The sequence below is a fragment of the Xenopus laevis genome, chromosome 5L (genome assembly GCF_017654675.1).
Source record: "Xenopus laevis strain J_2021 chromosome 5L, Xenopus_laevis_v10.1, whole genome shotgun sequence".
NCBI classification, from domain to species: Eukaryota; Metazoa; Chordata; class Amphibia; order Anura; family Pipidae; genus Xenopus; species Xenopus laevis.
The window spans coordinates 63,373,953-63,446,041 of NC_054379.1; the positions used below are offsets into that span (position 1 = coordinate 63,373,953).

The 72,089-nt window shown below is 39.3% G+C and overlaps 1 protein-coding gene and 1 long non-coding RNA gene across 6 annotated transcripts in view; both read right to left on the reverse strand.

Moving 5' to 3' along the window:
* Positions 1 to 8,483: 8,483 nt before the first annotated feature.
* On the reverse strand, positions 8,484 to 12,823 carry LOC108716789. Of its 2 annotated transcripts, XR_005961255.1 has the most exons (4): positions 11,220 to 12,823; positions 9,642 to 9,684; positions 9,293 to 9,367; positions 8,484 to 8,784 (listed from the first exon to the last, which is right to left on the reverse strand). It is a non-coding gene; the product is annotated as an uncharacterized LOC108716789 (long non-coding RNA). The 2 variants fall into 2 exon arrangements; XR_001935757.2 differs by lacking the exon at positions 9,642 to 9,684.
* Positions 12,824 to 54,391: 41,568 nt separating this feature from the next.
* Positions 54,392 to 72,089, reverse strand: part of LOC108716149 (NHS-like protein 1) — a 138,852-nt gene continuing 121,154 nt past the window's right edge. For 3 of the 4 annotated variants that reach the window (XM_041562834.1, XM_041562833.1, XM_041562835.1), the window contains 3 exons: positions 69,233 to 72,089; positions 59,155 to 59,281; positions 54,392 to 56,605 (listed from right to left, as the gene is read on the reverse strand). The exon at positions 69,233 to 72,089 is cut by the window's right edge and continues 344 nt beyond it. In XM_041562834.1, coding sequence (XP_041418768.1) covers positions 55,897 to 56,605; positions 59,155 to 59,281; positions 69,233 to 72,089 — 3,693 coding nt within the window. In that variant the 3' untranslated portion in view covers positions 54,392 to 55,896. The remainder of the gene's footprint in view (positions 56,606 to 59,154; positions 59,282 to 69,232) is intronic. The other variant, XM_041562836.1, reaches the window with a different exon arrangement.

A 72,089-nucleotide genomic window follows, 5' to 3' on the forward strand; every position in this document is an offset into this window, starting at 1 on the left:
TTCAACACAACACTCATTTATTCAGGGTAACTACTCATTTGTGAGCTAGAACTACTCTGGTTTCTTTGTTTGCTTTTGGGAAAAGTGGCACCTAATTTGGGGATAGGAGCGACGGGGTGGGAAAGGGTGTTAGGGTAAGCATTGCTGTATTTGTTTTGCTTGATATTACTTACAAATTGATGCCGATGTTTTGTTTTTTTAAAATGGGTTTGATGTGTGAAACAGATATCTATGATGTCAGTAACCAACTAGTGGCACTCTATCAAGAGCCAACAGGTAAAACAAACCACCAACCACCATGGGGAGTAACGTAAAACTAATTTCCTGGAATGCTAGGGGGCTTAATGATCCTATCAAGAGAAGAACGGCTCTAACCTATATCAAAAAGTTAAATCCGGACATTCTTTTTTTGCAAGAGACTCACCTAACTGGATCTTCTATCCTCTCCCTTAAGAAACCGTGGGTAGGTTGGCACTACCACTCCACATACTCAGTGTATACAGGTGGAGTCTCTATATTAATCAACAAAAAAGTTATATTCTCCTTATTGCACATTAAAGTAGACCCCAAAGGCAGGTTTATTTTTTTGCACTGTAAACTTTTTTCGAAGGAATTTTTGCTAGCTAATATCTGTATCCCCCCCTCCTTTTACAGATGACATTCTTTTGGAATTTACGAGCTACTGCTTGCAATTCCCCCAATCCACGATTCTAATCGCAGGTGATTTTAACTCCACCCCAGACCCAGCCATAGATAGATGGAGACGGGATGGCTCCGGAGGTACAGGTGTTAATCATAAGCCCAATAATTTCCTGCACTCCTTGAATCTACTAGAAATGTGGCGAATATTCCACTCTTCCACACAGCAATTCTCCTGCTACTCCAAGTCTCATCTTTGCTTGTCTAGAATAGACCTAGTACTAGAGTTAGTATGGTCATGGGGAAACCAGACCTCCAGCAGAGGGTGGCGTCTTAATCCAGCATGGCTGAGTATTGTGGGGAAAACGGAAGAAATCCGTGAATCTTTACAGGAATATTTCGCGCTTAATGCTTCCCCTGACGGGGGTCTGATAAATTGGGATGCTTTTAAGGCTCACATGCGGGGAACATATAGAAGAGAGATCAACGTGATCAAAACGAAAACTAAAATCAAAGAGGCCCAGTTGCAGGAATTGGTGACTCGTACTGAACTAGAGGTGGTCGCAACCCGTACGCCTGATGCCCATCTAAAACTGCAACAGGAACAGGACAACTATCGCCAATATTTGGAATACATTAGCCAAAGGAAATTACTGTTTCTGAAACATAATATATTTGAGCAAGGGGCTAGGACTGGGAAAATGTTGGCAGATTCTTCTCCCCCAATTATTCCATTGATTCAGTCCATGACTGGAGATGTCACTGATAACCCAAAAGAAATCAGTGGTATTTTTGGGTCGTACTATAAATCCCAGCTGGGGCCATATAGACACCAACTGCCGCATTACTTAGCAGGAATTGAATTGCCAACTTTGAACACTGATCAGAGAGCAGCGTTGGACGCTGAGATCACGATTGACGAGATAGAGCTAGCTGTTGGGGCATTCCCCAATGGAAAGTCACCAGGCCGGGATGGATTACCCATCGAATTTTATAAAACCTACGCTACAACTCTCACTCCCAAGTTACTAGATGTCTACTCAGCAGCGCTAGAAAGTGGGGCACTTACCAGGTTTCTCCCAAAACCTGGTAAGAATCCACAGGAGTGTGGCTCATACAGACCCATCTCGCTTTTGAATTGTGATGCCAAAATTCTTGCCAAGATCTTAGCTCGGCGACTTAGCTAGGGGAAATACCATTGTAGGAGAAATAATCTGAGACTAGTAGGAGTTGGTTAAAACTAAAGACCTTGAAAAACTCATTCATGAGTGGTTACCCAAAGCCCTCAACAAAGACGCACAACAACCTTTCTTGTGGAAAGGTTCCAAAGAATTGGACCTCCACCTACTACGTCCCAGACAAGCTCCTGAATTTCACAGATAAAACCAGAATATTAGACGCACAGAGAAAGACAAATAATCTTATCTATGATGGACACTCCATTTTACTATTTCAGGACTATTCTGCATCAGTGACCGCAAAACGCAGAGAATTTGCACCAATATGTAAAACACTCTACAACTGTCTCTACTGTTCCCATCTAAACTGAAAATAATTGAAAAAGACACCAACAAGATACATATCTTTGAAGATTACAAACAATCATCCAGCTATATAGAATCTAGAATCCAAACATGAGGACATTACCAGATTTTTAAAAATGCACACAATTAAGTATAACTAAACATTGCTCAATTTAGGAGACCACTCATGGAAAACCAGCGCCAGATTTAGTGGGCAGGCGCCCTGAGGCCGCGTGGTCCTGGTTCCCAGGCTGTTAGGTCCTAGCGCCCGCCCACTTACCCCCCTCCGGTGGGAGCGCGCATGCACCGGAGCGCTACCGGAGTGCTGTGCAAATATGGGCCTGTGGAAAACAGCACCTGACAGCTCCAAACAGAGACTACCAGAATCGATTTAAACATGGACAATCTATCCGCGCCGGATGGACTACTCCTTACTAGGGATCAAATGATCCAGGCACACCCAGGGGCACAGATTAGTCACATGGGCTATTTGCAATTTCGACACGCCTTCGCAGCACAATTTACACTTAGCAGGATGGAGTTGGCTTTACCTCCTGTGTTAGAAATACTGAAGTCTCCATCTCAGAAAAAATTGGTAACCAAATTGTATAGTAATCTGCTCTCTACATTTCCCTCACCGTTTGCCAGGGCATACACAATGTGGCAGACCGGAATTCACGATCTTACACAAGAGGAGTGGGACGAATCCACCTCTACGGCATATCAATATCTCATTGCAACTAGGGACAGGTTAATTCAATTTAAAATAATACATCAGCTCCACATTACACCATTAAGGCTGAGTCGTATGGGTGATACAAACAAGGCGTGCTGTCCCAAATGCCAACAGAGGGAGGTGGGGTATCTCCATATGATATGGGAATGCCTTAAGGTGAATAGATATTGGAACAGAGTGATGACCCATATGCAGGAAAAAACGACCTTCCCCAAAATAATGTCACCACAAGTCTGTGTTCTTGGAGTTATCGACAAGGTGACCCCCTTTAGAGCAAAGAGAGACCTCTGGCGTAGCCTACTGTATTATGCTAGGAAAGCGCTCCTTATGAAATGGATGGACCCAAAAGTACCCTCCTTACAGTTTTGGTTGGACCTTATTAATAAAAATCTTCCGCTGATTCAGATGACATATCTAACTAGAGGGTGCCCCGCCAAATTTGAGAAAACCTGGGAGGAATGGACGGAGGCCAACTCCTAGATAATATGGCTTCTATAGTGGTGCACAGGCTCGTGTCAGGAGACAAATTTAGGTGCACCTGATTTCACTATGTCTCTATGCATTTATTACTCTGTGCTTCTTGTATATGATATGAATTGTGTACTGAGATGAGGTCTAATATCTCTGCTTTTATACTGTATTTTGTGGACTGTGTGGAATGTGCCTGATACCCCCCTTTTTTTTCTCCCCTCCCCTTTTCTCTTCTGTACCCCCCACTTGAAAACAAAATAAACACTGTTAAAAAAAAAACATGGACAATCTTATTACAAGAGTCATAAACCACAAAAGTTAAACTTAACTCAACAAAACAGTGGTCTTAAATAGTGCATTTTTCAGCTTTAACTATCACACATATGAGACCAGTCACCTCTACAATCAATCCTCCAACACCAGACTGGCTATGTTCTACATCAGGGCCGCCCTCCACATCAAAGTCTGCCTCCTGTGTCTGCTTATCATATGTAAGCTTTTAAAGGTATCACTACAGAGATAAACTGGCCCCTGCATTGTCTAAACCTCAAATTCAGACTAATCCCCTGCATTGCTCACACCTGTGATCCCCCTGCATTGTTCACACTTGTGACACCTCTATTGTTCACTCCCCTAAAGCCCTGTACTCTTCACACCTGAGACCCAGACTGAAAATGCCCATATTGTTCTCCTGTTCATACCTTATTCAAAATGCTAATAGGGTACGAGCACTGTGTCACTGTATGTAGTACATATTAGACTGGTCCTGATTCCTGTCTCCTGCTCTGTTCTGCCTTCCCTATGCTCCCTGTGTGTGTCATACTTTGGTATTTGTTCTGGGGGGTTGTTAGCATTTGAAAATTATTGTCAGTGGCCCCTAAGGTGTTTAATCATATGCTGGGCTACTGTATTATACACAGGGGAGGACGAGGCATATGGATTTATGGTTATGTCTTAATATGACTTAACTTTTTTCACATATGAGTGAAAATCCTTGCCAGGGCAGGCACAAGGTAGTTTGGCATCCTAGGCAAGAGCTTCAATCAGTGCCCCCCTATCCTGCATTACCATTTCCCTCCTTACCATGATGGTTTTTAAATAAAGAGAGCAAGAAAATGTACAACCATAGGCGGAGGGTGATTTTTTCATTTGGGGAGGCTAAAGATGGTCATACATGGCAAAAATTAACTGTAAAAAGCCATCAGACTGGTCCTCTGGCTTTCGCAATTTACTTCCATTTTGTATTTTTATTTGTTTCTGAGATTTTAGAAGTTATATACAGTTGAACTGCTTAACAACTGGCTTCAGCTCAGCAGCTCTCTATAAAGCTCTTTTTAACTTTCAGGGACAACAACTGCCTATGCAGTTTTTTATGTACTTCCTACATTCAGTTAACCCTTTGATTGCTGACTATGTTGAGACAAATGACTGGTGTTTGTCTGAAATTGCAAATATCTCAGAAACTACTAAAAATATAAAACGATTGTAAAATGCAAAAATACACAGAGAAGCACCATGGCTAAGTTTATTTTTGGGTTTAGATACCCTTTAATAAATACCAATTGAATGGTTGTCTAATCTGAATGGCAAAAATACACAGAGAAGCACCACGGCTAAGTTTATTTTTGGGTTTAGATACCCTTTAATAACTACCAATTGAATGGTTGTCTAATTTGAATTGCTGTATAATTGTCCCATTCAAATCACATGGTTGATTTAAAAGGGAAGTTTACTTTTAAGGTAACTTTTTGTAAGTTCTAGAAAGATTATTTTAAGCATCCTTTCATTTTCTTTCCTAGCTTGCACTCTGGTCACCGTAGGTCTCTGCCATGGCAACCAAGAAACAGACTGCTTGCATGTACAATTTTAATGTTTTTATTACTTATTTTTCTTTTTTAGTTTTTACTTTCTCCTCTTCTATTTTGAAAAATGTTATCCTCTGTCCAGATGACAGACCTTGCCGCCAGTATCACAACTAGGGGTAAGCAGAAGAGGTACAATGCCTACTCCCTAGTTCAGGGTCCTGGAGAATCACTGGTTCCAAGTTTCTCAGCAACAAGTGGAGGAATCTGGAACTGAATCAGCCAACACCCCCCCCCGGGCTCGCACAAGTTTTCCTTTGCCATGCTTCCCTCTTGGTCTGGCACTGTTAGGCTCCAAGATTTGCCCACAGGGTCGGACTGGGCTGGTGGCCGACTGGGATCCCACTGGCCCAGACCTGCTCCCCTGACTGACCAGCTGTTGTGCCGCAGCGATGCATTTTTCACGCATGCACAGGCTGGGAGTTTAGAGGTTAGGAGTGGGCCCCCGGGACTGCCAGGAGGTCCCGATGTTTTGCAGCCCAGATGGGACCACGAGGCTACAGTCCGACCCTGTTGCCCTGTAATCCAACATAATGCTTTTCATTCACTGACAGGTGAAAGGGGCATTGTGTTCATTATTATTTGCAAGAGAGCAGCATCAGTAATTAACTGATTACTGTATTTCTGCATGTAATGGTGTCTAATAACAGATAAACTATGGGTAATTGTAAGGCATAAGATAAAAATAAAAACCCAACCAAATTAAATACAGTACTTACTTGTTCCATCCCATTTTATCGGTTATACTTTGTATATAAGTTTGGATTTAAGTTTGTTAAGTAGAAAAAAACCTGACACCTGCCCCTTCCTGGACAATAGTTTGACACCTGCAGCCCTACTGTCTTACTTCCACATTTTTTGCACTCCATATTGCCCCAGAACCTAAAAACCATAGAATGCAATGTTTGGAAATGGTAACACATACCAGACAAAAACAGAAAGGCAAGGATCAGCTCAGCAGCCCACAGTCACTCCTTCATGCAAACTCCAGAGACCGCAACGTGCTTAGGAATGTCTAAAAGCCGACGTCTGTGATCCGTGACGTCACCTCTTCATCCGGCTTCTAAACGTAGCGTCTGACTCCCTGCCTGCCTCGGTTTGCGAGCAGTTTATAAAAGCTATAACTTTAAGTGGGAGGCAGGCAACCTTTCCGAATAAGAGCTGGATACAAACATTCTTTTCAACTGCATAGTGCAAGTCACCCAACTCAGTAAGGCATTAGGTTTTTTTTTTTTTAAATAAATTTCTTTAAATTTTTTCTCTTAATGCAAACAGGGAGATTTGGGGAGGCCTAGCCTCCCCAAGCCTTAGTGAAAATCCGCCCATGTGTACAACACTTTTTCATTTATATTACTGCCCCCTGTACCTATGCAAGCAAGCTCAGCAGCCATCCATCATACAGCCCTCCTGCAGCCATCATATTGCCCCAAATCTTTACCTGTGTCAGCAGCAGCCAAAAATAAATCTGATCACATCATATTGTCCACAAGTATTTATGTACCTGTGCCAGCACCCAGCCCAGCAGCAACAGCAAACATACGGGTCCAAATCTGTACCTGGCTGTGCCAGCAGGAAGCTTCGAACTTTCACAGTAATAGAAAGAATGTCTTCAGTTCAGTGCAAATGTGCAAGGCTGAGAGCAGCGAGAGCGAGCCACACCAAGCAGGCCGCCAGCTCTCTGCCTCTCTCTGTCATCACATCAGTGACATCATTGACGCGTGTACGCACATCGCGGTGCACCGTACAGAAGGAGCTATTACTTGTCGGCAAGAGGGAGAAGAGGAAGGGATGGATTCCACCCAACTGGGTGACCATGATTACTGAAACAAATTATTAAATTAACGCTTGAAAAAAGTGCGCCCCTCAATGATGGCACCATAGACAGCCACCTACTCTGCCTACCCCTAGTTCCAGCCCTGATCCCTGCAGTGAGCACCAACCATTTGGTTTTTTGGTGTGCTATTAATGTGGACATGGTCTTGCAGTAACATGGGTGTGGTTTAAAGTGGGTGTGGTCTAAAAACAGGGAGTGGCTAACACTGGCTTCTGTTATCGGCCCTCCACCATGTAGATTGGAAAAATTCCGGCCTTCTGTCCCATAGAAGTTGGACAGCACTGTTCTACATACTGTAAACTGTTTCAACCAACGTTCAACCAAACCTCCAGGGATCAATAACTGAAATACTTGACCTACTAATGGATCGGTCAGCCGGTGAGGACTTGCTTAATCACACACAAAACACCAATGCCAGCATATCACAAAATTCAGTGGAATTATACATGAATGCTTAATATCCATCTCTTTAACATTTTCATATGCCTATATTCTTAATGAGACCCGTTTACTGAAATATGTAGTTAAAAGTTTAGTTTATTAGGACACTGCTCACAACTCTTGAGGTTGTGATTCACCTAATGAATATTACACAAAGAACAATTTTTTTATTGTATATAACTTAATACTAGTGTGTCAAGTGACCAAGATCTACAGTGATTACTTAAAAAAGATAGCATGGGATTTTACCTGCCCGCTAGGACAGAGTTTCCATCCCAAAACCACAAAAACGAACCCAGTTAATGCTGACATAATGGGTGAACCCGTAGCAAAATTACCCCAAAACAAACAACCTAAAAATTTCAAATTACTTTCATGGAATGTAGGTGACTTAAATGCCCCGATTAAAAGACGTAAAGTATAAGATTTTCGAAAAAGAGAAAATGCACACTTTGTCCTCTTACAAGAGACACACTGGTGAGACATAGATAAAATATCACAGAGACACCTGGATACAGGAACAAATAACAGCATCTAGAGGTGTAGCAATTTTATTACACAAATGATTGAATGGTTCAGTAACTAAAACATATAAAGAATGGTCACTACTTTTTCATAGATATACAGGTACAAGGTATAAAATACCTTAGTGAATATATATGCACCAAATGATAATAAAAATGTATTTTAGAAAGAACTAATGCAAAGGATTGACTCCTGGGGGCCCACAAATCTAATCTTGGGAGGAGATATGTGTGAGACCGCTTCATGGACAGGTTGGATGTCACACGACCTGACGGATTACACCACTCGACACATTTTGTTTTTACACCTACACCTGTTTTTACACCTACAGGACACATACAGATACATAAATCCAGACACTAAAGACTATACCTTCTACTTAGGGGCTCATAACACACATTCAAAACTTACAGATTCAGAGAAAGACAAAAAGAAATAAACAGACACAAAAAAGCTGTTCAATACTTTATTACATGATAGTGCACAATACAAGATATCCCACATGAAAAATAAATATTACAGATGGGGAAACAAACCAGGGAAATTATTCGCCAAAATAAAACTCCAAACAACATATTTCATAAAGAAATTAAAAACAAATGATGGATGGACACAAGATAGTAAAAGAATTAGAAACATATTTCAAAAAATTCTACGAGCAAAATCAGGATCACCCAGGCGAAACTTTCCTCTTCTTACAAGATGCCCATTTACCTAAACTTTCAGTTCAGGATAGGGAGATTTTAGACACACCTATAACAGAACAGGAAATAACATCAGCAATAAAACATTGGAAATCACCAGGCCCTGATGGCCTAATTGCAGAACATTACAAAATTATCCTGTTAGAACTCACCCCCATGCTGGGATCTCACTTAAAATAAAAATGAAAAGAATTTGAATTTTTGCAGATGCATTGCAGTGAGTGTGCCTTTGTTTCTATATTTTCGTGCATTGAAGAAAGCTCCATTTGCAGCAGGGCTAACATTAAGCACCTCACACCAGTATTAACTACTTACTTGAATTTAGCTAAGCGGAAAAAGTTCTTTGGAATTTTTTACCACAATCTTCAATAACATCCTACAAGGATCCCCCCTATGGGGTGAAGCAAATGAGGCTAAGATCATCCTCATTCCAAAAGAAGGAAGAGACCCTACCATTCCCTCCTAATACAGACCTATCTCCCTGCTAAACCAAGATTTAAACTTCTAACTAAAATCATGGCAGATTGATTACAAACAATTCTCCCGCAAATACTTACCACACACCAAGTAGGATTCCTCAAAATTAAACCCAGTTCAAGCCATCTGGAATCGCAGCTATATATCAATGTAACCTGGAAAAAAGAAATCACAGCATATTAGTCAATTTAGACGCAGACAAAGTATTCAATAGAATAACTCATATACATATCAAAAGACTTAAATTCGAACACTTTGGCATACAAATGCTTAACCTTTTCAGAACTTTATACACACACTTTTACACACATATCACAACAAACAGACTTTACTCATCTAGATTTCTGACAAAAAGAAGTACTAGACAGGGTTGTCCTCTTTCACAACTGCTCTTCAATATTGCTTTGGACCCCCTGTTAAGACACTTACTGAATAATGACACCTTTGTGACACAGATGACATCCTTCTCTTCCTAAATAAAGCAGAAACAGCCAATCACCCTACAAAAAATAGATGTATTCGGCACCATAGCAGGATTCAAAATTAATCTAGGGAAATCAGAAGCTCTACATTTGCAACATACCACCCCCTCAGATTGGACTAATCCTTTCCCATTTAAAAAAAGCTACAACACATATCAAGTTCCTTGGAATCCAATTGCCACAACATCACAAAGACATATATAAATTAAATATCAGACATACCATTGATTATATAGAACAAGAAACCAGTTAATGGATAAACACAAACCTGACATTCCTGGAAAGAATCCACTTAATACATATGATAATATTCCCCAAACTGCTTTATAAAATTCAAATGCTATCCTATCGCATTTCATCAATGGATAGCAAAAGGCTACAACACATTTTAAGAACTTTCATATGGAACAAAAAACATCTCTCTTAAGATACGCAGGAGATTGACGCCACCACAGTAATATATGTACCACAATATCCACAGACAAAACACTGTCGGAAGGAATATCACTTAATTCTCTTTTACACACACTGTTAAAGGATATTCCAAAAAATATGTAAGAAAACCCACACATATAAAACCTGGAATTATACCCGTAAAAAAGCGCTTATCTCCCTTCAACTCTACACATTTAACTTGAATCAAAAATACACCATTAAAAAGATTCCATATTGGTACTGCCATCTCAGACTGCTGCTTGAAATGTGGAGAAGCTACAGCAGATCTAATATAGTCGTGCCCACACATCCAAAAATTCTGTGAGGGTATAGCCAGTTATTGATTTATCTGACAAATCAATGCTTATTACTGCTGCCTGGGCCATTTTTAATAAATTCCTGTGCACTACAAGTATTTCTAAACCAGAAAGGCCCTAGCTGAACGTTTAGCAGCAGCCAGGAAAGCTACAGTATATCACAAAAGTGGTTATCCCAATTTACCCCCCACCTATATCTCTAGTGCAACAAAAATGACAATATATTTTCCACCTGGACTGGGTGGAAACCTTCTTGGGCACCTGGCTAACTTACATAAATACTCTACCATTAATCACTAGATAGCTAACTATACAAACATTCCAATATACCACATGATATGAAACAGAACTACAGGGAGCCGAACCTGTCTACGAGGCTGAACAGCGCAGAAAATTTACATCTACAAAATACAATACTCTTCGCTGGTTCTGGAAAGGGATTATGGGCCCTACCACCCATACCCATGACCCATACCTGAAGCAGTTTCCTGCAAGTCTGTATATGGCTTTCAAAATGAGGCCAGGGTATTGGAGATTACAGTTTTCTAGGAGTTGTTGAAAACATTTGTGTTGGACTCTTCAAGGATCAAAAACTCAGCCTGTCTAGGATGTTTTCCTTCCTGGATGAGACCCTCTATTCAGCGAGATAATGACATTGAGGTTGATGAAATAATGGCCGGACTTCTGGTTATGGCGCCTGAGAGTGAAGCTTCATTCACTCACCATTACCGGAATATCACTGATTAGAGCCTGCAAATCAATGTAATAATTACCTGAGATACACTGAAGTTCTGTCCTTCTGCGGAGTCCTGAGCTGGACGACATTTCTTCTGAGGAGGGTTGGTTTTGAGCAACGGCGGTCATTGCGGTCATTGCAGTCCGTGAGGTAAATGTAGGCTGACCTGCTGCAAAATAAAAATAAAGAAACAAAATCAAAGGAGAGGTACGATTATATTTTTGAATAATTCCCTCAAAAAAAGTATTTTGCTTATTTGTGGACTTTATTTACATGCACAGTATATTTAATGTTGAAAAACAGCAGTGCGCTTAAGACTCATCAGCCAGGTTATCTCACCTAACATTGAAGGATTGCACTTCAACAAAAAACCTTGGATATATTTTCAGTCATAAAGGATAATATTATCCCATAAGTGCAAGATTGTTTGCACAACTGTGAGGTAAATGACCTATTATGCTTCTAATTATATATTAGAGAGACTGTGCTAACCTGCAGAATTTGATGCCATATTTGTCATAAAATACCTTTTTGTTTGAAGCAATATATATTTTTTGGAGTGGGGTGAGACAAACTGTTATTTTAGTCACCCAAAATTTCTTTGCTAGACACTTTGACTTGTTTTACACTGCATGATTTAATTCTGTCTGATAGAACAGTGACTGGGAGAGAGCAAAGTTCTTCATGACACACAGGGAATTGGTAACTTTAGAAGCTACTCCTGAACAGTCTCATACTTTCTAGGATTTCTCATTAACTCATATTTAACAAGTCCATCTGTGCATAATAAGGAAGAATTTCTGATTCTAACATGATTCTGACAGCCTGATATATTTCTGAGTGAATGTTTTACATGCAGGAAAATGTGATGCTGGTATGTTTGGTTATGTCATACACATACATATTCTAAACTAATTGAATCTTGAAATCCTAATGACGATTAAATTAACATTCAGCAGACACAATTGATAATTCCTTTGATAATAACTAGATTCTGGTAATAGCTCAACCATCAAAAGACTATTTAAATATTAAGGTGAGAGCTATCAAGTCTGTAAAGAAGGATATTTCATTATAAAAAACATCTGACACCACTTTACAAGTTATATAATCTTCAAGGCATTTTTACTTCTACTATGGAGAGTCACAACTCCTCCTTCTTACATTTCCAAGTTAAAATAAATGGAAAGACATATGAAAGGAATAAAAATAAAAGTCCTAAGCATTCTGAAGGTGATAATGGAACCAAGCTCATAACACTGCACAACAAAAAACTTTGTCTACAAACGATTACTCTACCTTGGCAATTGCAGTTGCTAAACTCCTTAATCCTATGATAGAACTACAGTAACTCTACAATCTACTTTAGGAAAACAGTAGAGAAATTACAAGATAGCATTACTGGGTTATCTGGAAAATTTACTTCTCAATCTCAAGACATTAAAAGACTTCAGGAAGTAGTATCAGAGATCCAGGATGATTCAATTTCCATCTGTACAAGACTTGATGATTACAATCCAAATTAGATGACATAGAACAGAAAACGTAGAAACACTTTAAGAATTATAGGAATACCTGAATCCTATAAAACAGATGCATTTTCTACAATGATTACTAAAAACGCTTCAACAAACATTCAGATTGAAATATTACATTGTATTGGACCTCTGTGAGAGCAACCCAATGCCAGACCCAGGGCAACTATTGTTAAGTTCCTGAACGACACAGAAAAAAACATTATTTTTAAAAATATCCTGTTATCACAGAAACACAAAGAATTTGCTCAAGCTTGCCAATTTTTTTCAACTTAAATATTCAATTTGTAACTTACCTTACACATGTTTTTGATGATCCTCAAGACGCAATTTACTTCTCTACATACGTAGGAAAGCAAAACTTACCAAAGGGTGAAATTCAAGTTGGACAATCTAAGCATTATTCTCATCCCTCACCTAAAGAATTAGATTACAGATTAATCCTTATATACTTTCCCATAAGCAACAAAAAAGAATATCGCATACAAAACCAAGGTCTAGATCTCCAAGGTCATCACTGATGTTGTGATTCACTAGAAGATGTTGGATTCACAATTGTTACTTTAAGATTTGATTCTTGAACTTCAATATATTGATATAAAAGATGCTATTTTGAGGTGATATCGGCTTTTACTGTGTACTTTTCTCAGTGAGAAAGTATTCTACTTACCTTTCTCTTTCTATTATACAGAAAATATTAGCTTTTCCTCAAAAAAATAGTGATTGGTGGAGATTTTAATGAATCTTATCTCCCCTTGATAAGATTGGTGCAAATCAGAAACAATCTGCGACAAAGTCAGAATTATTATCAAATATAGTGAAAGAAACAGATTTATGTGATTTATGGAGGATGTTACATCCAATGAAAGGGATTATACCTGTTTCTCCCACCCTCATGGAGTGAGCACCAGAATAGATTACCTTTTTTCTTCTCAAAATGTTCTAAACAATACTAAGCCAGAGGTTATTGGAGATCAGATCATGCACCAGTCTCAGTTGAAGTAAGGTTGAATTCTTCCCATAAAGCTTATATTTCATGGTCATATCCTTCCTTAAAGATAATATAAAGTTTATCAAAATGTTAAATGACAAGTGGGAATTATTTCTTAAAGATAATGAATGTCATCACCCTCACTCTGGGATACCTGGAAGGCTGTAATACAAGGTGAAATAACTACTTATAATATAGGCTTTTAGTAGCCGTCATACTATAATTTTTTAACTCAACCAACAAAGGAAAATAGCGATAAATATAAAGATTCTTTGAACAAGTTAAGTAGTTGGAATAAAATGAGAGAACATTTATTTGAAACATATACAAAAGCTAGATATGGTAACCTTAATAACAAATCGAATAGATATTTGGCTAATCTGACAAAAAATTGGAATGGATATAACAAACCAATCATTCTTTGAAAAAAAAGGTCAGTTGACTAATTCCCCTCTAGATGTTTCTAATATCTTCAAAGAGTTTTATGAAAATCTTTATTCCCCACCAATGGAAAATAAAAGATGTTGAAAGTATTGGTTTCTTTCTAAAATAAATTTACCTTAAATCTCTATTTGCCTATTACAATACCAGAAATATCCACAACAATGAAATCTCTCAAAGAGTTTAAGGCTGGTGTCCTGATGGACTGATATCTCCCTTTTATAAAGCTTTGGTACAGAAAATAGCTCCTTTTCTAACAAATTTATATAATGAAATATACATGTATGGAAAAGCGTTGCCCTCTAGATTCACATCCAATATAAAACTAATCCCTAAGGAAGGGGAAGACTTATCCAATACAGCTTCCTTTAGACCAATTTATTTAATTAATTTGGACTTTAAGATATTAACTAAGATTTTGGCAGATAAATTATCCAACATTGTGACAGAAATAATTCCTCAACAGACTGGTTTTGTGAAGGGTTTTGGTCATGGGAAAAAAAACATACAGAAATTATTAAATGTTATACATAAGGCGTAGGGGCATATTTATCAAGGGTCGAATTTCGAAGTTAAAAATACTTTGAAATTCAAACTTTTTTTCATCGAATTTGGCTATTCTGAGATCGAAGTAAAATTAGCAAATTAGCATTAGATTAGCAAATGGTCGAATATTCTAACTATTTTTACTTCAAATCGAATTCGAAGTAAATTCAAAGTCATAGTAACCTATTCGATGGTCGAAGTATCCAAAAATTACTTCAAATTTAGATTTTTTTTTTACTTCGAAAATTCGCTCGAATTCACTTCAACCCTTGATAAATCTGCCCCTAAGAATTCTGAAAGTTCGTATTCATTGTTAAGTCTGGATGCAGAAAAGGCTTTTGACAATATACATTGGGATTTTTTATTTAAATGTTGTGATAAATTTGGTCTTAAAGGGTTATTTATGACTTTGTAGAGGCAAATTATTCCTTCCCTAAAGCCAAAATTATAGTTGCTGGGGAGTGTTCTGAAACATTTAATGTTTTTAGAGGGGCTAGACGGGGATGCCCTTTGTCCCCACTCTTTTTTAATATTTCAATGGAGCCATTGATTAGATACTTAGATACTGCAGATATTTCCCAAGGTTTGATAATAAATGGCAAAGTCATCAAAACTCTATCTTATGCCGATGATATTCTCTTATTCACTAATTCACTAATCCTGCTAGATCTATTAAAACTATTTTTGATTTTTTTTTTGGACATTATGGTTCTTTCTCTGGATAACGAATTGATTTTAATAAAACTGGTATTTTGAATATATCTGGTTCCACACCGAAACAGTTACTTGAGGATCTTAAAATAAATTCACCTTCAGGAAAGCTGAAATGTTTGGGTATTACAGTAGCATTGAATTCATCTAAACTATACTCAAACTATTCAAACTATTCCCCTTTAGGTCAGTCTATAATTTTCTTGTGTAATGGATGAATTGCCCTCTTAGTCTATTAGGTGGAGCAGGGTCGGACTGGCCTGCCGGGACACAGGGAAAAAACCCGGTGGGCCCCGGCATTTGCGGGCCCTAGTCCCTCCAATTACAGTAGCAGCCTGCATTGACTTTTTCTCGTGCTCCCTGTGAGCTTTTCTTCTCTTCTATTTTTTTACTGGGCAGTGGGCTCCCTCCCCCATCCGATCCACTCGCAGTCGGCACAGTGACAGGTGATCGCAATCACAGAAACACAAAGAATTTGCTCAAGCTTGCCAATTTTTTTCAACTTAAATATTCAATTTGTAACTTACCTTACACATGTTTTTGATGATCCTCAAGACGCAATTTACTTCTCTACATACGTAGGAAAGCAAAACTTACCAAAGGGTGAAATTCAAGTTGGACAATCTAAGCATTATTCTCATCCCTCACCTAAAGAATTAGATTACAGATTAATCCTTATATACTTTCCCATAAGCAACAAAAAAGAATATCGCATACAAAACCAAGGTCTAGATCTCCAAGGTCATCACTGATGTTGTGATTCACTAGAAGATGTTGGATTCACAATTGTTACTTTAAGATTTGATTCTTGAACTTCAATATATTGATATAAAAGATGCTATTTTGAGGTGATATCGGCTTTTACTGTGTACTTTTCTCAGTGAGAAAGTATTCTACTTACCTTTCTCTTTCTATTATACAGAAAATATTAGCTTTTCCTCAAAAAAATAGTGATTGGTGGAGATTTTAATGAATCTTATCTCCCCTTGATAAGATTGGTGCAAATCAGAAACAATCTGCGACAAAGTCAGAATTATTATCAAATATAGTGAAAGAAACAGATTTATGTGATTTATGGAGGATGTTACATCCAATGAAAGGGATTATACCTGTTTCTCCCACCCTCATGGAGTGAGCACCAGAATAGATTACCTTTTTTCTTCTCAAAATGTTCTAAACAATACTAAGCCAGAGGTTATTGGAGATCAGATCATGCACCAGTCTCAGTTGAAGTAAGGTTGAATTCTTCCCATAAAGCTTATATTTCATGGTCATATCCTTCCTTAAAGATAATATAAAGTTTATCAAAATGTTAAATGACAAGTGGGAATTATTTCTTAAAGATAATGAATGTCATCACCCTCACTCTGGGATACCTGGAAGGCTGTAATACAAGGTGAAATAACTACTTATAATATAGGCTTTTAGTAGCCGTCATACTATAATTTTTTAACTCAACCAACAAAGGAAAATAGCGATAAATATAAAGATTCTTTGAACAAGTTAAGTAGTTGGAATAAAATGAGAGAACATTTATTTGAAACATATACAAAAGCTAGATATGGTAACCTTAATAACAAATCGAATAGATATTTGGCTAATCTGACAAAAAATTGGAATGGATATAACAAACCAATCATTCTTTGAAAAAAAAGGTCAGTTGACTAATTCCCCTCTAGATGTTTCTAATATCTTCAAAGAGTTTTATGAAAATCTTTATTCCCCACCAATGGAAAATAAAAGATGTTGAAAGTATTGGTTTCTTTCTAAAATAAATTTACCTTAAATCTCTATTTGCCTATTACAATACCAGAAATATCCACAACAATGAAATCTCTCAAAGAGTTTAAGGCTGGTGTCCTGATGGACTGATATCTCCCTTTTATAAAGCTTTGGTACAGAAAATAGCTCCTTTTCTAACAAATTTATATAATGAAATATACATGTATGGAAAAGCGTTGCCCTCTAGATTCACATCCAATATAAAACTAATCCCTAAGGAAGGGGAAGACTTATCCAATACAGCTTCCTTTAGACCAATTTATTTAATTAATTTGGACTTTAAGATATTAACTAAGATTTTGGCAGATAAATTATCCAACATTGTGACAGAAATAATTCCTCAACAGACTGGTTTTGTGAAGGGTTTTGGTCATGGGAAAAAAACATACAGAAATTATTAAATGTTATACATAAGGCGTAGGGGCATATTTATCAAGGGTCGAATTTCGAAGTTAAAAATACTTTGAAATTCAAACTTTTTTTCATCGAATTTGGCTATTCTGAGATCGAAGTAAAATTAGCAAATTAGCATTAGATTAGCAAATGGTCGAATATTCTAACTATTTTTACTTCAAATCGAATTCGAAGTAAATTCAAAGTCATAGTAACCTATTCGATGGTCGAAGTATCCAAAAATTACTTCAAATTTAGATTTTTTTTTTACTTCGAAAATTCGCTCGAATTCACTTCAACCCTTGATAAATCTGCCCCTAAGAATTCTGAAAGTTCGTATTCATTGTTAAGTCTGGATGCAGAAAAGGCTTTTGACAATATACATTGGGATTTTTTATTTAAATGTTGTGATAAATTTGGTCTTAAAGGGTTATTTATGACTTTGTAGAGGCAAATTATTCCTTCCCTAAAGCCAAAATTATAGTTGCTGGGGAGTGTTCTGAAACATTTAATGTTTTTAGAGGGGCTAGACGGGGATGCCCTTTGTCCCCACTCTTTTTTAATATTTCAATGGAGCCATTGATTAGATACTTAGATACTGCAGATATTTCCCAAGGTTTGATAATAAATGGCAAAGTCATCAAAACTCTATCTTATGCCGATGATATTCTCTTATTCACTAATTCACTAATCCTGCTAGATCTATTAAAACTATTTTTGATTTTTTTTTTGGACATTATGGTTCTTTCTCTGGATAACGAATTGATTTTAATAAAACTGGTATTTTGAATATATCTGGTTCCACACCGAAACAGTTACTTGAGGATCTTAAAATAAATTCACCTTCAGGAAAGCTGAAATGTTTGGGTATTACAGTAGCATTGAATTCATCTAAACTATACTCAAACTATTCAAACTATTCCCCTTTAGGTCAGTCTATAATTTTCTTGTGTAATGGATGAATTGCCCTCTTAGTCTATTAGGTGGAGCAGGGTCGGACTGGCCTGCCGGGACACAGGGAAAAAACCCGGTGGGCCCCGGCATTTGCGGGCCCTAGTCCCTCCAATTACAGTAGCAGCCTGCATTGACTTTTTCTCGTGCTCCCTGTGAGCTTTTCTTCTCTTCTATTTTTTTACTGGGCAGTGGGCTCCCTCCCCCATCCGATCCACTCGCAGTCGGCACAGTGACAGGTGATCGCAACATCAGTGGGTGCTATGCCTTTAAACTCTATGCTCAGTAATCACTTCCTTTTCCTTGCTCAGGCTTGTGCTGCGTAACGTCTCTGGTATCTTGTAAAAGAGATAGACGCAGGCAGGAACGTACAACAAATCCGAGTACAGAGAAGGAAAGCAATAAAGGAATGAATTAAAGCTGTCCACCCACTGAACCACCAATACTTCACTGAAGATAAGACCCAAACTAAATCTTCAGGCAGAGAAACTAAAGTGGGGGTGAAACAGACAGAAGAGAATATCATGTAAGTAGCAGGACAGAAAAAAGTGTGGAATAGAAAGAGGGGGAGGCGCATATAGAAAAAGTAATGAGGTATAAAATAAAAAGAAAATAGCAAGATAGGAAAGAAAATAGGCTTGCAGAAGAGAAAAGTTGTGGAAGAGAAAAATTTAAAAATAAAAGAGAGCAGAAAGAGATCTAAAAGTATAATAACAGGAAAGTGTTAAAACAGGCACATAGAATTAAAAGTAAAAAAAAGAGCAATCCTTGAATTGGAAACAGAAGGAAAAAAGGAAAAAGTAGAAGAAAAGTGAGTAGAATGCAGTAGAGGCCATTGAATAACAGAAGGTGAGCTCCATACATGTATAATTATGAAGACTGATTTAATTGTGGGCCTAGATGTGTTCCCAATTGCTGGTGCTGCATGATTTTTAAGCACTGGTGTTGAAGAACTTAAAAGCCCAGACTGCCAATCTATGGTCCCGGCAAATGCTAGAGGGGTTGCTGTAGGGTGTCATAGACAGTCACTATATTGTGGACTGGTGGGGGCTGTTTAGGCCTCGCCGCCTCTGTGTACTTGTTATGGATCCCAGTACAGGACTGAGTATAACTATATAATTATAATCCAACAATATGGCCTAACTTGCATGAGGAAGATATTTCTCACCTTATGATATGCAATCACTTGTACCTCTTAACCTCATACAGGTTAGACAGAGCTTCAGGTGTCCAACTTCAGAAATTATTCTTGTTGGTAGGGGGAGTTAGGTAGTGTCTGGGGTTCCAGTATCATCTGCCTATGTAATGTGCTGCTGATGCTAATACCCACTGCCTCTCTCTGTAAGCAATGTGCTTCAGATGTCTGTGCCCCCTGCTTTTAGGCGACAATCCCGGCTGCTTCTTGTGTGATCTGATTGGAGTACCAGTACTCTGGTTAACTTTTCATTTAGTATGTTATAGAATGGCCAGTTCTAAACAACATATCAATTGGTCTTCATTATTTTATATATTATTATTATATTTCTTATTATTTGCCTCTTCCTTGACTTTTTATTCATCAGCTCTCCAGTTTGCAGTTTCAGCAATCTGTTTGCTAGGGTCAAAACTACCCTAGCAACCATGCACTGATTTGTATAAGAGACTGGGATATGAATAGGAGAGGTCTGAATAGAAAGATGAGTAAAACAAAGTACCAATGACAATAAATCTGTAGCTTTACAGAGCATTTGAATTTAGATGGGGTTAGTGACCTCCATTTGAAAGCTAGATAAAGGCAAATAATTAAAAAACTATACAAACGAAATAACGAAGACCAATTGAAAAGTTTAGAGTTGGTCATTCTATAAAAAACTAAAAGTTAACTTAAAGGTGATCCCCCCTTTAATGAACAGGGAGCTCCACTTCCACAGGTTCATCAAAAAGTCATTTAAAAAAATGTCCAGTCTGTTACTGGGGTGGAGATAAGCAGAGAAAAGGGTTTTTTTTACCTCTTAAAACTAAGTTTCACTGTTGTGATGAGTGAATCTGACCCGCTTTATTTCACCAAAAATTTGGTACCCCAGGGTGTGGGCCCCAAGTACCCCAGTCCGACACAGGTGCAGTGGCATTTTTTCAAATGCTAATATTCCCAAAGATATCTTATCCTATTTTAAATCTCCCTTTACTTTTAAAACATTAAGATATAAGAAAATTAGATCAAGCCCTAAACATTTTTTTCAGATCAATCTAATGCTATTAAAAATAATCTATTATATAGTGATATAATCATAACCTGGAAAGTTATTTCTAAATCAAATAAAGCAAACTATACGATTTCCCCTTCTGTATCGCCATTTTTCTTGGTAAGCTTTCCAAAGAGATATGGGAATCAAATAATACAGAGATGGGTGAATAGGCTGTATTCGAATCGTTCAAATCCAAGTTTTAGCGAATTTGAAAAACAAAGTACTTGCCCCAAAAACTCCAAATAGGTTCTAGGAGGTCCGCTACAGCGATTCGGCCTGTTTTAGATGCCGAATGGTCGAAGTTTTAACCTTTTCGCTGCCAGACAATTTGGCTGATTTGGTACTTCTATTGCCAGACCATTTTTGAACATTTTGTACTCTTTCACTTTAAGAGCCTTTCCTGGGGGGGGGGGTCTTTTACTTTAACCAGGGAAACAATATATGTTTTTTTTCAGGACAACCTGAGCTTTCAAAATATGCTAGAATTTTTGTGTAATTCAACTTCTGTAAAAAAATATAGGCTTCAAAGTGCCTAATAAAATGAAAAAAATCAGGTTTCACATAGTACAATTACATATATCAGAAACATCATTTATTTTATGTACGAGAACACAGCAGATTTGGAAAGGTCTATGTCTCCTGAACGCAACAATACCAAATATATATAGTTTTATTGAGATTTCTCACTTATATAGATCAAAATCTACAAGCAGTACACTAGCAAATTTCCAAAGCACCGCTCCACAAAACGGCATACTTCTGATTTCAAGGCCAAACATTCCACTAACAGTAGGTTCACCCCAGAAAACCATTTATTTTCAGAAAGTACACATTCCCCCGAATCTAAATTGGGTATGCACGTCTTTCTACCCCAAAGCACCAAGCCGCAAATCTTTCCTAAATTTGCCAATTTTGGGGACATTTCCAAAAATCACCTCAAAACTTCCACCCTGCAGCATCTTATATCGAACATACTATTGGTTAACAAGACAAATGACCCCAAATATGAAAGCCTAGGGTCCGCTGAACAGTTTGATGTCCAATATGTATAGGTGTACCTAAGCATGTGGCTTATAGGGGCCTCAAAAGGAGGACCCCCATTTAGTCTATCATTTCAGGTGCTGCAAAATCAACACATTTACATCATTTTGGGGTTGGCAAAGGTAGCCGCAAATTTTTCCTAAATATGCCAATTTTGGGGACATTTCCAAAAATCACCTCAAAACTTCCACCCTGCAGCATCTTATATCGAACATACAATTGGTTAACAAGACAAATGACCCCAAATATGAAAGCCTAGGGTCCGCTGAACAGTTTGATGCCCAATATGTATGGGTGTACCTAAGCACGTGGCATATAGGGGCCTCAAAAGGAAGACCCCCCATTTGGTCTATCATTTCAGGTGCAGCAAAATCAACACATTTACATAATTTTGGGGTGGGCAAAGGTAGAAAAAAGTACGTTCACCCCAGAAAACCATATATTTTCAGAAAGTACACATTCCCATGAATCTAAATTGGGTATGCATGTCTTTCTACCCCAAAGCACCAAGCCGCAAATCTTTCCTAAATTTGCCAATTTTGGGGACATTTCCAAAAATCACCTCAAAACTTCCAACCTGCAGCACCTTATATCGAACATACTATTGGTTAACAAGACAAATTACCCCACATATGATAGCCTAGGGTCCGCTGAACAGTTTGATGCCCAATATGTATAGGTGTACCTAAGCACGTGGCATATAGGGGCCTCAAAAGGAAGACCCCCCATTTGGTCTATCATTTCAGGTGCAGCAAAATCAACACATTTACATCATTTTGGGGTGGGCAAAGGTAGAAAAAAGTACGTTCACCCCAGAAAACCATATATTTTCAGAAAGTACACATTCCCATGAATCTAAATTGGGTATGCATGTCTTTCTACCCCAAAGCACCAAGCCGCAAATCTTTCCTAAATTTGCCAATTTTGGGGACATTTCCAAAAATCACCTCAAAACTTCCAACCTGCAGCACCTTATATCGAACATACTATTGGTTAACAAGACAAATTACCCCACATATGAAAGCCTAGGGTCTGCTGAACAGTTTGATGCCCAATATGTATAGGTGTACCTAAGCATGTGGCTTATAGGGGCCTCAAAAGGAAGACCCCCATTTGGTCTATCATTTCAGGTGCTGCAAAATCAACACATTTACATCATTTTGGGGTGGGCAAAGGTAGAAAAAAGTACGTTCACCCCAGAAAACTATATATTTTCAGAAAGTACACATTCCCCCGAATCTAAATTGGGTATGCATGTCTTTCTACCCCAAAGCACCAAGCTGAAAATCTTTCCTAAATTTGCCAATTTTGGGGACCTTTCCAAAAATCCCCTCAAAACTTCCACCCTGCAGCACCTGATATCGAACATACTATTGGTTATCAAGACAAATTACCCCAAATATGAAAGCCTATGGTCCGCTGAACAGTTTGATGCCCAATATGTATAGGTGTACCTAAGCACGTGGCATATAGGGGCCTCAAAAGGAAGACCCCCCCATTTGGTCTATCATTTCAGGTGCTGCAAAATCAACACATTTTCATCATTTTGGGGTGGGCAAAGGTAGAAAAATGTACGTTCACCCCAGAAAACTATATATTTTCAGAAAGTACACATTCCCCCGAATCTAAATTGGGTATGCATGTCTTTCTACCCCAAAGCACCAAGCCGAAAATCTTTCCTAAATTTGCCAATTTTGGGGACATTTCCAAAAATCACCTCAAAACTTCCACCCTGCAGCACCTTATATCGAACATACTATTGGTTATCAAGACAAATTACCCCAAATATGAAAGCCTAGGGTCCGCTGAACAGTTTGATGCCCAATATGTATAGGTGTACCTAAACATGTGGCATATAGGGGCCTCAAAAGGAAGACCCCCATTTGGTCTATCATTTCAGGTGCTGCAAAATCAACACATTTTCATCATTTTGGGGTGGGCAAAGGTAGAAAAAAGTACGTTCACCCCAGAAAACCATATATTTTCAGAAAGTACACCTTCCCCCGAATCTAAATATGGTATGCATGTCTTTCTACCCCAAAGCACCAAGCCGCAAATCTCTCCTAAATTTGCCAATTTTGGGGACATTTCCAAAAATCACCTCAAAACTTCCACCTGCAGCACCTTATTTCATACATACTATTAGGTATCAAGATAAATCACCCCAAATATGAAACCCTGGGGTCCTCTGAACAGTTTGATGCCCAATGTACATAGGATTATTGAAGTACATGGCATGTAAAGACCCCAGAATCTACCTTTTGCATACTTATTTGATGTCTTACATTTACACTAATTTCCAAAACATTACCAGTTTTATATGGGATAAAAGCTACAAAAAGTTATGGTAACCCCTAAAAGCCATATATTTTTGGAAAGTACACATTCTGACGAATCTAAAATGGGTAATTATGTCTTTCTACTCCAAACTGCCTTACTGTAAAGCTACACTAAAAGCAGCGGTTTTTATGACATTTCTGAAAATTGTCTAAAAATATTGCAATTGCCCGCATTTATCTCACCCAATTTCTTACATACAATTGTAAAACATCCTAAGTATTGATGCCAAGGGTCTACTGAACATTTTCATGCCCAATATGCATAGATATACCAAAGCAGCTGGCATGTGCGGGCCCCCAAAAAAATTGTGTATTTGAATTTTCTCCGCTGTCTTTTCACCTTCTGTGACGAATGACCCGTGACTGCGTATTATTTGCCAAAAGACCCTCCTAACAGCACATAGACCCCCAAAACCATATATGTTTGGAAAGTACACATTCTGACGAATCTAAAATGGGTAATTATTTAAAAATAATATTTAAAAATATTGCAATTGGTCACATTTATCTCACCCAATTTGTAACATACAATTGTAAAACACCCTAAATATTGACGCCAAGGGTCTACTGAACAGTTTGATGCCCAATGTGCATAGATATACCAAAGCAGCTGGCATGTGCGGACCCCCAAAAAATTTGTGTATTTGAATTTTCTCCGCTGTCTTTTGACCTTCTGTGAAGAATGGCCCGTGACTGCGTATTATTTGCCAAAAGACCCTCCTAACAGCACATAGACCCCCAAAACCATATATGTTTGGAAAGTACACATTCTGACGAATCTAAAATGGGTAATTATGTCTTTCTACTCCAAACTGCCTTACTGTAAAGCTACACTAAAAGCAGCGGTTTTTATGACATTTCTGAAAATTGTCTAAAAATATTGCCATTGCCCGCATTTATCTCACCCAATTTCTTACATACAATTTTAAAACATCCTAAGTATTGATGCCATGGGTCTACTGAACATTTTCATACCCAATATGCATAGATATACCAAAGCAGCTGGCATGTGCGGACCCCCAAAAAAATTGTGTATTTGAATTTTCTCCGCTGTCTTTTCACCTTCTGTGACGAATGACCCGTGACTGCGTATTATTTGCCAAAAGACCCTCCTAACAGCACATAGACCCCCAAAACCATATATGTTTGGAAAGTACACATTCTGACGAATCTAAAATGGGTAATTATTTAAAAATAATATTTAAAAATATTGCAATTGGTCACATTTATCTCACCCAATTTGTAACATACAATTGTAAAACACCCTAAATATTGACGCCAAGGGTCTACTGAACAGTTTGATGCCCAATGTGCATAGATATACCAAAGCAGCTGGCATGTGCGGACCCCCAAAAAATTTGTGTATTTGAATTTTCTCCGCTGTCTTTTCACCTTCTGTGACGAATGACCCGTGATGCGTATTATTTGCCAAAAGACCCTCCTAACAGTACATAGACCACCAAAACCATATATGTTTGGAAAGCACACATTCTGACAAATCTAAAATGGGTAATTATATCTTTCTACTCCAAACTACCTTACTGCAAAGCTACGCTAAAGGCAGCGGTTTTTATGACATTTCTGAAAATTGTCTAAAAATATTGCAGTTGGCCGCATTTATCTCACCCAATTTCTTACATAGAATTGTAAAACACCCTAAATATTGACGCCATGGGTCTACTGAACAGTTTGATGCCCAATATGCATAGGAATACCAAAGCAGCTGGCATGTGCGGACCCCCAAATAAAATTCGTGCATTTGAATTTTCTTCTCTGTCTTTTCACCTTCTGTGAAGAATGGCCTGTGACAGCGTATTGAGCCACAATACCCTCCTAACAGCACATAGACCCCCAAAACCATATATTTTTAGAAAGTACACATTCTGACGAATACAAAATAGGTAATTATGTCTTTCTACTCCAAACTATCGTACTGCAAAGTTACGCTAAGGCAGCGGTTTTTATGACATTTCTAAAAATTGTCTTTTCGCCTTCTGTGAACATAAAGCAGTGACTGTATATTGTGCCACAAGACCCCCTAACAGCACAAGACCCCCCAAAAACATATATTTTTGTAAAGTACACATTCTGACATATACAAAATTGCAACAACATAAAAAAAAAGCCTGAAAAGAAAAAGAATAAAGCTAACTTAGTAAAATGTGTATTGTGTATTTATACATGCATGTAATTAGTATGTAAATGTGTGTATAACTGTAAAATAAATGCCTACTTACATTTCTGATGTCCAGCAGGGTCCTGGGCAGCTAAGGAGGGGGGGTCCTAAAGCAGAGTGCACGCAGCAGGAAGCAGCAGGCTGGCTGGAACAGGCAGAGGAGACACAGCACAAGGAGCAGACACGTGTCTGCATAACTGTAGACGGGTCCTGCGAGGATCGCAGGACCCACGTGTCCTCCCCCTCCTCTCATTGCCTAGGGGGTGGGGAGAGTAACAGATCCCTCTGCTGAAGCGGCAATCACCGCAGATGCAGAGAGGAGCAGAGGAGAGGAGAGGCAGCACAAGGAGCAGACATGTGTATGCATAACTGTAGACGGGTCCTGCGACGATCGTGTCGCAGGACCCACGTGACCTCCCCCTCCTCTCCCTCTGCTCATTGCCTAGGGGGTGGGGAGACTAACAGAAGCCTCTGCTGAAGCGGCAATCGCCGCAGATGCAGAGAGGAGCCCTTTACAGCCAAGAACGTAGGTACTACGTGCTTGGCAGTTAGGGCTTTTCCCTGCAAGAACGTAGTACCTATGTACATGATAAATTTCGATATTCAAATAGTCAAATTTTTTTCAAATTCAAATAAAATTTTGGCCTATTCCAATAGTCAAAGTACACAAAAATAGCTTGAAAATATTTTTTTTTTTTTTACTTCGACTCTTGATAAATCTGCCCCTTAAAAGATCCAAATACAGGAGAATCATTTCATTGGGATATTCTCAAAGAAAATTATCACTTAGAAAAAAAAGATAAGTTGACATATTTTCAACAGGAGCATTCCTTTATTGGGAAACAGGTCTTAAATTTCTCCTTTTGAACATCATTTTTATGATTCATTACAAAGTCTGTTGGAGAACCCTAAATTTTATTTAAGTAAATAAAATTTACCAAATTTACCAAATTTCCCAGTTACTCTTGACCCGTAAGGATTATAATCCTTTGAACCATTCAGGGGAAAAATGGTCTTCATTTTTAGGTATTAAGATCACTTCTAAAGATCTTTTAAAATATTACAAAACTATAAGAAAAACATTTACTCAGAATCCTGGAGAGACCAACATTTTAGATTTTTACATCTTGGTTACAACACAAAGTTTTGTGAATCTCCTAGTTTTAGAAAAGAACCTTATTGTCCTAAATGCAAAAATTTACATATATTCAATTCTTTCTTACGTAAAGTGTATTTTAGGTTTAGCGATGATACTATATTATGGTCACATGGTAGTTACATTAGCCATTTTATTTTTAATCTTTATTAGTTATTACTAGTATTTATTAGTCTTGGTTATAATTCTTTATTTTATTACTCATTCTAAAGTCACGTCAATTTATCGCATGAAATGTATATTGCTGGATTATTATAAAATTCAAGAAAAAAGAAAAGTGAAGTAATGATGGCCATTGACTTAATATCTTCTGATTCTGGCAAAAGACTTGTTTAATCGCCTCTTTCCTCTCACAGAGATTACTTTCCCCATTGCAGCACTGCTCCGTGAAAGGTCGCAGCACCTTTTCTGCTGTCCTTGTCATCTGGGGGGCTTTGGAGAGATGCAGAGCCTGTGAATGGGGAAAGTACCTGCTGGTTCTGGACCAATCTAAAGCCTTTGATAGGATCAATCACAAATATCTCTGGTTGCTCCTTTGCAGATATGGTCTCCCAGGGAGGTTTATCAATTGACTTGGTTTTATATTGCAGGGCCAGAAGCTTTACTCGTCAATGGCTGTTTCAGTAAGTCTTTTCAGGTTTCTTCTGGTGTTAGGCAAGGTTGCCCTTTGAGCTTCCTGCTGTACGTCTTTGTCATAGATTCCCTAATTAGGCGGCTTGATGGTGATGCTTTGGCAGGGGTTCCACTGGCACCTGGCAGAGCTTTGAGTATTGCTGCCTATGCCGACAATGTCACAGTCATTGTGTCCAGTGGGGAGGAGGCAGAAGTTCATGCATCGATCATGCATCTGGTACCAATCTTTCTTTACACCAGCTATGTTTGCTTTTTGCCAAAGTCTTTCTATAGCAGGATTTGTGGTCTGTTCTTCCTGCGCCTTTGGGGAAACAAAATAAACCTCATCAGAAGGAATGTCACCCACCCGCAAAGGAAGGAGAGGGGTTTTTTTTTAATATGCTAAACCCCTTTATGTTCTTTGTGAACAACTTAATTAAGTACAACTTCAGCAACCTCCTTCTGGAGAAGCCTCCATTGTGGGTAGATATCTTCAGGATATGGGTCGCTCCTTTTTTTGCTGGTTGGATGAACGGCGGCTTGGTAAAGATTATACGGATCTGTCACGCCCCTCTCTCGTCTTATGTAGCTGGAGGTCTGAAAGTCATGGGTCGATGGTGCATTACTATAGGTGAAATCAAGTGCTCTCCTAGGAAGAGATTGACAGGAGAGTCTTGGGATCCTACGTTTATGCACCATTTGCCCTGAGAGATTGCCCAGACCGTGTGTTAAAAGTAGAGATATCTTCTACAACTCACCCAGGGTTCCCCCCAAGTTTAGGTATATCATCTGTCACTCTTTCCACAAGATTTATGTTAATGGGAACATGAAGCATAGGTGTGCCTATGACCATGACTGCCCACGGGAGGAATGCTCTGGAAAGGGAGAGACCATGGACCACTTTCTGTTTCAGTGTCCCTTTAACATTGAATTATATAAAAAAAAGTGTTGAAGGGGAGTTGAAAAGGAGAATGCCCATGTATTCCCTGACTCTCTGGTTTGAATTATCAGGAGTGGGCCTACGGAGCATTCAGATGTTACCAGGGTTTTGAGGTGAGAACACTTTTTCTAGTTTGGTCTGTCACCCACTTTTACACTTGGAATGCATGGTGTCAGGTTTCTCCAAGTCATAAAATTCTCCTCTGTTCAGGTGGTGAGTATTAAATTGGTGAGCTTCAGGAAATTCGCTCTTTTGAGAGACAGAGGATGGTGCAGCAAGGTGGGGCATCTTTATGGGGCGGTTTTTGTGTTGATCCTCCCTGAAACCCTTTACTTAACTGTCCCTTTCTAATTATACGCTCTGGTGTGGGGCTGGTCTCTTTTTCCACTCCCTTTAGATTTTTTTTTAACGTCCAATGGATTTTATGATTGGGCTCATACTGTTTAAGACGAGTAATTTGCGTCTCTGTCCTTCTGTGCGTAAGGTTGGGTGGGCTATTATATTATAATTTATAAGGTTAGAGTTGTACACAGTATGTGTATATATGTGTATATAAATATGTATATAAGTCCACAGTGATCCGTTGAGTTTATGTGTGAGTCTGTGACACTTTGATTTGGACTCTGGTTGAAGATTTTTTTTTAACTTGTTTATTGATACATATTTCATTTTATAATCATGGATTTGTTTGTATTTAAGAATATTTGCTTTTTATGTTTGTTTTAAATCTGTATGTTCTTATTGTTGCTTGTTTTTCAATAAAAAATAGCAGGATGGCACAGTGACTATTTCATGTATAAATACCCCCAGACATAGGTGTTGGAACCAGGGGGGCTCAGCCCCCCCAGAATTTTCTCACCCGGTTCTGGAGATTTTGAGGCAAGCGAGCACATACTCACCATTTATCAAAATAACTTCCAAAAGTCCCTGTGCAGAAACATTTCAGCCTGCATTGAATACTTCTTACAGGTAGGGGGCGCAGAAGAGCAACCAGGAAGAGCCAGAAGTTGAAGAGCTGCAGCAAGAGGACAGATTGTACTTGTTGAAGAATGGTTTGAATTTCCTGCCCCCGTACTTGCTCCTTTTGTTAAGGGAAGGGAAATAACTTTGCTCCTGTGTGAGAAATCTTCATGGCTTGCAGCTCAGTAGATTCCCAGCTTCTCCCCCCCCCCCACAAACAGAAAGTATCAGAGAATCAGTACAGAGAGAGAGAATGCCAGAATAACTGCTCCAGCTTTATTACTCCTTACTTGTTGGTGGTATTTATTAGGGATGCACTGAATCCAGGATTCGGTTCAGGATTCAGCCAGGATTCGGCCGTTTTCAGCAGGATTCGGATTCAGCTGAATCCTTCTGCCTGACCGAACCGAATGCTAATTTGCATATGCAAAATTAGGGGTGGGGAGGGAAATCATGTGACTGTCACAAAACAAGGAAGTAAAAAATGTTTTCCCCATCCCACCCCTAATTTGCATATGCAAATTTGGATTCGGTTCCGTATTCGGCCGAATCTTTCGCAAAGGATTCGAGGGTTCGGCCAAATCCAAAATAGTGTATTCGGTGCATCCCTAGTATTTATTTCCACTTCCCTTTCTTGCAGCACTTTCTGTTTCTCCCAAAGTAATACTATTCATTTACTTGCCTTAACCATTCTGAATTTGAACGTCTGAGGGTATTTTACATGGAATTGCCACTGTGACATCCTGCCAGGGCCGGAACTAGGGGTAGGCAGAGTAGGCACGTGCCTAGGGCGCAAATGTGGAGGGACGCCAGGCAGGTACTTACTCCTACCCCTAGTCCGGTCCCTTCTCTGTCGACCGCCCACTTGTTCCCATCTGTGAGCGTATGCATGCGTCAATTCGCGCATGCGCAGAATCGTTTTTTCGCGCATGCACAGAAGCGTCTTTTCGCGCATGCACAGAAGCGCTGAACCAGCCGGCGCAGCAGCCGGGCAGGCTGCCTAGGGCGCCTGCCCGGCTTGGCCCGGCTCTGCATCCTGCTATATGTTCTGGGGGTGTTTTGCATGGAATTGCCACTGTGCTATCCTGCTATGAGTTCTGAGGGTATTATACATGTTGCCCCCACTGCTAAAGTTTGTTTTTCCGGAAAATTTGTGAAAGCACATAGTAAATTGGGTGAGGTATAAAAAGCATGGTCACAAAAATGGTTGTGGTCAATAACTCATAGCAGGAAGGCACAGTGGCAAATCCATGTTAAATATCACCAGAGGTTCAGAGGTTAATAAAATGTATTACTGTGGGAGAAACAGAAAGAGTTGCAAGGGAAGTAGAAATAAATATCACCACCAAATAAGGATTTATAAAGCTGGAACAGTTATTCTTACCAGCATTCTCTCTCTCTGTACTGATTCTCTGGGAATCTGCTAAGCTTCTAGCCATGAATATTTCTCACACAGAAGAAAGTTCTTTCCCTCCCCTCACCAAAAGCCAGTATAGGGACTGGAAATTGAAATCATTCTCTTACAAGTACTATCTGTCCTTTTGCTGCAGCTTACCTTCCCACTGCGCCCTCTACACGTAAGAAGTATTCAGTGCAGGCGGATTTATTTCTACGGACTTTTGGAAGTTATTTTGACAAATGGCAAGTCTGAGTTTGCTTGCCTCACAACTTCCAGAACCCGGTGGGAATATTTGCAAGTCAGGAGATCTTGTATATGATATCCCCTTTGTAACAGATAATTCATCTAGTTGTTTATGGAATTGTATCGGCTCTGAATTGTTTCTTACCATCCAGATCATCTGTGAATATGGAATACTCCTAAGTAAGTGTGGTGGATGATAATAAGAATGATGCAACAATATGTTACGATCAGTGTCCTTCTTATAAGTAGTAGTAAGTCCAATTTCAGTAAGTGTTAGTAGCAAATCAAGGAAACAATGGCAGCTGTAACGTGTATAATGGACAGTAATGAATTAAGTTCAGTAATCATGGTTTGAAACTTTTGTACTGACCCAGTTCACAGCAATAATCAATGAAACAAAAAATGTTATGAATGTGCAAGCCATATACAAAGAGAATGAATGCCTCTTCATAATTGGACATAAGATTGGCAAAAGATGGAGTGACGTTCGACCCCATACTGTCTTGTAGGTAATATGAAAGTAGTTCAGGGTCAAACATACATAACATAATTGTAACATTTGTATAAGAAATTTAGAGTGTGGCATCTGAATTTCCTACCTACTTCTATTAAAGACACTTGGGACTTTTTGAGAAAATTGCAAGCAGCGTTTTCATTACACAGTATTGTTAAGGATGTCCTGATTAACTATCCAGACCATCAGAGGCCACACTCTGCATTTCTTGTACAACGGTTACATTTATGTTTGACTGTGAACTACTTAAATTTGAACTTTCATATTACCTACAAATCAGTGGAACTAGTATGGGGTCGAACATCGCGCCGTTTTTTCCAATTATGAACAGATTAATTGATTGAACATTAATTCTCCCTGTATAGGGCTCGCACATGTATAACATTTTTTGTCGCATCAATGATCTATTCTTGCTGTGGACTGGATCAATACAACAGTTTCAAACCACGATTAATGTACTGAGTGCATTACCCTTCAATATACGCTTAACAGCTGCCATAGACAGACAACACATTTTTTTCCTTGAAAGTAATAATAATAATAATACTCATTGCACACCGTTGCATCATTCTTCATGTCATCCACCACACTTACTTAGGTGTATTCCATATTCACAGATGATTTGGAAGGTGAGAAACTATTTAGAGCCAATAAAACTCTATTAACAAAGAGACAAATTAATTGGTTTTTACAAAGGGAATATCATTTACAAGATATCCTGACTTACAAAGAGAGAGCCCTGACACACACCCAATATGCACATGTATGCACCTGATGAAAAAGCTATAATACATCCACAACCAATGGTCCATTTTTGAGAAGGATAAATCTTTGCTATGTACTTTTAGAACTCATGCACAGATTGCTTACAGGAGAGACAAAAGTTTTAGAGACTTATTGGTTAAAACCGTCAATCCGTGACCTCTCAGATGTGGTTGAACCCCAAAAGTTTAGTTGATTTAAATGCCCTTCTTGTACCACCAGCAACAGTTTAATGTCAGGTTCAACTTTTAACCACCCACATACTGGCAAAACCATTCACCATAAGCACAGACTAACCTAACCTGTACATCAAAATACCTTATATACTTCATCAGATGTCAATGCGGTCTATTTATATAGACAAGACTATAAAAAAATCATATGCCCCCGATTAGACCTGCACTGGACACAGGCAAAGCATGTACACTGGTAGTCCAACATTTTCTTGAACATAAAAACACACTTGCAAGTCTATGCTCCATTTACCTAGAGACTGTTAGTCCAACTAGAACTTCATTGGATACATAAACTCAACACAGCCCTTTAGGACTTAATGAACTTGTGTCCTACTCACCATTTTACTCAATTTGATTTTGTTTTGCTTCTGAAATATTTGGTCTTTGAATATAACAGCAATTTATGGATTTGGTTAAGTTGGGGCTAGGCTTTATGCTCCATATAATGGAGCAGCTGGATATATATATATATATATATATATATATATATATATATATATATATATATATCTTTATATATATATCTCTCTCTCTCTCTATATATATGCTGTGAAAAAGGATTGCGACACTCACGAAGATCCCTGTGGGGGATCGAAACGTTGAGGCTTAATAATAAAACATTTTTTTGTTTTTTCCCTAAAACCCTGTGAGTGCCGCAATCCTTTTTCACTGCTTATTTCCCATGCTGGCACCCAGGTATTAATTTTGTCTACGGAGTGCACCATTCCTTTGGTTATATATATATGCTGATATGACCCAAACAATTCAATTTCCTGTCACCTTGTGGTCTTTGTTCACATTTATATGTCTTTTGTGTTGCACGTTCCTCTGGGGCCACCTTATTACTGGGATCTTTCTATCCTGTTACTGGTTTCCATTGCTTTTAGATATTAGCCCACCTCCGTAATGGGGTGTCCCGTGGTTAAAAATATTTTACTATTTTAAGCTGATACATGTATTGATGATTATAGTTAACTGTTAGTATGGAGGTGTCAGGTATTGCTGGGGTTCGAGCCGGGGACCTTTGGGTTTCTGGCTCGATGCCTTGACCATTTGGCCAGGTGAGCAGCCTGTAGGGTTGCTTGCTAGGTATAACCTGGCCTCTGCAGTCCCAGCCCAGCTTCCGCCTGATTGGCCTCTCCAGCCCCAGCTCAGCTGCAGCCTGTTTGACATCTACAGCCTCAACCCAGCTGCTACCTAGTTAATCAGCCAATCAGGGCTGACTCTTCCCTATTTAAGGGTAGCTCTTAGACCACTCCTGGCCAGAGCATTGTATGGTGTTCCTAGTACTGCGGCAGCGCCCCTAACTAGGTAGTTCTAGCTCTTGCCCCTTTTCCCTTGTTATTCGGCCTTGCCTTGTCTTTCTGCCTGTCCTTGTCTTGCTTTATCTTATCTTGTACCTTCCCAGCCTTGACCTTGATCCGACCCTGCCTTGTACCTTGTACCCCTCTTGCTATCTTGCTCCAGTCTCCCTCTCTTGCTATTCTGCTCCAGTCTCCCTCTCTTGCTATTCTGCTCCAGTCTCCCTCTCTTGCTATCTTGCTCTAGTCCTCTCTTGCTCCAGTCTCCCTCTCTTGCTCCAGTCCTCTCTTGCTATCTTGCTCCAGTCCTCTCTTGCTATCTTGCTCCAGTCCTCTCTTGCTATCTTGCTCCAGTCTCCCTCTCTTGCTATTCTGCTCCAGTCTCCCTCTCTTGCTATCCTGCTCCAGTCTCCCTCTCTTGCTATCCTGCTCCAGTCTCCCTCTCTTGCTATCTTGCTCCAGTCTCCCTATCTTGCTCCAGCCCTCTCTTGCTCCAGTCCTCTCTTGCTATCTTGCTCCAGTCCTCTCTTGCTATCGTGCTCCAGTCCTCTCTTGCTATCGTGCTCCAGTCCTCTCTTGCTATCGTGCTCCAGTCCTCTCTTGCTATCTTGCTCCAGTCCTCTCTTGCTCTCTTGCTCCAGTCCTCTCTTGCTCCAGTCCTCTCTTGCTATCCACTCCAGTCTCCTTCTGCTACTGTCTTGCTATCCGCTCCTGTCTCCCTCTGCACTCTATCCCCCAGTTTGATCTACGCCCGCACCGTCCTGTCCCATCCAAGCTGTTCCACTCCTGCCCCATCCAGTCTGTTCCTGTTGAGTCGTCGCCCTCTTCTTCCTGCCTAGTCCACTCCTGATCTTCGCCCTCTCCATCCTGTTCTGCACCTGATCCAGACTGACTCTTCGCCCTCATCTACCTGTTCCTGCTTTCCCTTCTAGTGTTCCCTAGGCACATACAGCTCCTGCCTCAAGGACTCGCCCTTTCCCTTCAGTCTCTACAGCGCCCCCTACCTAATCCTTGACAGGAGGACTCTATTGGAACATGCAGTTGGGCATTGTCCCCCATTTGCCTGGGGATTTCAGTACCACCTTGATGAACTAGTCCTTCCCACCTGACCTAGCTCCGGCACCATCTCTGTCTATCCTTATACTAGCGAAGCTATACATAGTTCCCACGATGTCCCTGCTTCCACTATTATGTACTTTAATTGAGTAATGGCCAGGGTGGTTTCTGCTGTTTCTAAGGAAGGACCCTTTGCCCTACCCACTTCCATAAAGACTTCTTAACCTTGTGGCAGTATATCTAAGCAGTGGTTTAACAGGTCTACACACAGCACATGGAAAAAGAGACACTAGGACAGCCCGTTTTTTGAAAGTCCTTTTATTTGGTGTGTATAAGACACATTAACAGTCTCTTTCTTGGGACAGTGCAGCCGACCACCGAGCAAAGAGGTCTGGGACTGTCCGACAGTCCCAGACCTCTTTGGTCGGTGGTCGGCTGCACTCCTCACTTGTGGTATAGTTGCTACATGTTCCACCTTTACACTTTAGCACTAGTCACACAGTAGCATATAGGCATTAATTTATATTTCAACAAACCCTGTGCTGGGTTTTTCTTTCAAGCATATGCTACTGGCAGGATCAGCCAGAAAGCCCTCAGCTGACGTGGAGGCAGCGGCAGTGGCTGGGGAGGCCCGCGTCTCCGAGCGGTGGGGCCAGTGTCCTTTTTATGAAACAAGGCCAGGCTTTGGGCACTGTTCAGACGACTCAGGACAAACTCACGTGGGTAGACGGCCCGGTGTCCAGAGGCCAGGAGCAATGGGCCTGCCAGCGATCCAGGGCGAGGCAGGCAGACTTAAAATCAATCCCCACCTTTGTTAAACATCAATTCATAACCTGGATATATCAAAAATGGGCATCAAAAATATGTGGGGTAACACTGATAGCACAAATGCTGCTTGAAAACAGACATCTGAGAGGAAAAAAGCAGCTCCGGTGCTGCTTTGCAAAATGTCTGCAGCAGGAGAGCTGTTCTGAGAGATGTCTTGTAGCACCAGTGCTGCAACCCTGAGTGCATTTTTACACAGAGATCAACAGGTCTTCTTTCCTTGTTGATTCTGCCATGCTCTTTCCTTGGTTGTAGTTTCACTACACAGCAGGTAGAAACAGTGGAAATCTCTTTCATCCAGGGGGAGAGGCACTCGCCACAGTTGGGCCGATCCACAGGAAGGGTTGCAGATGTCTTGTAGCACCAGTGCTGCAAAACTGAGTGCGTTTTTACACAGAGATCAACAGGTCTTCTTTCCTCGTTGATTCTACCATGCTCTTTTCTTGGTTGTAGTTTAGCTATATAGTAGGTAGGAACAGTGGAAATCTCTTTCAACCGGGGGAGAGGCACTCGCCACAGTTGGGGCTATCCACAGGAAGGGTTGCCATAAGGGCGGAGGCCAGAGAAAGGGGCGTGGCCAGGGTGCCTTGTCCCTGCTTCGCGCCCCAGCCTGACTGACCCAGCCCTAAGAGACAATCCTTATCCCTAAGTAATGGCTCTGACGGTGAGGGTAAGTGGGGACAGTTTAACAGACAGCTGCGCTGGGGACACCTTCATCGCAGGCGGCCCCTAACATGGGTTCCCCTCCAGGCCGCCTCTGGCCCTGTCCACTGGACGCGCTTAGGCTCGACTGTCGTGGTTAGGTCAGGGTGCCTGCGGTCTCTCGTTAATGATCCTTCCATAGGTTCACCTACGGAAACCCTGTTACAACTTTTACTTCCTCTAGAAGGTCAAGTTTGATCATCTTCTTGCCAGGGCAGTGGCTCACCCCAGTGGAGCTGATCTGAGGATCTCACTAAACCATCTAAACGGTAGTAACGACTGGTGGTGTGTACACAAGTTTCTGACCTGCACTTACTGGGAATTCTTCGTTAATGGGAAATAATTGCAATCCATGATCCCTATCATGAACGGGGTTCAGTGGGCTATCCAAAGAGTGGACATGAGCTGATCTTTTCAGTGTAGTGCGCATGCAGCCCCAGAAATCTAAGGGAATCACAGACCTGTTATTGCTCGTTCTCGTGTGGGTGAATGCCACTTGCCTCTCTAAGAAGTTGTACACAGGCTGCCGGGGGTCATGTAACTAATTAGCATGGAGGAGTCTCGTTTGTTATCTGAATTAACCAGACAAAATCGATCCACCAACTAAGAACAGCCATGTACCACAACCCACAGAATCGAGAAAGAGCTATCAATCTGTTAATCCTTTCTGTGTCCAGGTTAGGTGAGGCTTCCAGCCTGAGTCAAATTAAGTTCCAGGTACCACTCCTGGCGGTGCCCTTCCCTCAATTCCTTTAAGTTTCAGCTTTGCAACCATATTTCGCGGAATGTGCTTGGTGGATCATGGGAATAATGTCGCTATAAAATTGCTAGTCGGCATAGTTTATGGTCTGAAATGTGACAGTATCTGATCATCTTCGAATCTCTGACATTCTTGATTAATGAAAACATTCTTGGCAAATACTTTCACTTTGGTTTGTGGAAGGATAGGACTGGATGGTGCAAGCATAGATCAGATACTGGGGACTGAATAACAGAAGGACTGGATAGCAGGATAGTAGGAAAAGTTAAGGGTCAGGCTTGGATTTGGGAAACCCGCGGACGGACTGATTATATGCTTATTTTAAGCACACATATGTGAGTGCAATTTGAATTTTATTTAAGTAGTTATTAAAGAAGTTTTTACACGATATAGCACATCCTTTTTTAGAAATCAAGTGATGCCTTACATTTGAGGAGCAACTGTACTTTTATGCTAGTGATGCATTTAAACGCTTGTGAGTATCCACTACCTGCACACAGGAGGTGATCACATATCTCTCTAAAAAGCACAAACAGTTAAAGGGCAAGTAAACCCTGTGGGGGAAGAAATAGAACACATCCCCTAACAATCGCACAAAGAGGTGTAACTCTAATTATAAAAAAATACTAAACTATAGATTACCCTTTTGTCTGTCCCTTAGCTAATAGATAGTGAGCAACCCTGCAGGCTGCTTACCTGGTCCAATGGTTAAGGCACAGAGCCAGAAAAGGTCCCTGGCTCGAATTCCAGCAGAATAGATAAAATAGAGATTTAAACAGTGCTCCTTTCAAGCATAAAAGAGCTTGCTGTTTTATCCATTTACCTGGCCATGGTAAATTTTAGAATCTGTATGTCATAACACTGATGCAGTTTCTTGCCATAAGATTAGCCACAATATATGCAAGCTAGAACACTATATTCATTTTGTAGAATGCTTTACCATACATGAGTAAACAGCTAAAGACTTATCTCTTGTTTGTGTAAGAGGTACTGCCATATCAATTTGGAGTTAAGTAACTTATCTCCCTGTATCTCCCCTGTAGCCTTGTGTCTCTCACTGCTAGCTCTGCTCAGATTACAGGAGAGAAAAAGGGAGGGGGGGGAGAGGGAGAAGGGTCAGGGAGATGAGGAAGCTGTTTAGGCTTCTGCCCAAGGCCTGAAGTTTTGAGCTGAAAGAACGAAATCTGATACGGAATAGAGGCAAAAACGGAACTAGAGGGGGGCGGGCCCTGGCGCAGAGAACGAGCTTGCTGTTTTATCCATTTACCTGGCCATGGTAAATTGTAGAATCTGTATGTCATAACACTGATGCAGTTTCTTGCCATAAGATTAGCCACAATATATGCAAGCTAGAACACTATATTTATTTTGTAGAATGCTTTACCATAGACTTCTGCCCAAGGCCTGAAGTTTTGAGCAGAGAGAACGAAATCTGATACGGAATAGAGGCAAAAACGGAACTAGAGGGGGGCGGGTTCTGGCGCAGGTGCCCGCTCGCACCCCCTGCTCCCCCGGTAGTTCCGCCCCTGAATAGAGGGAAAGGAGTGGTGTGTTTCTTTTCACAGAGAGAGCATAAGAGAGCAGATTTGGTTTATTTACATAGACCTTTATGATAAAGCTTACTTAGTTTTAACCATTTTTTCTCCCTTAAAATTTTAATGATTTGCTTATGGGTCTATGGGAGACAGTCTTCCTGTAATGTGGAGCTTTCTGGATTGCAGTTCTGCATAATGGATCCTACATCTATTGAAATACGGTGTCTGGGAGAACTCTAGATCCCAGAATGTTGTATGGGACACAAAATGTAATAAGAATTACAGATTCTATGAAGTTAATTACCATTTGAGTTAATTCCTACACTATATTTTATACTTAGGCTGTCAATTTTTCTGCTTTAGCAAATATGTTTTTAATATGAGGAAATTATCTTGGTATTATCAAGAATTTAAGAAATAGCATTGTAGGAAAAATAAGTATGGAGAAAATAGAGTGAGTAATAGGAATAAGCAAGTTAGCCAGAAAATACCACTGTGGTACTATTAACTGGGCTGACAAACCGGTTATGTGATACAATGTAAATTGTAGATAGACAACCAAAGACAATCTCTGTACTACATTAAACTAATAGCACCTAAGCATTACTACAAATAAAGTATTTTTGTTGTGATTATTTGTAACAGAAAATCTGACCGTCATTCAGGACAGGAGCGAAAGATGTTTTCAGTTGGGGGCGCAGCAAAAATTTAAGGTCAGGCCATAAAGGCATGGGCCTAGGGTGGCAACATTTCAGGGACGGCATGCCACCCAGCAGCATTATAGGCAGCTGCAGCTCCCCATCAATCTGGCGCGTGTACTAGGAGCGTTGTGCACCAAAGCTGCCAGGCTCTAGGCTCTGGCAGCCTAGGGATACCAAATAAGGAAATCCGGCCCTGTTTAAGGTCATGCCCACTTTTAAAGGACACACACTTTAAAACCCCACATTCCTTAAAATGTGCTTCTGCAAAATATATTGCAAGTCTAACAACCAAAAACAATCCTATTTTTGGATTATTCCTAGGATATTAAAAGTCTAATAGATGATGATTATGTATAGGTTATTACACGTGGAAGCAAATTCTGCAAGTTACTAAACACCCAGCTTTAGGTTGCTGATAATCATTTTCAGTACAACGATCAGACACTAATAACATAAGAGGAGGTGACATCAGGCGCCGTGTGGCAATTCGAAAGGGAGGCAATGAGGATAACAAAGGTATAAAAACAGAACTAAATGGAGGCGTGGCTTGGATGGCTGAGTGAACAGACACACTTCTGCAGAGCTCCTCAGCTCTGCAGAAACTCAGCTCAACATAAGATATCTGGCCTGAAATATGGGGAAATCTCAAAAGGGCCTAACTCAGGGGCTACCACAAAGATCTCTTACTATCCTAAAGGAGAAAGAAATTGACAAATTCTTCAACAAATCATCTCCTACGCAAGCTAAGAGTGACTCCAATATGGCCGACGAGGACCACGAGGGTGCCAACTCCAGAGGATGGCAATCCTCTTCCCCTCCGACAACATCTATGCCTCATGTATCTGACCTATCAGCACTAATTGCTGCATTACCACAAAAAGCAGATCTAACTCGCTTACTAGACAACATCAAAGAGGCACAACAGCAAGAAACTGCTGAAATCAAACAGGACTTGGCGGCCATGTCAACTAAAATAGGAGTGCTCTAAGAGACGCAAGCAGGCCTCACACTAGCAGTTCAGCAAAACTCTGACAAGATTGCCAAACAAGCACGCCATATCTATGTTCTTCAAAGACTCCTCGAAGACGCTGAAAACAGAAGTAGGCGTAATAACTTAAGAATACAGGGAATACCCGAAGATGTACCACAATCTGCGTTAAAACGAATGCTCACTGAGCTTTTCAATGACCTCTTGGAGCAAGACAAAGAAATGGAGATCCCGATAGACAGACTACACCACGTAGCAGGCAGTAGATCGGGTAGGCCGTGCGACATGCTATGTTGCCTACAGGTGCCGAAAACTACACTACAAAAGAATTGATCCTGCATAAAACACGCAAAATTAAAATTGTGAAGCTGGAAGAGACCACCATTGAAATCTATCAAGACCTAGCTCCCTCCACAGTGTTCCAACGCTGTCTACTAAGAGAAGTAACAACCCTTCTCAAAACAGGCAACATAAGATACAAATGGGGCTTCCCTTTTGCCTTAATCGAAAACAGAAATGGGAAAAGCTACACTCTCAAAGAACCCACTGATGCCCCGTTCTTTTTCAACAGTTTGGGCCTACCATGCGTTGGCCCAAATGGAGCAGATTTGTTTATGCAGAATACACTGTGAAGCAAGATCAAGCTACGGCATCAGTATCAATGGACACGTAAGTGTAATGTACTTTACTACTATACCTTGCACATTTAACTCCAGGAACCCTACCGCACCTATGTGCGCCAAGGTCAAAACCATAGCTGGTTTCCCATTTTTGCTAAACCAATGTCATGCCGTTATACCGGACTTTCCCTGGGAAAAGTTCCGCACATTAAGTATACATACCCGAATCACACATATCCGGAAGATGCCTATTACCCCATTCCCAGCACCTACAATCATTTTGCAAAATATCCCATAGAGACACCAACCCGTAAAGGACACACACTTTAAAACCCCACATTCCTTAAAATGTGCTTCTGCAAAATATATTGCAAGTCTAACAACCAAAAACAATCCTATTTTTGGATTATTCCTAGGATATTAAAAGTCTAATAGATGATGATTATGTATAGGTTATTACACGTGGAAGCAAATTCTGCAAGTTACTAAACACCCAGCTTTAGGTTGCTGATAATCATTTTCAGTACAACGATCAGACACTAATAACATAAGAGGAGGTGACATCAGGCGCCGTGTGGCAATTCGAAAGGGAGGCAATGAGGATAACAAAGGTATAAAAACAGAACTAAATGGAGGCGTGGCTTGGATGGCTGAGTGAACAGACACACTTCTGCAGAGCTCCTCAGCTCTGCAGAAACTCAGCTCAACATAAGATATCTGGCCTGAAATATGGGGAAATCTCAAAAGGGCCTAACTCAGGGGCTACCACAAAGATCTCTTACTATCCTAAAGGAGAAAGAAATTGACAAATTCTTCAACAAATCATCTCCTACGCAAGCTAAGAGTGACTCCAATATGGCCGACGAGGACCACGAGGGTGCCAACTCCAGAGGATGGCAATCCTCTTCCCCTCCGACAACATCTATGCCTCATGTATCTGACCTATCAGCACTAATTGCTGCATTACCACAAAAAGCAGATCTAACTCGCTTACTAGACAACATCAAAGAGGCACAACAGCAAGAAACTGCTGAAATCAAACAGGACTTGGCGGCCATGTCAACTAAAATAGGAGTGCTCTAAGAGACGCAAGCAGGCCTCACACTAGCAGTTCAGCAAAACTCTGACAAGATTGCCAAACAAGCACGCCATATCTATGTTCTTCAAAGACTCCTCGAAGACGCTGAAAACAGAAGTAGGCGTAATAACTTAAGAATACAGGGAATACCCGAAGATGTACCACAATCTGCGTTAAAACGAATGCTCACTGAGCTTTTCAATGACCTCTTGGAGCAAGACAAAGAAATGGAGATCCCGATAGACAGACTACACCACGTAGCAGGCAGTAGATCGGGTAGGCCGTGCGACATGCTATGTTGCCTACAGGTGCCGAAAACTACACTACAAAAGAATTGATCCTGCATAAAACACGCAAAATTAAAATTGTGAAGCTGGAAGAGACCACCATTGAAATCTATCAAGACCTAGCTCCCTCCACAGTGTTCCAACGCTGTCTACTAAGAGAAGTAACAACCCTTCTCAAAACAGGCAACATAAGATACAAATGGGGCTTCCCTTTTGCCTTAATCGAAAACAGAAATGGGAAAAGCTACACTCTCAAAGAACCCACTGATGCCCCGTTCTTTTTCAACAGTTTGGGCCTACCATGCGTTGGCCCAAATGGAGCAGATTTGTTTATGCAGAATACACTGTGAAGCAAGATCAAGCTACGGCATCAGTATCAATGGACACGTAAGTGTAATGTACTTTACTACTATACCTTGCACATTTAACTCCAGGAACCCTACCGCACCTATGTGCGCCAAGGTCAAAACCATAGCTGGTTTCCCATTTTTGCTAAACCAATGTCATGCCGTTATACCGGACTTTCCCTGGGAAAAGTTCCGCACATTAAGTATACATACCCGAATCACACATATCCGGAAGATGCCTATTACCCCATTCCCAGCACCTACAATCATTTTGCAAAATATCCCATAGAGACACCAACCCGTAGGAGGCATTTGGTCTATAGGACCAGAATGGGATTGGGATACGCTATAAGATTACCTCATACCTCCGGTTTGACAACAGCCTAAGAGGTTACATTTAACAACAGATATATCCCAATAATTCGAATGGAGACCAGTCGACCAGCAAGTATTTGTTTAATTGATGATTTGATGTGGGCATTTGGTTCCAGCTGGAACACAACGTGAATAGCGTTGCAAGCAATACAGGTGCCGAAAACACATCACATTTTTAAATGGGTAGCACAACACCCACCAGCACAAAGGTCCTAAATTACTATTCCATGACACGGACAAATGATAGCGGAATACATCTGGGACCTTCTGTTATCCTTCAAGTTATTCCAGTTCATTCTCAATTTTCCATGGAGAAAACTTTGTGCAGCGATGTTTTCCTGCAGAACGCATCCTTATGCTTTACTATTCCAGTCAAAGTTCATGTTAATTTTTCTTATTGAAGACCTGACAAACTGTTATATATAGAACACACTGCCAAAACATATCCAAGACCATATTGAAACCGTGATTACACCAACATCAGTATACCATCTGATAAAGTGGAACAGTGCAGTAAAGTGACTCATATAACGGTTACACTTTCTACATTCAACTAAGGATACCCAGTTATTGCATTTTTCTACTTCTCTATTTTAAGGTTGCATTAATCTGTTACTTAATGAAAATGTTCTGATTGCACATTGCACACCATAATTGAGCGAGACTCACTTAATTTAAATTAAATGCTGTATTAGAAGACAAACTACAGTAATTCTGTAAGAATGTCAAACTAATGTTTTATCTGATAAATGTTGTAGAAATATCTCTGGAATGACCTCAAATAGTTGTTCATTATCCAAATAGAGGACTGGTTTATAGAATGATTCCCCACCTTCACTTTCCCCTCCGCCCCCTTTATTTTTTTATTTTATTTTTTTCCCCCCCAAATTCCCTACCCTTTTTATTATTTTATCTCCCTCAAAAAGCCACCATTGTGGCTCAATGCATGACATAAACTACAGTAACTCTATAAGAACGCCAAACTAATGTTTTAACTGATAAATGTTGTAGAAATATCTCTGGAATGACCTCAAATAGTTGATCATTATCCAAATAAATGATCCCCCTTCCCTCCTTTTTTTTTTAGGTATACTATCAAGAACAACGAGAACATCTTAGAGTAACGGAAATGTTATATACTTACTTCACTTACCAATGGTATACGCGTATTTCCTGAATGTCCTCAAATATTTCATTTCTGTCATTGTTAACGTGTGTAAGGAGTTCTTCTTGAAAACCCCCCCCCTTTTTTTTCCCTTTCTTTTCTCTCATACCTATGACAACTACTCCCGATGTGCTATACAATATGTAAATCCCATATACCAAGCGAATGTCAAATTGTTACAAATGTAATAGTAGAACACACCATATATTGCAATAAATCGGTGAGATAAAGGGGGGGGGAGGAGGAAGAGGAAAAGGGGGGAAAAAAGAAAAAAGAAGAAAACAAAGAAAGGAAATTACATATTTTTTTTCCTATTTTTATTAGTATATTATTAGTATTATATATGTTATTAGATAACTGGTATATATTGCACTCAGAATAACTCAGAATAACAATGCTGCATGGGACGGGTGTTTCATTTGAAACTGACCCCCCCCTTTTTTTTTTTTCTCTCTTTCCTCTTCCCTTTAAATTTAACAATAGTATGCAGTATTATTATCCGTCTTTTCTAACTTCTGATATTTGTGTGGTCTGGTTTCAATACTTTAGCAGGAACTATTCTGAGAAGTCTTTAGAAAAAAAACATCTCAGATCCCCATGGATGACTAACACTCATTCACCTGAAGTCACCATTACACTGGCCCAAGACTCGATAGGAATCGGGAGGCAGGTACCTGCTTCTTGTGACAGGACCACCAACGTCACACCTCTCTCTTTGTGCTTTAATAATTACACTCCTCTCTTCCTATCTACCCAGTGAGGACGGGAGTCCCTATACCTCTTCACTCCTCTCTATATTACCCCCATCCTTTTCTTACTCAACCTAATACCCACTATATCCAACACCCCAGTGCAACGGGGAATTGACGTACCTTTGACCCTAGTGTACAGCCATCTCTCTTCACACATACAATGCAAAGGAACAAAACATATAGCCAGTATAAACGTAAATGGTCTAAATTCTCCACAAAAAAGAATTCTATCCTCAGAACTACAAAAAAAGGAAGGCAAGCATTGCATTCATACAGGAAACACATTTCAAAGAGGGTTGTACTCCTAAATGGAATAACAGGCACTTCCCAGACATATATCTCAGTAGACCTCAACCCAGCAAGGTTAGAGGAGTAGGAATAGCAATTGCACGTAACTTCGAATTTGTATTTAAGGAAAAAAAGAGCGACACCAATGGCCGTTACATATTCATAAAAGGCACATTATTCGGGCAAATATACACGTTAGCCAATATATACCTACCTAATGCTGACCAGGCGACCGAGTTTGCACGTATTGCAGATCACTTACTCTTATTCTCTAAAGGTACCCTTATCTTAGGTGGCGAATTCAACCTCCCTATGGAACCAACACTAGATTGCTCTTCGAACCAGACTTGCATCTCGAAGACTCAAATAACTAAAACCAAAAAACTCCTTCACCAATTACAATTAGCAGACCCATGGCGAATTTTCTACCCAACAGTGAAAGACCATACTTTTTACTCCAACCGACATCACACCTACTCTAAAATTGACCATATATTCCTCTCTCATAACGCATTACAAGATATACTTCAAAGCCAAATCCATCACAGGACTTGGTAAGATCACCATGATCACCCTTACACTTCGCTCACCCCTAAACAGACAAAAAAAACACATTCCTGGAGAATCAATGAATCTCTTTTAAAAGATGAACAGATTGTCACAGATATGACCTCTAAAATCTCAATGTACTTCACTGAAAATAACCTACCTGATACCTCACCAGTAACCTGTTGGGAAGCACATAAATGCGTGATTAGAGGCTTCTTGATGGGGGCACGTAAGAAAAAAAGAAAGAGAACAAAAATATCTCAAACTTATAGACAAGATAACCTTACTAGAAACAACGCATAAGCAAACTCTCTCCCAGACTTCATTGTAGAAATTGAGTAAACTAGGAAGCAACTTGCAGAACATCTAGAATACTACACAAACAAAGTCATTACTTTGACAAAAAAACGCTTTTACGAACATGGAAACAAATGCGGAATATTATTGGCCAGAGTCTTGAAATTCTCACAATCTAAGAATTTCATTCCCTCGATACGAAATAGACAAGGCACAATTGATCACAAATCAGACAAAATAGCATCAACATTCCGGGAGTTCTACATGTCACTATATCAACTACCTGAATCGGCCTCCATAAGCCCTACCCTCCTTTATAGATAGGATTAAGACATATTTAACCTCCGCCAACCTAAATCATATATCTAAAGAAGTTGCAGATAAACTAGAGGAAGGAATAACTATAGAGGAACTCGAAACAGCCCTTAAAGATACAGTCACAGGCAAAAGCCCAGGCCCAGACGGCTTCACAATATCTTATTACAAAATATTCAAAGACAAACTGCTGCCTTACATGTGTTCAGCGTTTAATAGCATTGCCTCAGGAAAATCTCTTGATAAGTCCTCGCTTGCAGCTTATATCACACTGCTACTGAAACCTGGTAAAGAAGCAACAGAACCAGGAAACTACCAACCCATCTCACTAATAAACACTGACATAAAATTATTAGCAAAGATCCTTTCACATAGAATACAGTCATTTCTTCCCAACCTAATACACCCGGAACAAGTAGGTTTTATCCCGGGAAAAGAGGGTAGAGATAACACAAACAAACTAGTAAACCTGATAAAAAATCATGAATATGCTATTATCTGCCGACGCCGAAAAAGCTTTCAATAGGGTCAATTGGACATTCATGTTTTCCTGTCTTAAGCAAATATGACTAGGACCCAAAATGTTGACTTGGATATCCTCATTATATACCAACCACACAGCCTGCCTAAAAATAAATGGACTATTATCAGACCCCTTTGATATCCGCAATGGCACAAGACAGGGATGCCCACTATCCCCCACCCTATTCGTACTAGCCCTAGAACCACTACTATGCCACATTAGACTTAATGCGCACATTAATGGCATCTCAGTGCGTAACACCCAACACAAAATTGCTGCCTATGCAGATGACCTATTGTTCTTTCTGACCAATCACACAGCATCAATACCAGCACTTAACCAAGAGCTCCTCGTGTATGGAAACCTAAGCAATTTTAAGATAAACTTCTATAAATCAATGGCCTTAAATATCTCAATTCCAGAGGACACAATGAATTGCATATCTAAGGGTTTTCCATATAAGTGGAGTCCACAAACTCTTACCTACTTGGGCCTCCAAATTAGCAGAGATACATCAACCTGGGCTGAACTAAATTTGAAACATGTCATTTCAAAGATTAAAAAACACCTAAAAGCCTGGAAAGATAAACCCATTTCTTGGTTTGGACGGATGAGCGTAATAAAAATGAATATCATGCCTAGAATTCTATATATCTTCCAAACACTACCACTACATGTAGGGGAGTCACAACTGAACCAACTACAAAAAATAATACAAAATTTTATTTGGCAGGATAAAAAAACCAAGAATTGGCCGAAAAATATTAATTAAAACTAAACGTCTGGGAGGCGTAGCCTTACCCAATTGCCACACGTACAATTACGCATCAGTCTTATATATATATAGTCTGATATATAGTCTCAATAGAATATTAGACTGGTCCCACTATGCAAATATAAAACTATGGATAGAGATAGAACTGCAATCAGCATATTCTCACCTCATACACTTACCCTGGTTAGACCACATATATAGGAGAATAAAACATCCAGACCACCTTTTCCTATCCAACACCATGCTAATATGGGATAAATGTTGTACAAAATACTCTCCTCTTATCCGTCGCCCCTCATACCCTTAATTAATAACCCTGCCTTCGCTCCTGGATTACAATCTAACAACCTGCAGAGATAGTTGATAGAAGGAAATCTTCAGCTCACTCACTTCATGGAAAATAAACCACTTGTATCCAAAGACAAACTACAAAACTTATCACCATTCACACAGTTGGATCACTTAAAATTTGCGCAGATTTCCCACAATTTCCACAGTTTAGGAGGATCACAAACATTAGGGCGGGACCTTACTAAATTTGAAACAGCCTGTACATTGCTTGACCCACCGAAACCTACAATCTCCCTCCTATACATATTACTTCAACTACCAACAAATTGGGAGTCAGTATCTTTTATCAATAGATGGTCCAGAGACCTAAATGTTCAGTTAGAAGATATCCAGATTGAAAATATGCTATCCAAATTACTCAAAAGCTCGAGATGCTGCCATATGCAAGAATTAAACTATAAGATAGTTACAAGATGGTATTACACACCATCTAAGATACAACATATATCCAAAACTTGTATTGCAATTGTTGGCGATACAATAGAGAAAAAGAAACCTTACTCCATATATTCTGGATGTGCCCGCTCATAAAACCTTTCTGGGAAGAGGTCTGTCTACTTTCCGGTCAAATTTTAGGGGTTGATATACCAGCAAATCCTCTACAAGTACTATTATTCCATAACCCTCAGCCAGTAGCAACCTTCAACAAGGGTCTAGAACCCCAATTACTAAATGCAGCTAAACTTCTGATACCTTTGCATTGGAAGATTACATATATCCCCACCATTAAAGATTGGTACAAAATATTTTCAAAAATATGCAGATTCGAGGAAATATCTACTTCAAACCCAGATCAGATTTCTAAATTCACCGCTGTCTGGATTCGGTGGTTTCTTTTTAAGGAAACAGACTCTTACAAAACAACACAGTAGGGATAAGTATGGTCACTACATCCCCGTTGCACTTACCCATCCACTTTCTTGCTTTATCCCTTTCCCCCTCAATTCTAACCCCATTTCATTTTCCACAATACTAAAGCTTTTCTTCTAACCATCGGCGATTCAACAGGCCAGATATACCATGACAATTTATCTCCACGAGTACATACCCTTGGCAGACAATAACATTCTCTATACAGAAATTTGTACAAAATACTAAATGTTTATACAAGCTGTAACCATCATCAGCCATATATGTATGTATAAATAAAGCTCTGTATTGTTGGAAGTTTACAATAAAGCTTTTTTTTGAAACTTAAAAAAAAACCAAAAAACAGAACTAATGCATCTCTTTATATACTTGATGTATTTTGCCTCTGATGAAGACCACCCATGTGGTCGAAACGCATAGGGCCATTTGCCAACAGGTAAGTTTTTTGATGTAATAAACTTGGACTTTTTATCTGAGTATGCAATCCCTAAGTTTAAAATTTGACTAATTAAGAGGCTTCATTTGGGCAGTCTCCTTGGGCTTAGCACCGTAGTATTGATTTAGACATGGGAGTGCGCTTTCTAAATTATAGTTTCATACAGTATCTGTGCACATCTCCCTACTGCAAGTAACTTAAAATTACAAAACAAGGAAAAGCTCAACCAGTTCACCACCAACAGTGACAATGCTAGGTGCACAATTGTCCCAGGGCACAGGCCCACAACAGATTTACAGATCTAAGTAGCACTACTCACCATTTTGTTGCTTTATGTTTCCTCTTTTTGATTCTTTCTTTTCTGTCTTCCTGTTCTGTTTTTTCCTTCTTCCATGACTTTGTTTTAATGTGCTCCTCTTACCTACCTTTTCTTTACATTTCACATAATCTTTTCCTGTTTTCTCTCCATTTTTGGAGATTTTTTCCATTAACTTTCAGCCATCACTATTTGCAGAGGAATTCTTGCCTTAAGTGACATTTCACTAGGGGTATGTGGTAACTTTAAGGGATAGGTGTCTGTTGTTTTTAACTGGAAAGTGGCCATTACTGTGCACCCCAGCAGCCACAGAAATGCAACTATTTGCAATTTTCATCTTTTATTCCCTTTCCACATTTTTCAAATGGCACTACATTGTAGTTTCTAAACTTTGCTAGCATCCTGTAGGCACTGTATAGTAATCTCTATTCTATCTCTATTAAAGGGATACTGTCATGGGAAAAAAATATTTTTTCAAAATGAATCAGTTAATAGTGCTGCTCCAACAGAATTCTGTACTGAAATCCATTTCTCAAAAGAGCAAACAGATTTTTTTTATATTCAATTTTGAAATCTGACATGGGGCTAGACATTATCAATTTCCCAGCTGCCCCTGTCATGTGACTTGTGCTCTGATAAACTTCAATCACTCTTTACTGCTGTACTGCAAGTTGGAGTGATATAACCCCCTCCCTTTACCCCACAGCAGCCAAGCAAAAGAACAATGGGAAGGTAACCAGAAAGCAGCTCCCTAACACAAGATAACAGCTACCTGGTAGATCTAAGAACAACACTCAATAGTAAAAACCCATGTCTCACTGAGACACATTCACTTACATTGAGAAGGAAAAACAGCAGCCTGTCAGAAAGCATTTCTCTCCTAAAGTGCAGGCACAAGTCACATGGCCAGGGGCAGCTGGGAAATTAACAAAATGTCTAGCCCCATGTCAGATTTCAAAATTGAATATAAAAAAATCTGTTTGCTCTTTTGAGAAATGGATTGCAGTTCAGAATTCTACTGGAGTAGCACTATTAACTGATGCATTTTGAAAAAAACATGTTTTCCGATGACAGGATCCCTTTAAGACCCTGCTCAGCCTTATGTACTGTAAAATCAATAGGCTTGAGGGAGACCTGACTAACAGCCCCAAGCATACTCCCATTAGCCCACTCAGTTGTTATGTGATGTTGCACTGCCTGTGACATGCACAGAGGTGCAGAGGTGAATCAAAGGGAAACTGATGGAACAGCAGAATGTGGATTATGAGGTCCAATTGTGTGTGGTTGGTACAAATGGCAGGACTATCTCAACAAAATATGGGGATTGAGGGCTGTGTGTAGCATAAAAATATTACAAACCTTCCCCCAATGTGGGGGGGGGGGCTTGGGAGTTGGGTGCTGCGACACCGCTTTTCATCAACATACAATGTTGCTTTGACATCCTTACCATGGCAGATTCACAACAAATCAGAAGTAAATCACACCCAGGAACTAAGTAAAACAGAACCTACATTGGGTACTGGATACTTGTCCACAGGCCCTTTAAATTTTCAAATTTCACACCTTGCGCAATGACGTCATTAAGCAGGACATCATCGTATAGCGCCAGAGCGCCATAGAAACAAATTGAACCCCTCTATCCAAAACTACATTCAATAGGGCCCTATGAAATTTGAATAAATTGGCAACAAAAAGTCCAGCCAAGGATTTAGCAGAGGGGAGGGTGGGAAGGGGAGCAAAATGACACATCTTACTAAACTGATCTACCACCACCCAGATAACCATATATCAATTAGAGGGAGGTAAATTAACAATGAAATCCATGGAAATGTGTGTCCATGGCCTGTCAGGAGTAGGAAGTGATTGCAGCAATCCCTGAGGTAAGGACCTGTTGGTTTGGAACGCTGACGTACAGCACAGGAGTCAATGTAATTATTAACATCTTGTCTCAAGGTTGGCCACCAAAGAGTTTAAGATACTGTATCAAGGAACAGGTCTTATTTTGGGCAGGATGCCCAGGCACTCTGGAATCATGAGTTTCGCATAAAAAAGCCTCGCATAAACTCTCGGGGACGAAGAGTTTACCAAAAGGCGAATTTGCAGGTAAATTGGTTTGTGCCTCAGTTATAGAGTAAAACAATTCTGGATTCAGGATAGCCACAATCATTTCCTTAGCAATAATGGATTCAGGCTCAGGAAGCTCTTGAGGATTGGAATGAAAACTTCTAGATCAGCCTTCAAATTCTTTGAACCTGCTCTGTAGGTGAATAAAATTAGATCGGGTGAAAAATAATGCACACCAAGCTTGTCTAGGATTTAGGCATTTAGTAGTTTCAATATATAACAGGTTCTTATGTTCAGTAAATACCGTAATTGCGTGTTTAGCCCCTTCCTGAAGCTGTCTCCATTGCTCTAAAGCCATTTAATCGGCAATAACTCCCTGTTATCAATTTACCTCAGAAGGAGAGAACTTTTTAGAGAAGGCGCAAGGATGAACCTTGCCAGTAATAGGATGTCGTTGTGACAGAACAGCCACAAGCTGTTCCTGGAAGACGACGGGTGCGTTACAGAGCCCAAAAAGCATTAGTAGGTACTCATAGTGCCAATCCTGAGTGTTAAATGCTGTCTTCCACTCATCTCCCTTGAATTAAATTATACACCCCCTTATGATCGACCTTTGAAAATATAGCTGCACTTTTGACTCTATCAAAGAGTTCAGAAATGAGGGATAGGGAATCTTATTTAAGCCTCTATAATCTATACATGGCTGAAGACCATGTTCTTAGTAACAAAAAAGAATCCTGCAAAAACAGTTGAGGAAGTATAGGGTCTTATAAAGCCTCTTTCTCTTTAATGTACTCCTCCATGGCCTAAGTTTCAGGGAGTGAGAGAGGATAAGTTCTGCCCCTGGGAGGGTGAGACCCTGGAACCAAATCAATAACACAGTCATAGTAATCCCATTTACTTTACAGTGCTACGCAATATGTTGGCGCTATATAAATACATGTTAATAATAATAATAATAATAATTAGTGCCTATGTGAAGGAAGGGTCTCAGCTTCCTTCCTAGAAAAATAATCAGTGTTAGCAGAATAACTGATAGGTAGACCTTCAAGAGAAGTAACAGCTGAAGAATTTCACCAGTAACCCAATCAATAGTAGGATAGTGGGTCTGTAACCATGGGAGACCTGAGACTACTGGGGACCCAGGAAAGGCAATAACATGAAAAGAAATTTGTTCAGAATAAGTGGCTACAGTCTAAAAAGGCTGAAACTTCAATGCTCCCACTCTCCCAACTCAAAAGAATTGGAAGGGTAATTCTGATATTAGAGATACAATTAAAGTTTCCCTGCTTCTTAAGACAGGAACTGCAGAAATGACCTTTAGACCTACAATATTAACACAGATCATTGGAGCACCTACGAGCCCTCTCCTCAGGGGTTAACCGAGTGGAGTCTAACTCTATTGGTTCTTCAACTTGATTAAGAACCAATGTTTTAGCCACGGAATCAGAGCCCTCAGAGAAACTATGGGGCGCAGCAGTAGTGACTTTCTCCTGATGCCTCTCCCTGTGTCTCCTATGAATCTGGATGGCCAGATGCATTAAAGCTTCTAAAGAGGCTGGGGCAGGGCCACGGGCCCTTTAAATTTTCAAATTTCACGCCTTGCACAATGACGTCATTACAAAGCCATTATTGTGTAGCGCCAGAGCGTGTGAAAATGGGAACGCACAAGACGACTGTGGGTGTCCATGCACACGGCACAGCAGGCATCCACAATACACCGCTGGACCACCAGGGATCCTTACACATGGCCCTCGAATAGTGGTGTGATGTCTAAGTGACATGTTTCTCAAGCAAGTTTTCTTTCAAGGCTCAAGCTGGAAGCCATGGCATGAATAATAATTGGCTCCTCTATGGTATACAGTGAGCAGTTATACCTAGACATTTTTATGTTGAACAGTTTATCACCCCAGTGGTATGCTTTGTATCTACAGTACATCCTATTATATTATAAAGACCACAAACGCACAACAACCAGTATGGGTTTCAGCCTTGCTTTATTTGAAGCATAGTCACAAAATTATTATAGTTCTAATAAAATAAAGGCCCCTGAATGTGTCCAGTAATACAAAGGATTGAGTCACAGTCACAGTGCACAAATGTACTAAAATAAATTAACTCATTTAATGCAAGACAGGCCTGCAATGCACATTGTTTCCCATCAGAATCTCCAACAATGAATGAGTTAAAATGGGTTGAATCTAAAAAGAGTAAAAATGTACAAACTTTGAATGCAAGTAAAAAAGTGAGCTTTGTAACGTCAATATATACATATATTATAAAAACTACAGTACATCAAATTATGTATTTAGTTAGTAAAAGGGAAGACATGGACTTTAATGTGTTCCTTTTTATCAACTAAATACAATTTTAATATTGCTTGAGAAAAAAGACAAAAAAAGGTTTTCTTTGGTATTCTCAAATTTTGCATTTCTTTTCAGAATTTTGTATGGCAATTAGTAAACACATGCTTTTGTGGTCAAGCGAGCTGAATGTCAAACATCACAATGTAAAGGTTACACAGACAAGGTGTAGTGCAAGATATAGAAACCTGTATCCAACAGCATTCAAAAAAAAAAACCTTCAAAACTACAAAGCAATATGAAGTACTGCAAAACTGAATTACTACTGAAGTACTTCGATATTAGTGCCTATTGAAGGCACTTTTGATACAACCTTATACATTGCAATGCTTTGACTGGTCTTGAGCACTCAGAAATGGCAGATGAGAGACATTCTGCATTTTTGCTTCAAGACTTTATTTAAAACCCTGGGCTTAACAGCTGCACAGCAGCTGAAAATAGACAAGAAAAGACTCATTGCAAAGCTAAGAAAAAAAAAATAAAGTACCAGAAAAATTAGGATCTAGCACACATGATTGTGTTACTCTGACAAACCCATTACCTACCATTAAAACTGCAACCAGTGCACAAAGCTCTGGGTGGAATTAAGACTTGTTATATGTGCAATATGTCCAAAGCCTGACTATATCATTTAGGACATCTAATTTACAACAGCTGGCACAAAATTTGTTACAGTTATATTAGTCGATAGAAATCAGCAGACATGTACTGGACTGCTATTTTAAAAGCAAATATGATCAGTTGCTATGAATAAATAGATCTATAGAAAATGTTGTGCTCATTATATTTTTGCTCAAGATTTATAAAGCTAAAATTAGAAAACATTTGCAACCCTCTACTGTATTTTCCATAATTTAAATGCTACATCTTACATCCATTTTCCATTTTCTAACAACACACTGGTGAATATCTGCTTTGACTTTCACACTTTCTATTGTGCAAGTGCTGCATACCAAACCAAGCCTAGCCAAATTCTACCTAGAAGGTAATGCTGACACATATATAATTTCAGATAAGTGCCAAGTAATGCCCAACATTACTTTTTTCAAGTGATATGGCATTCTCAGTGCTTTTGTTAGTTTATATACAGTATCTCAATAAGACAGAATGAGACATTTAGTATTAAATGATTTCTTCTATGCAGCCACTATCATCCTCTATGCTCTTTTCTAACAGTATGTTTAAGTTTATGTGCACTATGTTGTTGGTTACCTGTTCATCATCTTTTTTATTTATTTCTGAGTCAGTGTTGTAACACATGTCCAGACTCTCTGTGTTCAACAAAGGAGGACCCTTTGAAAAACTGTTTTCCACAGTTTCTACACCCTCTCCTTCTCCTTCACATATAACAGTCATTGGGCTACTCTGGAGACGACTACGGACATTGTATTTGCTACTTGCTGCAGAAGGAGGAGTCCTGGCGCGGCTGTACCGGATTCCAGAGACAGACATATTTCTAGGCATCAGGCCTTCATTCTTAGCCCATTCCTCTTGTACCTTCCTGTTCTTGTTTGGTGATGGAAATGTGGGGCTTTCTGGAAACTCAAGAGATGAATCTGATCTTGATCTCTGAAACCTTGGATCAGTATGTTTCAGCATTTCCGCAGCAGACATGCGAAAGCCAGTTTCAGACCTGCTTCCTTTTTTTAACAGCAGTGCTTTGAAACTGTCACTGCTTGTCATAGTTTTTCTGACACTTCTTTGGATTGATCCTGTCTGCTTGAAAGAACTTAGATGTGTATTACCAGTTGGGGTGACTGGAGGAGACGAGGAGAGATTTCTGTAAGAATCATCATCAGAATCTTTTCGCCCAAGAACTTTTCTTTTGGATCTGCAATAAAGAATAATAAAGACAATAAGTGACCAGTTACATAAAAATTATAATAGTGACAGCAAAAGACCTATTTTATATTTTTATTGTAATAACTATAATAATTGCAAATACACATTCACTTTTCTACAATATCTATGTAGGTTTCATGAAAAGAAACACCATTTTAAAACACAGCAACTGTAACGTATTAGTATGTATGAAGTTTGGTAGATTGGAGTAGAAAGAGGTTTTTATTAGTGATTGGTGAATATGATTCGTTTCACTTTGTTGAAAATACGTTAAAGGAGCAATTCACCTTTAAGGTAACATTAAGCATGTTAAGAGAATACATTTTATAGTTTTTGAATGATTTGCCTTCTTCTTCTGACTCAAGCTTTCAAAATGGTGGTTAGTGACCCCATCTAAAAACAGATGTTCTCTATGGCTACAAATGTACTATTATCACTACTTCGTAGTACTTAATTTCCTAGTTAGGCCCTCTCCTATTCATATTGCAGTTTTAAATGGATGGTTGCTAGAGTAATTTTTGGACCCTAGCAACCAGTATGTGGAAATTCAGTCTAGAGAGTTGCTAAATAAAAGCTCAAAAACCACAAATAACAGAAAATGAAAACCAACTGCAAACTGTCTCAGAATATCACTCTCTACATCATACTAAAAAATAATTTAAAGATGAAAACTCCTTTAAACTGCAAAAAAAATCACCAAACACATTGACGTCAATGGGTTTTTTTCGCACATTTTTCAAACTGAGAGACATTTTTTACTATACTTATAGTCTATGGACATTTTTTTGCTACAAAATATTTCACTCGTCCCTAGTTTTTACTCATTTTGTATCTGTTAGAACGTGTATTTCCACAAATATAAGGTTTTCAGGAGTCTTCGTACTGTTAGAGAGTCTTACAACATAAAAAACATTTTGCTCACAGTAGGTGAACCAGCAGCCAAGAAAATTAATCTACACAATTTTTAGTGTAGGACCACATACTTTGATAACTGTATGCATATTAGGCATCAAACTGTTCAGCAGACCCTTGGAGTTTGCATTTAGGATGTTTTATCTTTGTATATAAGAAATTGTGCAAGATAAATGTGACAAATTGCAATATGTTTAGGAGATTTTTAGAACTGTCATAAAAACTGCTCCCTTCTGCCATGTACCCATGACGGATTTGTCACAATGTGTTCGTTTTAAAAATATATGGTTTTCAAGGGATCTGCATACTTTTAGGGTCTCTTATGAAACATAAAATGCATGCAGGGTGCTTATTTTGCAGCAGCCAGACTACTAAGCATAAAACATTTTTTGGTCCATCCATGCCACATACTTTGGTAAATCTATGTATATTGGGCATCAAACTGCTCAGTAGAGCAGAAGCACAGCTTTCATTTTTAGGATGTTTGATCTTGGTACATAGGCATTTGTAGGAGATAACATTCTGTAAAACAAAAGTTCGGAGTCGATACTTTGACATTTCATCAAAAATGCTACATTTAGCAAAGCCTTACAGTTTGATAGTTTAGAGAATGGTTTTCCGGGGTCTGCAAAATGTTTGCAACCTTTACCACACACAAAACAGGCAGTGGAATTTTGAAGCATTCCAAATATAAGCCAAAACATTAATATGCACAAGGCATATTTTTGTCATATAAATCCGTAAACCTATGCACATTGTTCAGATGATCCCTGGCATTCATATTTAGCTAGATGCTGCAAAAACATTAAGAAATGTTATTAAACTGCCAAATTCAGGAAAGGTTTGCAGTTGTTAATTTGTAGAGTACAAATTTACATTTACTCAATTTTAATTTGTGAATGTCTACTTTCCAAAAATATATGGCTTTTTGTGGCTTTACCCAACATAAAATTCCATAAATGTGCTGATTTTGCAGTAGCTGAAATGACAGAAATTTTCATATATACGGTTTTAATTTTAGGGAAACTATGCACATGGGGCATCAAACTGTTCAACAAAAACCCTGGCATTCATATTTAGGATATTTGTTATTTACAAAATGTATGGTTTTCTAGGGAAACCTACTGATTTTGTGGGATGTTTGGCCTTGAAATCTAAATAATGCAAATTTCTATAGTGGCCCTTTGGTACTGTAGTGAGGCAAGTTTGGTAGAGACACATTTGTCAGTTGTATTTTCCGATATAAAATGTGTTTTTGATACATGTGTCTATATTATGGAATATATCATTTTGTGCCAGGGTGAAGTAATGCACTGAAGTTGTGTTGAACCTGTGAGGCACCCACTACGGGAAACATGGTGAAGGAGGAGTTGTATTACACTGTGAGCCTAAGGAGGTGGGAAACTGTAGTGAGATAATCATTGTTTCAAAATATGTGGAATCAGGTATGTTAGTGCAAAAAATAAATAAAAATAATTCTATTTTTGGAAGTTATGTAGCATTTCTACATAATCCTACTGAATGAGCTCATGTTTTCATTTTAATAAACAGGCAGCAGATGCTATCATAACAAGATATAAAAATATATCATCAGGTGTATGAGAAATAAGAGAGAGGCAATCATACTTGTGGATTCGAGCAAAAAGATCCTCCGTTGTAACAGGCCTTGCTGGAGTGGTCACTTCTTCATTGCTCATTATGTCACTGCTTGTCCAGAGCGGTGAATTTGCGGTGTCGTTATTAAAGACTTCAGCTGTATGGTAATTTAATTTACAAAAAAATCATCTAGATAGATATGTTTCATGAAGAGAGAGACAGAGAAGAGAGAGAGGAGAGAGAGAGAGAGAGAGAGAGAGAGAGAGAGAGAGAGAGAGAGAGAGAGAGAGAGAAAGAGAGACAATTGCTTTCTGGTTCCCTCGAGCATAATAACGCAAACAGTGATGCCGGGACTTGCACCTGAAGTCAGAATTGTCTTCTCTGACCCTGGGTTGTTGTTACTATATATCCAGATATATACATATAATCATATATAACCATATACTGTACATATAGACAGATAGATAGAAGTCTTTTTTTGGTGGAAAACCCCACGACTGTATAAATGGAGGTATAGACTAAACAAACCAAAAAGCACATATACACACATACAAGACATATCTATATACTCAGTAAAGCTATTGGTATACTGAAAACACTTAAACGCAATACTGTCAAAAGACATTATAGTCAGAAAAGCGGATAAAGGAGGAGGTGTGGTAGTGCTGGATTATAAATATTATAAAGATGATATTTTGTCCCAATTGTATGACAGGTTTATATGCTTGGACTTTTTCTGAATGGACACTTTTGTTTCACCAAGTAGAACACATTATTCACTTGCACAACGGTGACACTGTGTTGTGAGAAGTAAATACTGCATCTATGTTTATATATTCTGATGGGAATTTCAGTATTTAAGTATGCACTTATTCATTTGCAAATTGTCCTTGCGAAAGGCCCTAATGTGGGATATGCATTAACAATAAACACGATTAATTCACTAAACATGGAGTACGGGTCCTTCTGCTGAATTATATATATATATATATATATATATATATATATATATATATATAAATAGGATTTATGTTCTTACCGTTAAATCCGTTTCTCTTAAGCTGGCCATAGACGCAAAGATCCGATCGTACGAATCAACATACGATTGGACTTTCCCATCTCCCGACCCTCCACTAACCATTCAGATCAAAGTCTTTACCATTCCGATCAAATAAGAACAGATCACCCAATGTTCTGCCCCTGACAGCAATCGTACGATACTTATGTCTGATAACACTAGTGACAGTCTCCCTCTGAAAATCGTACGATCGGCAATACACGCAGAGATATTATCGGCAGGCGACAGAAATTTTCTAACCTGTCCGATCGACCAAACGACCGATCTCCGACGGACGAAAAATGTCGGGACTCTCCACACACGGTCCGAAAATCGTACGAATCCACGATTCGTACGATCGGATCTTTGTGTCTATGGCCAGCTTTAGTCGACAGGGGGACACAGGAGACCCATGGGGTTTTAAAGCTCCATCCTCCAGGAGGCAGGACACTTGATTGACAGCTGAAAGGGGGAGTGCCTAGGCTACTCCAGCTTTACCCCTAGCACTTCCTCTTTCGCATCAGTTGGTACCAAAGTCAGGACACAAGGAAAAAACACAGAACAGGAATGTCATTGAAAGTAAACTATGCATGAACCGGGTGGGCAGTCCTGTGTCCCCCTGTCTACTAAGAGAAACGGATTTAACGGTAAGAACATAAATCTTATTTTCTCTTATGTCTCCGGGGGGGCACACTGTAGTTTACGACCAAAGGCCGCTTCCGCTGCAAACGTATCTAAGTGGTAAAATTTGGTAAATGTATCAATTGATGATCAGGTCGCAGCTCTATATTATATATATTTTCCCCCTTCAACGCATTACAACTGATGCGAAAGAGGAAGTGCTAGGGGTAAAGCTGGAGTAGCCTAGGCACGCCCTCTTTCAGCTGTCAATCAAGTGTCCTGCCTCCTGGAGGATGGAGCTTTACCCCATGGGTCTCCTGTGTCCCCCGGAGACGTAAGAGAAATATATCCACATATATATATATATATATATATATATATATATATATATATATATATATATATATATATATATATTAAACCTATCAACAGAACCGCACTCACAGGACTTCCTAAGATGCAAAAACAGTTGTGATTAATTTCAAAGTTTCGGCTATCAACTCAAGCCATTGTTTATGCGAGTGTTGGTTATATATGAGAGTATATTAGCTGTACATCTTAAAAGTGTTGTTCACCTTTAACTTAAGCTTTTAGTATGATGTACAGCAGTGGTCCCCAACCTGGGTGGCCCAAGCCCCCCAGTCCGACCCTGCCTGGCACTACCGTGCTGCTTCTCACTCCCCGTGCTATTAGTGACAGGAGGCACCAGCCGCATCTGAACATCTATTCCATGGTGCTGCGGGGTAAGATGCTGCTCAGACGCGCATTGGATTGCATTAGTGCAGCTGGGACCAGAAGTGGCCCAGCACTAGTCCGCAGCCTTGCGGTTGGGGACCCATGATGTAGAGAGTGGTATTCTGAGACAATTTGTAATTGGTTTTAATTTTTTATTATTTGTGGTTTTTGAGTTATTTAGGTTTTTATTCAGCAGCTCTCCAGTTTGCAACTTCAGCAATCTGGTTGCTAGGGTCCAAATTACCCTAGCAACCACACAATGATTTGAATAAGAGACTAGAACTAGCAGTTAGGCAGGTTCTAGATGCAGATTTAAGTTAGAAATTGATGGATGTGTCTTTTTTCAAGGAGTAATAAAAAATATGCAATAACAATAAAATTGTAGCCTTACAGAGAAGTTGTTTTTTTACATGGGGTAAGTGATCCCCATGTGAAAGCTGGAAAGAGTAAGAAGAAGGCAAGATTCAAAATCTATAAAACAGAAAAAATTAATACTGATTCAAAAGTTGCTTAGAATTATACATTCTATAACATACTTAACATTAACTTAGAAGTGAACCACCCCTTTAATATCACAATAGCCCTGAATATTAGGATTGTTCAAGAATTCCTACAAGCAAAAGGCATTTATAGAATCTGCAATCACAGCATCACCAAAGACATTCCAGAAACGCAGAGACCCATTACTACTTGCCTAACCCAAGCTGGCCTGAAATACTTAAAACTTGGAATACACTTCCAGAAATTAATATTTTTATGATAAGATTAGTGTTTTGCCATTATTTTATACTTGCCACTGAATACGGGCAGGAAGATGCACAATGGCTTGAACGCTCTCACCTCTTTCAGGATAGGCACAAGAAATCAGAGTGGAGAAAATTTGGTATGTATATCCCAAATTGCATATTGTAGATCCTGATTCAGGTAATCCTCTTTCCTGGTAAGTAGTTAAAGAGTTATATAATCTTTCAGAAAAGGAGAGACTAAGCTATTCACAGATTAGACAAGGGTTTTTATTGATTGGTAGCAAAACAATGTCGCAATTAAAGAAGGATAGCGTTTATGAATCAATAGTGCAACTATCTGAAGACCATAAACTTAATAGTATTCCTTTGATATCATGGCATTTACTTAACACACTTTCCAATGATGTTGATCCACTAATTAAAATCGAGAGAAAAATTGTCTTCTTTTAAAAATGTAAATTCTGAGGGATGGAGAGACCAGCATTATAGGTTTATCCACCTTGGTTATGGATTATTATTCCACAACTCTACTGATTCTCAAAAGATTTAATTTTGTCATAAGTGTGAAGAGCAAAATTACAAATTTTTTCACCATATTTGGTCATGTCCATTTATTAAAAAGCTTTGGGAGTGTGTCACCTGTTTTATTAAAAGGTCAATTAATTTTGATATATTGAATCCACATTTTGCTTTATTAGATATGAAGGACTATTTACTATTGGTAAATAATATCCCTTCAACTAATTTTCCAGTTGAAATTTTTAATTTTTGCTGGTTAGTTATGGCAGCTACCCGAAAATCTATATTTATGTGTTGGATTAGAGATAAGTCGTCGACCTTGAAAGATGAAAGATGTATTTTCATAATTACATTATTTTTGTATTCAAGAAGTCATTAGATATAGAGTGGATGCATTATCTCAAAGGAGTACGATTGAGCGTAGATGGTCTTTTTATATTGTAACTCTAGAGGATAACAAAAAGAGATTTATCCATAAACTAATGGGGAAAGGTGACTGAAAATGTAGTTATATTTAAGAAAAACTAAACCATTCATATAACTTGCCGATTTATTCATTAATTATTTTTTTTAATTGAATCTTTAAATTTATTTTGTTAAGCTTGAATTAAGGGAGAAGAACAGGTCTATTTGTATTTGTTTTAACATTTTCTTGTTTTATTGCTTATTGTTCTTATGTAGATTCTTTTTAAACAGCATTTACATGAATTTGCATAGACATATGTATGTGAATGTCAAGTAGGCATGTCAATTTTATTTTTCTTATTGCAAACTCAATAAAAATAATTTGAAAAGGAGCTAGGCACCCCCCCTGGCCTGGCTTAGCCACATGGCTGCAAGTCACCCTCTCCTCCCCACCCAGCCCTAGTCAGAAATACCTCACTCCACCCACTGCTAGATTACTTACGGTGATCAGCAGTATTCAGGGGAATTACACTATAGCAGGTCCCGCAGTCTGCCCCCCTCACAAATGTATACAACCTCTTATAGCTCTAAAACTAGAAGAGTAGTGATTGCATTCCAAAACCATGCGCAGTTCCATTTGGAGTCCTCTATTTTGGAAAAGCCGTTATCTACATTTGACTGGTTCTATTACAGGTTCATTAGTTACCTTTCTCCCTCTTCTGGTGCTTCTATGCTGAAGTATTTTTTTTGTTACAATTATATTTTGCAAGTGATTGTGCTTGTTTTGGGGGACTTTAACTTGGTTTTTAATCCTACAGTGGATCATTCATGCTTCACAGCATCATGCATGGTGGCAGCCCCTAAATACCTTAACATAGTAACATAAGTTACGTTGAAAAAAGAAACATGTCCATCAAGTTCAACCTATAAGTGTATATATAACCTGCCTAACTGCTAGTTTATCCAGAGGAAGGCAACAAAAACCCATTTGAAGCCTCTTCAATTTGCCCCAGAGGGGGAAAAATTCCATCCTGACTCCAAGATGATCGGACCCAGTCCCTGGATCAACTTATAATATGAGCTATCTTCCATAGCGCAGTATTCCCTCCCTTGCTAAAAAGCCATCCGACCCCTTCTTAAAGCTATCTAATGTATCAGCCTATACTACTGAGAGAATTCCACATCTTCACAGCTCTCACTGTAAAAAAAAAATTCCAAATATTTTGGCGAAATCTCGTTTCTTCTAATCGTAATGGTTGACCTTGCATCAGCTGGAAAGACCTAATGGTAAATAAAGCAGTGAGAAAATAGTTCCCCCTTTATCGGTCTATAACAGTGATCCCCAAGCAGTGGATCAGTGAGCAACATGTTGTAAACTTACACAGAATTTGTTTTTAGATGGGGTCAGTGATCCCCTTTTAAAAACTGGAAAGAGACAGAAGAATGATTAAAAAATAATTGACAAACTATATAAAAAAAGAAATAATCAAGGCCAATTTAAAAGTTGCTTAGAATTAACCATTCTATAACATACTAAAAGTTAACTTAAAGGTGAACCGCCCCTTTAATTTACACTCTGGTCAATTTAAATTATTACAACTTAGCTTTCACTTTCAGTGGAAACACCACTCAGTGGCACATTTAAAGTAAGAATCAACAATCTTATACAATGCTAATTTTCCCCCTATGTTCAGGTTTCTACAGAATAAACTGTTGGAGTGGGCTAAACTACCAATTTCATGGATGGGACAGAAAGCATCAGTACTCTTGATTATCTTACCTAAACTTTTATATTTATTTTGGACCTTTCAGGTTAAAATAAAGGAATATGCAATTTTACAACTAGCCATATTACAATGTATTTGGGACAGGAGATGGTATCAGGTTAATAAATCAATCCTTTTACAGTCTTATTACCAACTTAAAAGAGTAGGAAAGGCATATTTAATTTAGGGTGCCAAAAGTTAAGCACCCCCAAGTGATTATATATACTTACCTCACACCCTGGACTGGTGCTCCTATCAGTAGAAAACTGCACCGGTCCAGGGGTTCCTGCCAGCGAGCACCACAGAGATGGGGTGGTGATATTGATAATTTCTTGTTAAAACATAGTAACATAGTAAATTAGGTTGAAAAAAGACACATGTCCATCAAGTTCAACCTTATAACTTTTTTTTTTTAACCTGCCTAACTGCCAGTTGATCCAGAGGAAGGCAAAAAAAAACCATCTGAATCCTCTCTAATTTGCCTTAGAGGGGGAAAATTCCTTCCTGAGTCCAAAATGGCAATCTGACTAGTCCCTGGATCAACTTGTACTATGAGCTATATTCTATAACCCTGAATTCCCTCACTTGCTAAAAAGCCATCCAGCCCCTTCTTAAAGCTATCTAATGTATCAGCCTGTACAACTGATTCAGGGAGAGAATTCCACATCTTCACAGCTCTCACTATAAAAAATCCCTTCCGAATATTTAGGCAGAAACCCTTTTCTTCTAATTGGAATGGGTGACCTTGTGTCAGCTGGAAAGACCTACCCGTAAATAAAGCATTAGAGAGATTATTATATGATCCAATTATATATTTATACATATCATATCATCGCTTAAACACCCCTTCGCCAGCTTGAACATCCCCAATTTGGCCAGTCTTTCTTCATAGCTAAGATTTTCCATACCTTTTACCAGCTTAGTTTTCCTTCTCTGGACCTTCTCTAATACAATAATGTGCAGTTTGAGAGATGGAGACAAAACTGTATGGCATATTCTAGATGGGGCCTTACAAGTGCTCTATACAGTGGAAGAATGACCCCCTCCTCCCGTGACTCTATGCCCCTTTTAATACAGCTCAAGACCTTATTTGCCCTTGATGCTGCTGACTGGCATTGCTTGCTACAGCCAAGTTTATCATCTAAAAGGACTCCAAAGTCCTTTTCCATAATGGATTTGCCGAGTCCAGTCCCATTAAGGGTATAAGTGGCTTGGATATTCTAACATGCCAGGTGCATGACTTTACATTTATCAACATTGAATCTCATTTGCCACTTAGCTACCCAGATTGCCAGTTTATCAAGATCATGTTGCAAGGATGCCACATCCTGGATAGAATTAATTGGGCTACATAGTTTTGTGTCATCTGCAAACTCTGATACATTACTTACAATACCCTCCCCTAAGTCATTAATGAACAAGTTAAATAAAATTGGACCCAATACCAAGCCCTGAGGGACCCCACTAAGAACCTTACTCCAAGTAGAGAATGTACTATTAACAACCACCCTCTGTACCCAATCCTGTAGCTTGTTTCTTATCCACGTGCAAACGACTTCATTAATCCCAACAGACCTTAGTTTAGAAAGCAGTCGTTTGTGGGGCACAGTATCAAATGCTTTGGCAAAATCCAAATAGGTCACATCTACTGCCCCCCCACTGCATCTTACTTACCTCATCATAAAAAGCAATCAAATATGTCTGACATGACCTATCCTTCATAAAGCCATGCTGATTGCTGCTCATAATGCCATTGACTAGGACAAAATTTTGAATATGATCCCTTAACAAGCCTTCAAATAATTTGCCCACCACAGATGTCAAATTTACTGGCCTATAATTGCCAGGCTGAGATTGTAATCCCTTTTTTAATATTGGAATAACATCAGCTTTTCTCCAATCCATAGACACCATACCAGATGAAAGTGAATCTGAGAAAATCAGAAGAGGGGCTGGTCTAAAACTGATCTAAACTCTCTTAGAACCCGGGGGTGTATGCCATCAGGCCCTGGAGCCTTGTTTTCATTAATTTTTTTTTAAAGCTGTATGAATAATATCCTGAGTTAGCTACTGACTAGATTGAGCTGAGCCATTAGGGCAGCTATAAAGTGAGCCTGGGAACTCAGACTCCTCTATTGTATACACTGAATAAAAGAACTGATTTAGCACATTTGCCTTTTCTGTATCTGTTACAACTATACTGGTACCATTATTTAATGGAGCAACACTCTCAACCTGCATCTTTTTTTCCTTTCTTTGCCTTTCAGATTGCTGATTTACAACATTTATTACAGTGTTTATATTCATTAAATGCAGCTTCTGTCCCAACAGATTTGTAGTTTTTAAATGCCATATCTCCTTTCCTATTAACGTCTTTACTTCAGTATGAAGCCACATAGGATGATTCTTAGAGCTTCTACATTTACTCCTTAAAGGAGAAGGAAAGCTACGGAGGCATTTTATTGCCAATAGATTAGCTGCAATAGTGCAAGCTAGAATGCTATATTTATTCTGTAGAATGTTTTACCATACCTGAGTAAAAAGCTCTAGAAGCTCTCTGTTTGTTTAGGATAAGAGCTGCAGTATTAACTTGGTGTGACATCACTGCCTGAGTCTCTCTCTGCTCTGGGCTCAGATTACAGCAGGGAAGGGGGGGGGGGGAAGAGGAGCAAACTGAGCATGCTCTTGCCCAGGGCAATGGGGTTTAAGCTGAAGGCAGGAATTTGATACAGAAGCCCATGTGAACACAATAGAAGGAAAGAAATGCAGTGTTTCTTTTGACAGAGGACTCAGAGCAGCACTACTTTGGGGGTTTACTGGTGAATTAAGATGGACCTTTCTGATAAGGCTCACTTAGTTTCAACCTTTCCTTCTCCTTTAAGGGAATAAATTGAGAACAGTAATGATTTAATATCATTTTAAATGACAGCCATTTCTGTTCTGTGTTTTTAGCTGAAAATGTAATGCCCCAATCAATACTCTGTAGGGCAGCCCTCAAGGCACTAAAATTAGCTTTTCAAAAATTCATGTTTTTTGTTGCCCCAGTATATATTTGTACATTTGCTACAAATTCTGGGTCATTTGAGATCACTAGATCCAGAATAGCATTTTTTCTGGTAGGCTCCTCAACAACCTGTGCCATAAAATTGTCATGCAACAAGTTTATAAACTTGTTCTCATTAACTGATCTTGCAGTACTGTTGCTCTAGTCCAGGGGTAGGCAACCCGCGGCTCCGGAGCCTCATGCGGCTCTTCATCCTGCTTGCTGTGGCTCGGTCTTGCTGCTTTGCCTTTCACGTTTTGCCTGTCACGTTCTTGAGTGTGCGACAGCGGTAAACTAATGGTTAGCTTACTGTGGTCGCTCACTCAGGAAGCCACCAGCAGGCGCAAGGGCTGTATAGATGTTCCAGGAGTGAAAGCAAGACCGAGCCGCTACAAGATGATTCATCATGGTCCTTACCGCAGTCACACACTCAAGACAAGAGAAGGAAGACCAGCATGGACCTTCAGAAACAGAATTTACATTAAACAGATGAGAACAATAGCATTTAATAGGGCTATTCAGTGTTTCATTTATTTCAAAGTAGGCCTACACATACACACTGCACTTCTGTTTGTTGTATTCTGTTGTTGTAACAGTTGAAATTAAAAAAGATTAAAACCTTTAAAAGTTTATAACTGTGTGTTATGTTTTGCTGCTCCAGACAATTTTTCTTTAGTGGAAGAGGGGGCAAAATGGCTCTTTTTATAGTAAAGGTTGCTGACTCCTGCTCTAGTCAATATCTGGGTGATTAAAATCCCCCATTATCATTACTTTAGCCAAACTAGCAGCCAAAATTTTCTATTTGCATCAGGAGCTTAGTCTCCTCCTCGTCACTTACATTAGGGGGTCTATAGCATATGCCTACAATAAATTTGCTGGACTCTTTACAATTGGTGAAGAACTCCACCCATAAGATTTCTGCCCCCTCATTTTCTAACACAACCTCCTCCTTTATATAAGCTTTTAAATCCTGCCTAACAAACAGACATACCTCTCCTTCTTTTCTATTGCCTCAGTCCCTCCTCAGTTTTTCTCACCATAAGTCCTGTGCGCATCTCTCTCTCTCTCTCTCTCTCTCTCTCTCTCTATATATATATATATATATATATATATATACATCCACATCTCTATAGATAGATGACAGACAATAGATAGGTAGATAGAGCAAAAGCAATAGTTCGGTATGAAAAACAAAATGCATGCAATAATGACTTACCAGTGTCATCATCTTGAAATGTATTTTGATTGCAGCTTGTATTCTCAGAAATGTTAATATAAATATTGAGTTCATCTGATATGGATTGCTGCTCTTCCTTTTGCTGGTGATTCTGCATTTCTGGAACTGGTGGAAGTATGAAAACTCTGTTTTTATTAAGTTTGCATGGGGAAAACCATGCTTCTTGTTCTTGGTAAACCAAACCACTGGTTTGTTCTTCAATGTCTTCAGCTTTCTTTCTGTAGTTTTCATCACTCTCACAAAGTTCGCTTATGGTATCCGTTTCAAAGAAATTTGGCATGCTTTTCACATTTTCATTGACTTGTGCTAGTTTTTCTGCTGCCAAATCAAGTTGTGGAGGTGGAAAGATAAGTAACAGTTTAGGCTTCTTTGAAACAGAAGGAGAATTCTTGTTGAGAAATGAATTTGGTGTGCTTTGTGATATACTTTGTTTCTCATGAGAAGATGAGTTTACAGTGTATGCTGAATTCTTAAATTCTTCTATGTGTTCTTTATGTGCTTTGTCTGCTTCTATTTCACCAAAAGTTAGTTGAGGTGCGTTGCTTTGAAAACCACAGGACAGTACTTGCTGGGCCGGCATGTTGTAATTTGTATTTTCTGTTTGGTTTTCAGTGGATTTCAGTTCTGGAGAGGCAGACGGTACTAAAGATTGCTGTATAAATAAGGCTGATGCCTCATCATGTAGGCAGGATTCTGGCATGTATTCAGCTATTTGTTCAGTTTCCGGTTGTGATGTTTTCTTAACAGATCTCAAATGAACCATTTGCAATGCATGAGCAGTTACAATAGGAACGGTTGGTTTCAACAGTTCCTGTTTACTGTGATCATTTAGAAAATTACTGCAGTCAGCATTTTTGAGTGAAAATTGTTCCGTTCCAATGTTCAGTACCTTAGTGATAAGCGGGGATGCAGGTGATGGAAGCATACTGTGCATCATAGTAACAAGAGGAGAGGGAGGATATGGTAGACTATCCATAGGTTTACTCATTGCAGTGTTTTGAGAGGAGCATGAAAGCCACAGATCCAAGTCATGGTCTGTAAGCATTGTAACCTCAAGGGGAGGAGGTGGAAATTTAGGTGAACACTCTAGAGAACCTGTGTCAGTTGCATCCATTGTTGGGGATGGAGGAAGGTCAGGAGTGAGTGGAGGGGTTGAAAGAGCGTGGGTTGACAACATCACATTTGAAAACTGCATGCTCTGCTGCAGAGAGTCTGAAGTATTTGATGAAAGGGAAGTAGAAGAAGATGAAACTGAAACTGAGGATACCAACGAGGATCGTCTTTCAGGTACTTTTGGTTTCATTTTGTATTTTACATTTACTTGAGACATATTCTTTGAGAGAAGAGGCACTGGTGTCAATGTGGTAGGAGTGTTTGACTGGCTTGAATATCCGCTAGATGGTGATGCAACTCTGCGTGTTTTTTCTGAAGAGGAAAAACCTTTACCTGATCCAGTGTGGCCTTGGGGTGCTGAAGTCCTAATTCCATAGGAAGACTTACGTGCATTGTATTTATTTAGGCCAGCAGGACTACTTAGATTGTGTTTTGATGATTTGGGTTGCTCAGTGGGAGTCTGGCAGTAGTCAATAAAGCAACTCCACTGATCAGAATATTCAGATTTCATGCTACTGGATTCACTCTGTGAGGGTGTCACAGTACAGATAGAGTACATATTTGGAGCAACAACAGATATTCCGCTACTATTGGCGCTAACTGTACTCTGGCTACATGAGTGCAGGATCCAGGGATCTGCATAATCACTACAGGGACTTGACTGCAAAGGTGAGCCAGTGCTCTTACACTTCAAGTTTAGTGGCAAAGACTGTTGAAGTGTAGCAATAAAAGTTTCGTTGAGCACCTGCCTATTAGTTTGGATAACTTTCGCAGACAGCCTTCTGAGAGAATCTGTCCTAGAAGGTGGTTGAGGAGGCTTTTTAGATTTCTTCAAAGATATGCTATGTGGAAGTGGTTTGTTATTACATCCTGTTTTCACTTCTATATCGGACATCTCTTTTATGTCAAACATATTTATGACACTATAGTGTAGTTTCTCAATTCCATTAATTTGGCTTTGGTCAGCTAAACTTATTCCAGAATCTATATGTATTGAAAAACCATCTTGGTCCAGTGAATACAAAGAGCAAGAATCTGCTTTCCTCTTAGAACTGCAGGAGTTCATAGTGCTCATAGGACACCCAGAAATTACAGATGATAGTTTCTTAGTTGGAGCACTGTGATTGTCCCTAGAATTATAAAACCAGTTGTCTGCACTATTAATGCTGCTAGTTATACTGGCATTTCTTTGATGACCATCTGAGTAGCTTAATTCACTTTGACTGTGACTGTCAAATGAGTGGTTGTTAAAGCCAATATTAATTTTGCAAGGAATATTGTGAGGAACATCTCCTATTTTACATATAGATGACCCAGTAACATGTATTTGTGAGCTCCTAGATGAACTGTTCTCACTCCAATTACCACATGAGGAATGATGATTATCTGCAATCCCAGAAGTAAAACCCTTTCTGTTAGAAGATGAACTGTGGACTGTTGGTTTCCTGTCTAGAAGTCCACTGCTGTGAGGGGTGTGAATAGATATTAATTCTGAGGAATATGAAAGCATGGCATTTGGAATAATGCTTGTTGAATAAGCAGCATGAGGTGAGACCATACATGCTGGACTTGAGGAAATTTCACTTTCACAACATTTTACTTCATGAGACTTAGGCCTTTGAAGAACAGTTGATCTATGGTTATTCGTTAAATGAACATTAGTATCATCCATTTGCAGTCGATTTACCTGCCAAGGCAAAGTGTTGAAGGACTCCTCCATAAG